At 40.4% G+C, this 72,089-nt stretch overlaps 1 long non-coding RNA gene across 1 annotated transcript; it reads left to right on the top strand.

Moving 5' to 3' along the window:
* Positions 1–36,016: 36,016 nt before the first annotated feature.
* On the top strand, positions 36,017–61,203 carry LOC101413947 (uncharacterized). The gene is made up of 4 exons (XR_188288.5): positions 36,017–36,381; positions 39,705–39,795; positions 49,152–49,247; positions 56,563–61,203. It is a non-coding gene; the product is annotated as an uncharacterized lncRNA (long non-coding RNA).
* The last annotated feature ends 10,886 nt before the right edge of the window (positions 61,204–72,089 follow it).

Here is a 72,089-nt window from a genome sequence, read left to right as displayed (position 1 = left end):
GACTTTTAGGATCTCAGCCACAATCTCAGATTCAGTGACACAGTCCTGAGGAGGGTAGCTCTCAGGGCATTTTTCAAAGGGACCTGATTCCTTCTCAGGGAGTTGTCCCCTAGCCATTTTGAGTGCATCCCTTCTGGAAACTGTTCTGCTATATTGCCAAAGATCTGCATGCTATTTACCCCAATGTAGCTGAAGTTATTTTCACTGAATTCAATATTCTCTGGCATTGACAGAGAAATCAGGAATTGGATGTTTCCTGGACCCATGAATGGATCCGTGGATAGATTATTATTAGGGCTGCTGTAAAAAGCATCAAACATTAGATGGCTTAACAAAACAGATGTATATGGCTTTGCAGTTCTGGGAGCTACAAACCTACAGCCTGTAGGGGATAATCCTTCCCATCCTCTTCCTAGGCTCTAGTGCTTTGTCCAAAATCATGAAGCTTCAATTCCTAACTCAGTCATCAAGGTATCCTCCTTGAGTCTATCTTTATGTGTTCAATTCCTCCCTTTTTATAAGGCCCCCAGTCTTGTTGGATTAGGGCCCAATCTAATGCAGTTTATTTTCACTTAACTAATAACATATTCAAAGACCCTATTTCCGAATAAGGTCACATACACAGGATTGGGTAATTTTTCAACATTTCTTTTTGGGAGGCAGGATTCAACCCATATCTCTAATCCAACATTTCTATGAGCTGAGGACTTTCTATGGGCTGTCTGTGTTTGTAGCCCAGAGGAAGGCTTATGTTTCTTAAAATTCTTCCTAAAGGTGAAAATCCTGAGGTGCAGGGTGTACCTGCAGACTCAGCTGTGATTGGGGGATAAACAGGTATAGAAGCCTGCTAGGAGTGATTGTCATCTAAGCAGAGATATTTACTCTGCTAAAAATAAACTGCTGGAGAGATAGACTTGAACAATTTCAACACCAGCATATATTGAATATACATCATATAAAAACCTTTTCAGATGAAGACATGAGCACACAATGTATGTGAGTCATAGTCTATCTGAATTATGACACATATTAGAGTGGATCAAGTTCATCTGAATTTATTATGTTTGATAAATTTACCTATTGCCACAAAATTTTAGAATATCCAATAAAATAGCTAAGGGAGGTGATATACAGATCAGAATGTTTACTGAGCAGATTAGAAGGCTTTGTATTTATGTTGAATATTTGATAAACCTATATATATATATATATATATATATATATATCTTGAGGGTAGAGACACATTGGCTATATTCCCAAGACCACTGTTTTTGGCTGCAGCTCCCTCCCTCCCAAGTCTTTCATCAAATTTTCATGTCATGGAGAAAAAAAAAAACCTTTATTTGGAAAAGCCAGACCCCAGGAAGAGAACTGTTCTCTTATGGCTTAGCCAGCTTCCTCCTCCCACAGGATCTCCAGAGGCAGAGGACTCCCAGGGTCCTTTTTACCTTTACATTCAAAAGTACTGCCCACATACCAATCGCCATGTGGGCCAACAGATGAAAGCACAACTCACATGGACTTAAATTCAGGATCCTTCTCAACCAGGAAAATATTGCCTGCAAGTCATGGGCCTTGTCCATAAGGATAAGGAAATCAGGAAACCTTTGTGGTTCTTCCTCTTTCTTATAGCAGCTCCCAGATGTGTGTGTCTAAAGGATCCAGCCATAAAGGCAATTAGGATAAGGCATATGAGCTCACGACTCACTGTGTTTCTCCTTGTCTAAGGTGTCCTTTCCCAGGTGCAGCTGCAGGAGTTGGGATCTGGCCTGGTGAAGCCTGCACAGACCCTGTCCCTCACCTGCACTGTTTCTGGATTCTCCATCACAACCAGTGATTATTGCTGGGATTGGATCAGCCAACCCTCAGGGAAGTGGCTGCAGTGGTTGTCAGCAATATATTACAATGGGGTTAAAGGCTATGCCTCATCCCTCAAGTCAAAGCTCCACATCCAGAGACACATCAAAGAACCAGGACTTTCTGCAGCTGGTCTCCATGAACAGCTCAGGGCACAGCAGCGTATTACTGTGCAAGACACACAGTGAGGGCAAGTCAGTGGGAAGCCCAGCCATAAACCTTCCCATTCAGGAGGGTGATGGACAGCAGAGGGTACTGAGGACCCACCCAGAGCAGGCACAAATCCCATGCTCAGGTTCAAGGGAAATGTGAGGAAGAGACAAGTCTTGTAATGAATGATATAGGGTTTATGCTTCTTGTATGAATGCATTTAATCTCTGGGGATTCATCACTATATCTATTCTAAGTAATGCCAGGATTTCCAAGTTTCAAACACAGAATATTTGTTTGTAATGCTTTTGTATGTTTTATAAAATATTTTGTAACACATAAGTTACTTTTCTTCATATTTTTCTGCTGGATTAGGCTGGATGTATGAACAAACACATTTAACTGACACTCTGACATTATGAATTTAATTTGGGGGAATTAATACTCTTTCCTGGCTCAGATCAGTATCAATATAAAGTGGGGGGTGGGGGCGGGGGGGGTTGAATGGGACCTCATATTTTTTGAATGTAACTTTAAAAAAATAAAAAAATAATTTAAAAAATATATAATAATAGCATTAATAATAACAATAATAAACTAATAATGTCAAAATTTCTTGATTGTTTAGTTACTGTAAGGACAAATTATTTTGTGGCAGGATTATTTTATTGGAATTGAAAATTAAAGTCCCTACCTTCTTTCCCAAGTATGAACATGTATATCCCTCCTCTCCCACGATGTTCAGAGTTCTTGGGTCCCAGCTTTAGCTCCCCACACCAGATAAAGGACCTTTACCTCTGAGTGAAGGATCAGAAAGTGGAGACAAGTTGGTGCATCATCCAGGTGATTCAACATTGTTTTCTCCATGGATAGTGCTTCTGTACTTATATAGCCTGTAAATGACCCAAACACATAGTAGGCTGATCTTGATGGGTGCAGCTAGTGGGATGGACTGGGAAAAACCTCAATTCTCATTTGGAGAAGATACCTTATGGAGTGGTAAGAGGATCAACTATCATCAGGAACACTGGGAGTTCTTCCTGATCTATCATCTCTGCGGAATGTACTGTAGTTTCAAGAGAGAAATGAGAAGTAGAAAAGTGGGACATGGAGGGTTGAATCCTTATGTCTGCGTGGACAGGCTTTCCTCTTCCTCAGGAAGAGTTCAGGCTCATCTGACTCATTTGATCCCTGGAGCTGGATTTTTTTTTTTTTTTTTGGTGCTGGAATTTGATTGAAAGCTGCAAGTATGCAGTTTTCCACAGGTCCCATTGATTCTGAGCAGGCCCCATAAATGGAAGAGCCCAGAATTGCAGGATGATGCCTGGACAGGAGTTTGGTGATGCAGCAGTAAACAGGAGAGTGCTTTTCTCATGGTCCCATCTCCTCCATTCTCATATTGAAGGGACTTGACATACTTTCCAATGAGTGAGATCAGGGAATCCCAGGATGTTCAGCAGGTGGAGAATTTCCAAGGAGGCATTGCAGGTATTAGAACCATGAATATCAAAATTTAGTAGACATGAGACTATTCTAATTTGACCCATGATGATCCATCAATACAGTTTTCAGAATTATTGATAGATTCAGCCCTCTCCTCACTGTGATCTTAGTATCCATTTATATTTCAAAGTCTGAAGTAAGATTTTCATAAATTTTGTGCCGTATTGAGAAGTTAAACAGCTATTCATAATTATGAGGAATGTACACATGCAATTAAGTGTTTTTCTTATTTCATGTGGTTTTCACAGGATTGGCATCAATTAGAGTAATTTAAGAACAATATGCCCAGTGAGCAAGGGGAATCCTAAGAATGAAAGAGGTGCTGGGAGAGTTGAGCGCCCTCATGACTTCCCTACCCTGAATCCATGCCACCATCTCCAGGGGAGCCAGAAACCTGAGAGGTCCTGTCAAGTCCTGTATCCTCTACCCATCCCCATCTTTTCGAATCACAGAGAACCTTTCTATTGTGGGAATGACAGGCACAGTCATCTTGCACTTCCAAACTCTGTTAATCACCACTGTGGATCATCAGTCCAGGGTCTATTCTCTCACCCTGTGAATTCTAATAGCCCTGGACTCAAAACAGCCTCTTCTCTAAATTCCTCATGCACTCCCCACCCATTTCATTGTGCCTTCTGGAATCTACAGCCAGTAATAGGGCAAAACCTATAGACATCAAGCACATCTCTGAATATTCCTTTTATCTTCCTATACTAATTGATACCTGATTCCCACCTGGAACACAACTCTGAAACCTTCCGAAATGAGGTGTTTCCCTCCTGATAGTCCTCATACAACCTGAGTATTTGCCTAATAGCTGCTCATTGTCAGTTTCAGACAATGCTCACTTTTCCCCCCTCCATGAAAATCTCAATCCAGGTTCCCAAGTTGAAACACTCCACTATCTTGCCTCCTCCTCCTCTCAAGTCTATTCCCTCTACACTTTCACTCTAAAATACATCCTACCACACCTGAAACTCCACACTTTCCTTCCTTCCCACAGTCTATGTTCTGAGACACATAAAAGACACAAAAATAGTTTTAAAAGTATACATTTTTTGAAGAAGAAGAAATTGAAATTTCTTTGAGAGTGGCATGATTGTCTATGTAGAAAATCTCTATGAATCAACAGAGAAAAAATTTTTGGGAAGGTTGCAGGGAAAGGCTCATCTATAAAAATTAACTGCTTCCTTATATACCAGTAATGTAAAATGTATGTATCATAAAGTAACAATAGCCACAAAAGGCTAAATGTATAGATATGTCTAACAAAATATGTGCAGTCTCTATTTGCAAAATGTACAATATTACAAAGAAAGAAAATATAGATCTAAATAAATTAGAGATATTTTTGTTCATGTAATGGAATACTCAGGGCTGCTATGAGATCAATTCTTCCCAACTTGATCTATAACATCAATGTAATCTCAAACAAAATCCCCACAAGCTATTTTATAGGTATCAAAAAACATATTCTAAAATTTATATGGAAAGACAAAAGATTTAATTTAAGAACACAATATTGAAGATGTAGGGCAAAGTTGGATAGCTCACAAACTAATTTCAATATTGAATATAAAACTACAAGAAGAAATGAAATTCATAATTGTTGAAAAAATGGGCAGGGAGACAAATGTTAAAGAATAGAAAAACCAGAATTTGACCAATACACTTATACTCAACTGTTATTTGTAGAAGAAGCAGTAGCAACTTAAGGGAAGGAAGAGAATCTTTTCAACATATGATGCTACATTCAAACTCAGATAAATAAGTAAGTAAATAAGTAAATTATTTAACCAGATAAATTAGACACTTATCTTTCACAAAAATTAATACAAGATATGTCAAAGTCCTATATATATAGCACAGAAATATAAAACTTGTATAAGATAACATAAGTGAAAGTCCAGGGGTCTAGGGAATAGGCAAAGAAATTTATTTACAACATCACAGGCACAATTTATGAAAAAATGATAGCATGTATTTTATTGAAAGTAAATTCTTCTTCTTTATTGAAGACAATGTAAAGGGACTGAAAAGTCAAGGCACACCCTAAGAGAAAATACTTGCACAACTCATACCTGACAAAGGAATTTTATACAAAATGTACAAAGAACTCTTTTTACTCAACTATAACAACAAAAACAATCTTGTTAAAATTGTGGAAAAGCTCTGTACAGACATCTCATCCAAGGAAATAAGAAGAGGTCAAAAATAATATGAAAGGGGAATTAGAGGAGAAGGGTAAAAAATTGGTAGTCCCTCCTTTTCCTCTGAAGATTGAGAAACTTGGAAAGGTCTTATCGTCTCAGTGGAGCTTGACTCATCAGCAACTATTCCCTCAGATTTGACCTCAAAAAGCTCCAGCATAGGTGCCAGAAATCACAGCATTTTGTCCATCCAGATTTCTCCAGCCAGAAGTCTCAGACTGAAAAGGACTTCTCAGAGCAGCATTGAGTCTGGGCAATGATGCCTATAGGACTCTTGTAGCTTCACTGAGCAGGGGAAGATACAATGTAAGCTAAGGCTCTGTGAAACAGAGATTTGAGAAGGAACATATTATGAAAAGGACAGCAAATTTCTCATAGAAATAATGGAAATCAATGAAAAACGTGCAGAAGCTCAAAGTGATATTGCAAAAATAGATGGACTACATTGACAGAGGTGTTGGTGTTGTGCCATAGTGTTATCAGGCAGTGACTTGACACTGAGAATAAGGTAGTGTATAAGAAAGACATGGCCCAGGCCTTTGTGGAGTTTATATATTAGAGTTGCACTTGTTTAAAATGGAATTCATGGGTTTTCCTCTTACCATTTGCTGTGATTAATTCCCAAAGCTATTCCCCCACAGTTAGCTGCTAAGGTCCAGCTAAACAGAAAGAATATACTAACAATGTGAGCAAAGATTTCCAACAGGATGCCTTTGAAAAAGCCAAGGGAATTTTTTAAAAGATGAAATACTTTAAATATAGAAGATCAAGTTAAAGAAGATTCCACTCGAACGGTGGAGAATTTAAAAGCCTTATATATAATGTTCTTTTATAGTTTTTTATAAAAAGGAATATGAAAAGAAGCTTAGCATCATTTGTTATCTAGGAATTGCAAATGAAACAAGATACCACTGCCCTGGTGTTAGAAAGGCTAAAATAATTTAAAAATAACTGCTACCACCATCTGCTGGTAAAGTGAGGACAACACCACTGTTGGTGAAACCAAAGGGGCACACCCATGTTGGAGTAGAGTTTGACAGTTTCTTATAAAGCTAAACTCAGCCTTAGCAGAGAAACCAGCAAATGTACTCCTATGTATTTACCCAACTGATTTGAAAATAAATGACCACAAAAAACCTACACTTGAAGGAGCATACCTTTTTCATTCATTATCATGAAAAACTGAAAGCAACAAAGATGTCCTTCAACACTTCTATCAATAAACAAATATGGTTCAACCATATGATGAACTATTATTATTATTATTTCTTTCCTTTAAAAAAGTCTCACTTTGCTCAATATTTTCTGAAATTATCTCAACCTAATCTTGTAAAGTTTTACTCAAATTTCCAATAATATTTAATATATCCCAGTGCATTATCTTTCCTATCTGCACTTTTCTTTTATAGCATTCTTTCCTATTTCTGGACTGGAGGTCAGTTTTATTATGCTTTCTTATTCCTTTTTTTCTATAAATTATCATAAATTAATTAATTTTAATAATTCATTATAAGATTTTTATTCCATATATTCCTGTATTTCCAGGTTATTTCCTATCCAAGTATTTGTTTGATTATCCTTGTTTTAACCATATTTTGTTTTGCATATTTTCTCAAAATTTGTAATAACGGTAGTGTTCATAATTAGAAAAATGTCAGAAAGAAAAGAATTAGAGAATCATTATATATTGTCAAGGTTTTTGTATTTGTGGAAACATCTGGAAGGAACCTATGTTCAACCGTATTATATTTATACATCTCATATTGGTCAGTTTTAATAAAAATACATTTTATCACTTCATGCCAGGCAACATTAAGAGTGACTGATATTCCCAAGAACTTATTATATTGAAACAGACTGGAGAGATCACTGTCCAGGTTGTGGAAATTCTGGTAACCCTCCTATCCAGTTGCACATTGCCTCTAAGTTCACAAATGTACATGCTCCTGAGCACAGAAGCATGCCACCCAACTCTATTAAAAGGCAATTTCCATTGCTCTGGTGGAGTATATAAGCCAATAATTCTTTTCTTGGGGTAGAGACAGATACTGTTTGATTTAGGCACAACTAGCAATTTTTTTTCAAAGATTTGGGTTCTGCAAGATAGAGATACACCATCTTCCACATCATCTTTCCTCAAGATTCTTAAGTACCCTTAAGACCACTTTCTCCGTTTACATCAGGACAGTGGGTAGTTCTTGGGTCTGAGAAGCCAGTGAATGGTGCCATCAGCTCAGATCCTGGAGGCTGAATTCACAGACCGGGATCTGGTCTGAGCCACTTGTCATTGTTCCGCCTTGGGAAGGCAGGGTGGGGAGGGCCTGAGGAGCACAGGAGGCCAGGACTCTTGCTCATATGAGCAGAGTTCCTCCATCCATTCAGCCTTGGGTCAAGGATCCAGGGAATGGTGAGAGGCCCTTGCTCTGTGCAGGCACAGCAGTCATTCTGTGGGAGCAGAGCAGAGCAGGGTGAGGTCTCTGACTGGAGTACCCCCTTCTCAGCATTTTCTCCAACCCACACACCTTTGCTCTGTTCCCACTTGCTGGTGGAGCTGGCCTTGCCTCTCCTTGAAGGGGTTGCAGTCTTGAACTTCTGAAATCTGAGAACTGCTTTGCTTTGCTCTCTACTCTTGACTCCCATTCTAAGCTTAGATGCAGAATCTTTACAGTTATGACACATTATTCCATGGTGGGCCTCCTTCTAAGAAATTGATACAGATGAGGTAATTTTCTTTTATCAATTCTTAGAAATGATTCCTAACATTATCCCCTTCTGTGATTGGAGGCCCTGGGGAAAGGGTGACCAGTGACCTGGTTGAACAAGATAAGGGCACTGTGCTGTGCAGACTCCATGTCATGGACCCCAAACACCATCCTGTGGGGTGAGAATAGCTCTCTGTACTCAGACTGCAGAACCCCTCACTAGAGGAACAGATCTAGAGGATGACAAGAGCAGGGCTGGAGCCAAGTAAAGCAGGGCCAGGCTGGGTCATCTCCCATCCAGCACAGGTGCATCTTGAAAACCCAGTGACTGTCACCAGTTTAGCCTTTTATTCCCACAGGCACCCCAGATGCAAATCACCCAGGGCCTTACAGAAGAAATGCCCCTCACAGGCTGGGGCTGTGTGGTGAGTCTTCATCCTCTAGATGGCCATGAAGATGCTGGGGATCCTCCTCTGCCTGCTGGCAGCTCCCCTGGGTGAGGGTCTTGGGGTTCAGGAGTTCAGAGGGACTTGATTGTGGGGTAGGACAGACTCACATGATTCTCCTTTTCCACAGGTGTCCTGTCTGAGCTCACCCTGAAGGAGTCAGGCCCAGGGCTGGTGAAGCCCTCACAGACCCTCTCCCTCACCTGTTCTGTCTCGGGGGGCTCTATCAGCAGTTACAGCTATGGATGGGGCTGGATCCGCCAGCGTCCTGAAAAGGGGCTGGAGTGGATGGGGTACTGGCACACATCAGCAGGCACAAAATACAACCCAGCTTTCCAAGGCCGCATCTCCATCACTGCTGACACTTCCAAGAATGAGTACTCTCTGCAGCTGAGCTCCATGAGGACAGAGGACACTGCCAAGTATTATTGTGCAAGAGACACAGTGAGGGGAAGGCAGTGTGAGCATAGACAAAAACATCCTTTGCAGGAAGGGGATGGGTTGCAGGGGGTGCTCAGGACCAACAAGGACAGGACTCAGCCCCAGGAGCAGGTGCTTGGAGGGGAAAGGTTTCCTGTCAGCATCCGCGGCTTCCTGTCCCAAGAGCCTATTTCCCCAAGGACTTGCCTTCCCCTTGCCTGAGTTCTGCTTCATCAGTCCCCAGCACAATGTCAGGGAAATTCAGAGATGCATTTCTTTTACATCTAGAAGGAAATGAAGTCACTGTCCCTGCTTCTGTATCCTCTTTTCTTGGTCTTTAATTTAGCTCCCAGTGTGACTTTTTGCAGGTCATCAAACTAGTATGTCAAGTACCTCATGAAACCCACAGTTTGTGACAAAAAATTCCTTTCTGTTCCTTCTAAACAGTAAATCCAGTTTAGGGAAAGAATGAGTAACTAAACATTCATTTTTTTCTTTGAAAAATAGATTTAATTTTTTAATTTTTAATTTTAATTTTAATTTTAAAAGAAGCCTTAGATAACATGAACATTACATAAATGTAGGGGTCTTCTTTTTTATTTTTATATTTAAGAAGATTTTGTTTAATTAAATGTTTAAAAAAAATTAGGGGATTCCCATATGCCCCAGCCTCTCCCCTCCCACATTTTCCAACACTAAGAACATCTTTCATTATTGTGGTACATTTGTTACAATTGAGGAACACATATTAAAGCATTGTTAGTAAACATGGGGTACAGTTTACATTATAGTTTATCCCACACAATTTTGTAGGTTATAACAAAATATACAATGGTCTGTATCCATCACTGCAATGTCATGCAGGACAAATCCAAAGTCCCACAAATGCTCCCATATTACATCTGTTCTTCCCTCACCCAACCCTCAGAACCTCTGGTGTCCACCACCTTTATATCGATAATAAGAGTACTTCCATTTCTGGAGTAATAAGTTTGTAATAGAATAATAATATGTCTACTTTAGTCCATTGTTCATCCCCCAATCTAGGGGATTTTGAGATGGTGATGCCCACTCCGTTTCTAACTGAGAGTTGTCCTGGGTGAGTCCAATGAACTGGGGATTAGGTGTGGCAACTTTGCTGAGATTCAGGACTCAACCAGCCCCTCCATGCCCAGGTAGAGGAATGGGGATGGGGTTGGGGATGGGGATGAGGACGTTGGGGATGGTTCAGGCAGGGCCACGCTGTGGGGACACCAAGGGTGAGGATGAAGGAGGTGCCATGCCATGTAGGTGGGGGTGTGGGTGTGATCTGGGGTGGATTTGGGACCGGAGGTGCACATTGGTGTGTCTCTGTGTGGCCTTGGATGTTCCTCATGCTTTGTACAAGGATAACTTAGGCCAGCTGAGCTTGGTGGAGCATTCTAAAGCTGCATGGTCTTGGCTGTAGGAGCTGAGTCCCCCAGACAGAGTCCAAGTAAAAGACCTGGAAGGATATGGTCTTCTCTTGTATTCTTTTCCTGGCATAGTGGCAGCATCTGCCTAGACCAGTGGGCAAGGGCAGCTGGATTCTGAAGATGAGTGCCCAGCCCAGAGCTGGGTGATGAGGAGGGTACCGTGGGACAGATATTCCCAGTGGGCATCTGCCTATAAAGATTCCAGGAAACTGGTTGAGTGGGAAGGCCTTGATGCTGGACCAAACTCCAAGGGCAGTGAGAGTGCCTCTCTGCCCTGGCAACAGAGTTACTGCTGTCCCCTGGTCCATGGAACACAAGTTGACTGAGGATGCCAGCCTGGTACATGGTACAAGGTGGGATTGTGAGGAGGGCACTGCTGATCCAGGCTGAGGAAGCTCCTGGCAGCAGGAGGCAGTACAGTGCTGCTAGTGCTCCCGAGGCTCCCTGGGCCTGCAAGGCACAGCTTCTTGCTGGTGCCAGTGGTGGGCAGAAAAGGGAGATGTTCATACCAGTCCCCACTGGGGCTTTGGTGGCATCCAGAGAAGTCAGGCATGAGCAGGTGTGTGATGGAGGAGGGTAGGCCTGCTGAACTCTCATCTGCCTCCTTAGCACTAAAGGCCACTCCCTCATGATGACTTTGGGGATTTAGGCCTCACTGGGCACATCTCTGTGTGGAATGAGGAGGGAGAAGAAGGATGTGTCTGCTGTGCTCTGATCTATTTTGACCTTCTCTTCCCTGCGAATCCTCCAGTTGAAGCTGGGAGAAGGGTTGGACATAACAAGAGTGCTTTCTGCTTCCGCAGGCCAATGCTAGCAGCCCAGCTTCTCCCTCTGACCAGCCACCTCCCCAACCCTGCCACTGGCATGAGCTTCCACCCAGCAGACTCAACGTGGTTGGTGTCTCCTGCAGCTGTACAACCCAGTGATCTGCAGGCAGCTGCCCTTGTGTAGGTCAGTCATTTGTCCCTTCATCCTCCTCTTCCTCCTCCTCTCCTCTCTCTCTCCCTTTTGCCCTCAAACATTGGATTATTTATTTAATCAAAGTTTTTAATGTGATTATTGAATTACTGTCTTGGTGGCTGGAGCTTTTGGTCCAATGAGGAACACAGACATTTGTGCACATAATTACAGTAAATGTTTGCAGGAGCCATGACCAGGAAGAACCAGCTGCTATAGGAGGATATAACAGGGGCAGCACACACAGCTTTGAGGGGCAGGTATCAGAGGGGGCTTTCAGGAAAAGATGCTTCTAGGGCCCACAGGCTGACACACTTCTGTCTTCCTCTGAGTATGGGTAGTGAGTTTTGCAAGGAGCCCACATTCCCTAGAAAAGTGTCCATTTTTCTGTCCTGCTCTGTGGAAAATGGGGGTTTGGAGGAGCAAGAGGACAAGGGGAACTCCAAGTGTCTGACCTGCTGGTGGTGAGTGGTAGCTGTCCTACCACTGTCCTCCTGTCTCTTCCTGGTTAAAAGTAATGAACATTTAGTGGCCTCCTCTGTTTAGCTGCAGTGCTCATTCTCTTCTACCCATGCAGAGTGTATTAAACTTTTAGGTACAAAAATCCCAACTGAATTTTAAGTATCTCAAGTGTGAGGTCTATGCTAAGTCATCTTTTTACCCTTCTGCACCTGTGGGTGGTTTGTACTAATTAACTCTCTTGATTCAAAAATGATGACATTGGAGAGGCGGGGCAAAATGGTATCTGAGTGAGCACACCTTATAATCTCTCCTGCAAAGAGGTGGCTAAGTAGGGTTGGAGTCCTGCTGGACCAGGCTGTTTTGGGTGTTTGCAGGGTAGGAGATGTCTGTACGTTGATTTGGTGGGACAGTGGCAGAGAAGATTCTTATAAGAGGTAGAATTTTGGGTCTCTTTCATGGAGGTCGGGGTCATCCGCAGGACCCTTCCTCTTGGTGCTGGCGGCCCGGCAGCGGTGATTCCTGAAGGCTTTGCTGTGCTGGGGAGTTCCTAAGCTCTGAGTGGGCTGTTTCAGGGGCCTGCAGGGCAGGAGGTGTCTGGAAGTCGATTTGGTGAGACAGTGACAGAGGAGATTCTTGCGAGAATCTGGCTGGAGCCCCTCCCCTTAGGGCTGGTGGCCGGGCCTTGGTGATCCCTGGGATCTTTGTCCGGTGAGGGATCCCCAAACCCTGAGTGGGCTGTTTCAGGGGCTTGCAAGGCAGGAAGAGTCTGGATGTCGATTTGGTGAGACAGTGACAGAAGAGATTCTTGCAAGAGGTGGAAAATTCGGTTTCTGACATGGAGGTCAGAAGTCCTAGGAGAAACCCAACTAGGGCTGGCAGCCTGTCTGCAGCAGTCCCTGAACTATTTGTAGTGCAGTGGCACCCCAACAGGCTGTTTCAGGGGCTTGCAGGGCAGAAGGTGTATGGGTGTCAAGTTGGTGAGACCGTGACAGAGGAGATTCTTGTAAGACGTGGAATTTTGGGTTTCTGATATGGAAGTCAGAGTTTGTGGGTGGGACCCCATCCCCTAGGGCTGGCGTCCAGCTGCAGGGATCCCTGAAGGCTGTGTTGCATTATGGTGCTCCCAGGCCCCTTGTTAAATGGATGCGTGGTTCCCAGGTCTGTGTCCCCTAAACCCTGATGGCCCACACTACAGGGACTCACACACCTTGAGTCTGCAATATCACAGACTTCACATCCCTGAATCCACTGTGCCCTGAGGTCCATCTGAGGTCCTTGATTATCCTAGCCCTCAGTGTTTCTGTTTTTTTCTTTTCTTTCTTTTTTTTTTTTTTTTGTCTTGGTTGCTAATATTGTATTATCTCCTGGTCTTTTCTCCCATTGTATCCTCCAAGGTCCTTTTTCAATTATTTAGTTTTTTGTCTCCTTTTCTTTCTCTTGATTGTTTCCCTCCCTTTTCTTTGCCCACCCCCTTTTTTCTTCTCTTTTTATCTTTTCTCTCTTTTTCTTCTTATTTTATTTTATTTTATTTTATTTATAGAATAGGTGCTGCAGAGAGCACTTCACATTTGCTGTGTTTCCTCATCCTCCATTTCTTCTTTACTGTGTGAATTGATTTTGGCCACCTACACTATTCACTATCCCCCATATCATACTATCCTCCATCATCCACTGTCTCTCTTACATTCCACCTCCCATTCTTTGGTCCCCAAATTGTCTGACTTTTAATTTCTAATACCTTTGTTCTGTTTTCTGTCTTTTATCCACTCTTGATATTATTGTCTTTCTTTTCTCTTTCCCTCCCTCATGAAAATATTGGCCTTTTAATTCATACTATATTCCTCTCCATGTTCAGTTGACTGTCTCATTATAGGTACTCTACTTACTGTTATAACTCTACACAACTTACATGAGTCTAATAGCCATTCTCCCAGATCTCACATTGTTGCTCTGTTAACATTTATTACCAATACTACTTTACACATTTTCTTTTCTTACTCATTTTGCTTTACCTAGCCCTAATATTTTCCTTCAAAGTGAACTTAGCCAGCAACAAGAAATAGAGTAAGAAGAGCAAAGTGACAAAGAGAAGACATAACACTTATGCAAGAACAACAACCAATTAACCTCAAAGACTAGATAAAGAAACTAAGGAACTGATTAAACCCATCAAGATAAAAGGATGACCATACAGAAACAAAAACAACAAACCAAACCAATAATCAGGAAAACAAGGCTGAATCCAATGAGCGAACTAAAAACCAGGAAGGGGAGCAGAACATCAGACAAATAATTAAAGATCTCAAAACATATATTAGAGACCAAATTAATGAAGTAAAGGAAGAGATTAACAATATGAAGAAAACACTTGGAGAGGAAATTGCAGACATATGCAAAAAGATAACAGATATTATGGGGCTGAAAACTACAGTGCAAGAAATAAAAAATACACTCTTAGCAAATAGCAACAGACTAGAAGAGGCAGAGGGGAAGCAGACTTGGCCCAGTGTTTAAGGCATCTGCTTACCACATGGGAGGCCCATGGTTCAAACTCCAGGTCTCCTTGACCAATGTGGAGCTGGCCCATGCAGAGTGCTGATGCGTGCAAGGAGTCCTGTGCCAAATAGGGGTGTCCCCCGGGTAGGGGAGCCTCAAGTGCAAGGAGTGCGCCCTGTAAGGAGAGCCGCACAGTGCAAAAGAAAATGCAGCTTGCCAAGGAATGGCGCTGCACACACAGAATTGACACAAGAAGACGCAAAAAAAAAAAAAGAGAGACACAGATTCACATGCCACTGACAACAACAGAAGTGGACAAAGAAGACACAGCAAATAGACATAGAAAACAGACAACCAGGGTGGGGGGGGGAGGGGAGAGAAATAAATAAATAAATAAATCTTAAAATAAATAGAAGAGACAGAGGAGAGAATTAGTGACATGGAAGACAATACATTTGAAATCAAACAGATAGTAGAACAGATCAATAAAAAGATAGAAAAAAATCCAGCTAGGACTTAGGGACCTGAATAACAATGCAAAACACACAAATATATGTATTATAGGCACCCCAGAAGGAGAAGAGAAGGAAAAGGGGACAGAAGGGGTGTTGGAGGAAATAATGGCTAAAAACTTCCCAAATCTATTGAGAGAGATGGATGTACATGTCCAGGAAGCACAACACACTCCAAACATCATAAATCCCAACAGGCCCACTCCAAGACATATACTTGTCAAATTATCCAATGCTAAAGACAAACAGAAAATTCTAAAAGCAGCAAGAGAAAAGAAAACCATCACATACAAGGGAGGCTCCATAAGATTAAGTAGTGATTTCTCATCTGAAACCATGGAGGCAAGAAGGAAGTGGTATGATATAGTCAAGGTACTAAAAGAAAAAAATTTCCAACCAAGAATAGTCTACCCAGCTAAACTAGCATTTAAAAATGATGGCGAGTTCAAAATACTCACAAATAAAGAGAAATTGAAAGAGTATGCCAACCAGAACCCTGCCCTTCAAGAAATACTAAAGGGAGTTCTGCAGGAAGAAAGGAAAAAACAGGAGAGTTGGAGAAGAGTCTAAGAGCAACAAAAAAGACAAACAGAGAAGAAAAAAAAATAAACAAAATATGACAAACACAATTCCAATCAAAATATGGCTAACATAAATAATTCCTTGAAAGTAATAACACTGACTGTCAATGGATTAAACTCACCTATCAAAAGATTCAGCCTGGGATATTGGATAAGGAAATATGACCCATCTATATGCTGTCTACAAGAAACACATCTTAGACCTAGCGATTCATGGAGGTTGAAAGTGAATGGTTGGGAAACAATCTTACAAGCAAACAATAACCAAAAAAAAAAGAAAGGCAGGAGTAGCTATATTAATATCAGACAAAATAATTGTGAGAGACAAAGAAGGATACTACATATTTGTGAAAGGGACAATCTCTCAAGAAGAACGAACAATCATAAATATTTATGCTCCTAACAAGGGCACCTCCAAATACATGACGCAAACACTGGAAAAACTAAGTGAAAGAGTAGATGCCTCTACAATTATAGTGGGAATCTTTAATACATCACTATCAACTTTGGACAGAAATCTCAAATGAGAATCAATAAAGAAAAAAAACTTTGAACAGTATATTAGAGAAGCTGGATCTAAACAACATATACAGATCATTACACCTGAATACAGCAGGATAGACATTTTTCTGAAGTGCACATGGATCATTCTCCAAGATAGACCATATGCTAGGCCACAAAGAAAGGCTCAATGAATTCAGAAAGATCAAAATCATACAAAATAATGTCTCTGACCACGGTGGAGTGAAGCTGCAAATCTGCAAGGGCCAGAGGGCCGTTTTCACACAAAGATATGGAAATTAACAGCACACTCTTAGAAAAACAGTGGATCAAAGAGGAAATCTCAAAAACAATAACTACCTTGAAACTAAAGAAAATGATAATACAACATACAAAAACTTATGGGATGCAGCAAAAGCAGTACTGAGAAGGAAATTTAGAGCCATGAATTCACACAGCAAAAGAGAAGAAAGATGGGAAATGGACTTGGCCCAGTGGTTAGGGCTTCCGTCTACCACATGGGAGGTCCGCGGTTCAAACCCCAAGCCTCCTTGACCCGTGTGGAGCTGGCCCATGCACAGTGCTGATGCGCATAAGGAGTGCCCTGCCACACAGGGGTGTCCCCCGCATAGGGGAGCCCCACACACAAGGAGTGCACCCGTAAGGAGAGCCGCCCAGCACGAAAAAAAGTGCAGCCTGCCCAGGAATGGCGCCACCCACACTTCCCATGCCGCTGACGACAACAGAAGCGGGCAAAGAAACAAGACGCAGCAAACAGACACAGAGAACAGACAACCGGGGCGGGGGGGATTAAATAAATAAATAAATATTTTTAAAAAAAGAAGAAGAAAGAGCAAAAATTGAAGAATTAACTGCACATTTGGAGGAATTAGTAAAAAAACAACAAAGTAACCCCACAGGAAGAAGAAAGAAAGAAAGAACAAAGATAAGAGCAGAACTAAATGAAATAGAAAATAACAAAGCAGTTGAAAAAATAAACAAAACCAAGAGCTGGTTCTTTGAGAAGATCAATAAAATTGACAAACCCTTAGCTAGAATAACAAAGGAAAAAAGAGAGAAGATGCAAATACACAAAATAAGAAATGAGAAAGGAGATATCACCATTGACCCCACAGAAATAAAGACTATCATAAGAGGATACTTTGAAAAACTATATTCCAACAAAAATGACAATTCAGAGGAAATGGACAATTTCCTAGAAACACATAAGCAGCCTATATTGATGAAAGAAGAAATAGATGATCTTAAGAAACCAATCACAAGTAAAGAGTTAGAATCAGTCATTAAACACCTCCCAAATAAAAAGAGCCCAGGGCCAGACGGCTTCACAGGTGAATTCTACAAAACATTCTGGAAAGAACTAACACCAATCCTGCTGAAACTATTCCAAAAAATCGAAACAGAAGGGACATTACCTAACTCACTCTACAATGCCAACATTACCCTAGTACCAAAGCCAAACAAAGACACCACAAGAAAGGGAAATTACAGACCAATTTCTCTAATGACCCTAGACTCAAAAATTCTCAACAAAATACTTGCTAACCATATTCAACAACACATTAAACGATTTATACAACATGACCAAATGGGATTCATTTTGGGTAAGCAAGGATGATTCAACATAAGAAAATCAATCAATAATACACCATATAAACAGATTGAAGGAAAAAAATCACATGATTTTATCTATAGATGCAGAAAAAGCATTTGACAAAATACAGCACCCTTACTTGATAAAAACACTACAAAAGATTGGAATAAAAGGAAAATTTTTGAACATGATAAAGAGTATATATGAAAAAATCACAGCCAACATCATATATAATGGTGAAACCCTAAAATCCTTCCCTCTATGATCAGGAACAGGACAAGGATGCCCACTCTCACCTCTTCTGTTTAACATTGTCTTAGAAATACTTGCTTGAGCACTGAGGCAAGAACCAGATATAAAAGGCATTTAAATTGGAAAGGAAGATGTCAAAATTTCATTATTTGCAGATGACATGATCCTATACATAGAAAACCCTGAGAGATCTACAACAAAGCTTCTAGAACTCATAAATGAGTTTAGTAAAGTTGCAGGTTATAAGATCAATGTGCAAAAAATCAGTAGCATTTCTGTACACCAATAATCAGCAAACTCAGGAGGAAATCAAGAAACAAATATCATTTACAATAGTCAATTAAAAAATCAAATACCTAGGAATAAATTTAACTAAATTTGTAAAAAACTTATACAGAGGAAACTACACAAGACTGTTCAAGGAAATCAAAGAATACCTAAATAAATGGAAGAATATTCCCTGTTGATGGATAAGAAGATTAATATTATTAAGATGTCTATCCAACCAAAACTGATCTACACATTCAATGCAATCCCAATAAATTCAACACAGCATTGTTTAAGGAACTAGAAAAACTAGCTATGAAATTTATTTGGAAAGGAAAGAAGCCCTGAATAGCCAAAGACATATTGAAAAAGGAAAACGACATTGGAGGAATCATACTACCTGACTTCAAATCATACTACAAACCTACAGTAGTGAAAACAGCATGGTATTCGTACAAGGAGAGACACACAGGCCAATGGAACCAAATTGAGAGTTCTGACATAGATCCTCATATACATAGTCATATAATATTTGATGAAGCCACCAAACCCTCTCAACTGGGAGAGAATGGCCTATTCAACAAATGGTGCCTGGAGAACTGGATATCCATAGGTAAAAGAATGAACGAGGATTACCATCGCACACCTTATACAAAAATCAACTCAAGATGGATCAAAGACATAAATATAAGAGCCAAGACCATAAAGACTTTGGAGAGCAGTGTAGGGAAGCCAATACAAGACCTTGTAATAGGAAATGGCTTCATGAATATCACACCAAAAGCACGAGCAGCAAAAGAACAAACAGATAAATGAGACCTCCTCAAAATTAAAGCCTTCTGCTTCTCAAAGGAGTTTGTCAAGAAAGTGAAAAGAGAGTCTACACAATGGGAGAAAATATTTGGTAACCATATATCAGATAGGAGACTTATAACCTGCATATATAAAGAACTCCTACATCTTGAAAATAAAAAGACAAACAACCCGTTTAAAAAATGGGAAAAAAGATTTAAACAGACACTTCTCCAAAGAAGAAATACAAATGGCCAAAAGGCACATGAAAAAATGCTCCAAATCTCTAGCTATCAGGGAAATGCAAATCAATACTACAATGAGATACCATCTTACTCCCATGCGATTGTCTGCTATGAAAAAAACAGAAGACTACAAATACTGGAAAGGATGTGGAGGAATGGGAACACTCATCCACTGCTGGTGGGAATGCAAAAGGATCCAACCATTCTGGAGGACAGTTTGGCGGTTTCTCAAAAAACTAGCCATAGACTTGTCATATGACCCAGCAATTCCACTGCTGCTGGGTATATACCCAATAGAACTGAAAACAAGGACACAAACCGATATATGCACACCAATGTTCATAGCAGCATTGTTCACTATTGGCAAAAGTTGGAATCAACACAAATGCTCATCAACAGATGAATGGATAAATAAAATGTGGTATATACATACAATGGCATACTACTCGGCTTTAAGAAGGGATACACTACAAACACATGTGATAACATGGATGAATCTTGAGAACCTTATGTTGAGTGAAGCAACCCAGGCATGGAAGGACACATACTACATGACCTCAATGATATGAAATAAGTAAACCAAGCTGCCTCAGAGATCTAGAGACTGGCTGAAAGGCTTATAGCAAATTGGGGGGTAGAGGAAGGGTGTAAGCTGACACCTATATGGGTGAAATCTATGATAAGCTGGAGGTAAGTATTTGTACAAGGAAGGGATAAAATGGGCACATAGGGTTACCTTTGGGTGGGGCTTTGTGGGCTTGAGGGAGGTTAGGGATGGGAGGATGGATAATATTGTCCAAGAAATTGGGGGGAGTGCGGGGCAAAATACAAACATAGGAGATTGTCAGGTATTTAGTTGAGAGTATAATGCTTAGAAAACCTCTTCAAAAATATAATAAGGAAAGTTACCTGTTTAGGATGCTTAAAGGGGATAATCTGATGCAGGTCAGACTCCTAGGGAATATGTGAATGCACATTTTGCCACAGTGGGTTATTCCACTGGATAGAGACCCATATAATGAGAGTGAAGGTATACCCACATCCTGGGGAGGACTGATGCCATCAAATAGAGGGAACTGTATCTCTTAAGAGAAATGGTGGCTCCCAGTGCATTAGGGCATTTGAGCATGTCAAATCCTCAACACTGTTGCAAATATCTCTGAACATGGCACTTCAAGCAATGAAGATTGACTGTCACTGTGGGCCCTAAGGGAAGGCGGAAAGAGGTTTTGAATAGATGGAACCAATATAACTGCATGGGCAATAGAAATGTATCACAAGAGTACGCAAGGATGGATATAAGACATGTAAAATTTCACCAAAAATATATAGAGGTTGGTAGGCTAAAATGTAAATCATAATGTAAAACATAAGACAACTAAAAATTTAGAAAATTGTATAGTCTAAAATATAAACCACAATGTAAACACAAATGTTACCTTGTTTGAAAGTTATTGTCTCAATATCTGTACATCAGTTCCAGTAAACATATTATGAGTATGTAAAAAGATTATTGCTGTGGAAGGGAAAAGGTTTTATGTTGGATATGTGAGAGTGCTGTATATTGTTTATATGAATTACTGTGATCTAAAACTCTTGTGAAGATAAGCTTAATTATTAGAAGGAAGAAAAGAAATGATAGGATGTAGACACTGAGGAAAAGATGGAAGTAGTTGCCCTGCCAATTTCCATGCAGGGCAACACTTATTGCAGTGATGGAAGGCAAAACATTAAAAAGGAAGCTTTTGCATTTTAAAATTTTGGAAACCCCAATTTATATTTACCATAATTTTTTCAAATTAATATGTATTCTACATCTAACCTTTAAACTCATCGCTATATTCCATTTTACTATTCAGGGAACCTGGCAATATATTGGGCTCCACTTTTTAGGAAGTTTTGGATCACAGAGAGTTTCAACAATGGCAGGGGAGGAATACTGGTGTGGGATGTTATTGACAGGGGACACATGGTTGGCAGGGAGTTCTCTGGGGCAGATATCCAAGTTACATAAAATTGTTTGGATATTTTCATAGTGGATACAATTAAAAGCAACAACTGAGGGAGTGCTGAGTTCCTAGCCAGGGGAGCTGTATCACAGTCCCTAAAGGAACAGCAAAAATCCCCCAATTGCAACAGCAATGACCAAAAAGAATGAAGGTCCAACAATGAGCCCTTGGCACTAATAACTATGCTTGTGAGTCTGTACACCTGAAATAAGAACAAGGCCTAGAGCTGCAGGGGGCCTAAGAGTTACCTCCTGAGAGCCTCCGTGTTACTCAAATGTGGCCAGTCTTGAAGCCAAAGTCAGCATGTAAATGCGTTGCCTTCCCCCCAGCATGGGACATGACTCTCAGGGATGAGTCTCCCTGGTGCCGAGGTATTACTACCAATTACCAGCTGATGATGTAACTAGAAAATGACCTTGAATAAAAGGGTCAACTCGGATCAGCAGAATATCTCAGTCTACATATAATACCAGTAGTTAAAAAGGCTTTTTGACCTGAATCAAGGGGGAAATGGAAAGACAAATGAGTTTATATGGCTGTGAGTCTCCAAAAAGAGCCAGGAGGTTATCAGAGGGGTTTCCCTTATGCACAACTCAGCATAATCCCAGAGACAGATAAAGTAGATACAACCCCAGGTATTGGTTCTTCTGAGGGCTACAGAGACCCACAGGTTCAATGGTCATGGCAGATGGAATTCAGTGCCATGTGAATTGGCCCTTCTTTGGAGTTTGTGTTTCTGTGTGATAGAACTGGACTCAGATGTGATCTTTGTTCACAAGCCTCGTCTGTTACATTTAGTGGAACTCTATAGTTAGTGCTGTGGTTTAATATATACCCAGGGGACCTGAATCTCTGGACTGACCATGTGATAGCCAGGTCCTGAGCCTCAACAGACTTGTAACTCCAACACTCTGGTTTATTGGACTTACCCCATTCAGCTAACATGGAGGTGAAGGTCAACCACCACACCATGGAGCCAGGAGTGCCTACAACTGAAAGCAGGAGGATTGCATCCAGCATCCATGTGGAATTTAAGGTCCCTCTTGATATTGATGTGGAGTGGACACAACCATTCCAAGGTCCAGAGGCTGGAGCAATAGAATATGGATGAGAGTGGACTTACCAATATTCTATTCATGAACTATTGTGATTAGTAATCGAAGAAAATGTGGCATTGGTGTGGAGAAAGTGGCCATGGTGGCTACTGGGTGTGGGGAAGGGGATAAAGAGAAGAGATGTGGAGGTGGTTTTGGGACTCGGCGTTGTCCTGGGTAATGCTGTAGGGACAGTTACCAGACATTTTATGTCCTCCCATGGCCCACTGGATGGAACGTGGGAGAGTGTGGGCTATGATGTGGGCCATTGACCATGAGGTGCAGCAGTGCCCTGAGATGTATTTACCAAATCCAATGAATGTCTCATGATGATGGAGGAGATTGTTGCTATGGGGGGAGGAGTGGGGTGAAGGGGGTTGGGGTATATGGGGACCTAATTTTTTTTAATGTAATATTAAAAAAGTAAAGACAAAAAATGATGACATTATCCTCTCTGTGTGAGATTTGTGAATGTCTCATCAACAGATTAAAATTAAGGAGTGTTGTATGGTATGTACAATTGCTCTTCAAATTTTGGAAATTGAATAAAAGAACACTAAAGGGTGTCAAGACAGTTTTGAAATAGGATTTCTTCATCCTTAACACCTAATTCTTTCTCATGTCAGAAGATTTTTCCATCACCAGTCTTTTTCAGAGGATTTGATCATTCCCTTTTTCAGTCCCAGCTCACAGATCATCTCAAAAGAAGCTGCACTTCTTAGGGCACATCCCTGGAGAACTATGGGACAGGAATAAGGCCTTTAGAGGTGGCAGGGGACACACCTAAAACTGATTCTGCCAGTACTCACTTTAGATCTAGAGGAAAACATGAAGCTGTTCTGTACCTCAACTTCTTGATCTCACTCTCTCTCTCCCCCAATTTTTCTCCCTTTCCCAGTGGCTGAAGTAAGAGAGGTGGCCTTGGGTGTTAAGTAAAGACCCAGAGTCTTTGCTTTTTTATTTGTTAAAAAGATATATGTGTGTGTTTGTGTGTGTGTGTGTGTGTCAGAGAGATCAATACCAAGATGAGAATTAACCTGGACTTGGTATGAGAAAAGTGCTACCCTCAAATCTCATGATAGACACAAGAGAAATGGAGAGAAAAGAGAAACTCTTAGAATGTTTGTCTGTGCATATGCAATAATAATTTCCATCTTTTGCATGATCTGATTGTCATTTGCAGCTCTGAAATTATAATGAATCATATTAAAATATAAGAAAATAAAAAATAAATGAAATATCCAATATGTATGAAAATATGTTGACTTGAAGCAAAATAAAAAGAAAATTGATAATCTGAAGTAATCACTCAAATATAAATTATAAAAGCCTAATAAATTTAACACAAATTATTGTAAGAAAAAGAAATTTTAAAATTATACAAATACATATAAATATTTAAAAATAAGGTAATTCAGAAATGAAATACATTTTAAAACATACATCTGAAAATGATTTTAAAGAAAATTGATAATGAAAAGAGTAAACATTTATAGGGTATGAGTAGGTTTTAACAAAGAGTTGGGTAGATGTATCCTTACTGTAAAAGAGTTTAGATTTAAAAAGAAATATTCAATACTTAGATGGAGAAACAAAATAGAGATGATCACTTGCAAAAGAAGTTTTGAGAATACTTTCTATTACTTATTCTGTAAAATAGGAAACAAAAAACCACCATATCCATTGGCTCAGCGAGGTCAGATTTGGGTGCCAGGGTGCCTAGCTTTTGGGTACTGGCTCCATTTCATGACTACTGTGTGACCTTGGAGAAGTTACTCTACCTTTCTGTGCTCAGGATACCTCATCTGTAAAAGTAAACTTAGTCTTTTTGCAGATTAAGTGAAACAATTTCTATAGATTTGATAGTAATCTAGATCATAGTACACTAGAGGGGAGAAACTTTTGGTGCCATAAATTATCTTTTCATGGTGTTGAACTTAAATTAGTGGAACTGCATTTCTCTACCACAATGTATGTCTCAATAAAAGTTTGCTAGGATGTTTCTTGATAAAAATCTGAAGAGAGAGTGACAAAAGGAGTACTTGCTCAAGGTAAAACCAGGGGTTTCTGGCAATTGTGCCCAAAGCTGTGGGAAAGCTAAACATTTCCCCAAGAGTTGCTAGCCACAGCTTTCCCTGAACACCACCAGTCACATTGTTGTAGAATTTGAGAGAGGTCCAATTATTTGCATATAGAGAGGCCAGGACTCAGGAATGATTTTAAGAAGGAAAAATGGTTTATTGACGGCTGGCTGGGACTCGGGAGCTTTCTGTTTCAATCCTGAGCCCAGAACAGGATTTTCAAGTTCTTTTTATACAGGATGGGAAGTCAAATGGTGCTTTTATCAAAGAAAACTACTTTCTTTGTTAGTTAAGTCTTTGCCTGAGTACCAGGTAGGTTTTGAATTAACATATCACCCACACCTCAAGTGAGCTTGAATTAGCATCTTGCCCAGATTCCATCTGGATGCAACCTTGAATACACATTTTGTCTTACATCCTTTCTGAACATTCAAAGCCCATATCACTTAACTGGATTTCTGGAGACTAGGCACATTTGGATATGGAATTAGATGATTTTGAATTTATGCACAGACTATAATATATTTCCCATTTGAGGCCAAGTCCCTTAAGTTTCGGCATCACCACCATCAGAGTTTCCCTGGACTGACTGGTATGTATATAGAGTTTGCATTGCTAAATTGCCTCCTGGGACTGGAGTCATTGCCATGGTCACCAAGAGCAGGACTGCAGCCTCTTACTGTTCCACACCCACAAGTCAGGACAGACAGCTGAGGTTAAGGTTATCTCTGAAGAGACAAAGAGCCTTCCACCCATAGCTCACATCAACATGGCAGCATTCCAGAGCCCCCTTTTCCCCAAACCTGTGATCCCCGAACCCACATTCCCCAAACCCTGCATTCCCTGTAACCTGTGTTCCCTGAACCCAACACTCCTCAAACCATGGAATTACAGAGCCTGCTGGTCTAGGACAAACTCTGAGAGTGGGAGTGTTCTGGTGAGGGGTACAGAGTGGCCCAAGGAGTGTGGGTTCAGTACTCTCACCCCCACTTTTTTGAGCTTGAAGGAGCATGCCAGCTGGCTTGGGGAGAGGCTAGGAAGAGAGGAGAGGTGAATCTGCTGAGGTAGCTGAAATTACCTAAATGCTCTGGGATAGGGAAAATTTGTCTGGGAGAAGGTAGATTCAGGCAATTAAATACACCTGTGCAGCACACCTAAGGGAGAGGGACAGTTAGACATGCTTGGTAAACTTCCAATAGCATATTTAGGGTTCCCAGCAAAGTGTGGGTGCTAGCTCTCAAAAAGACTGAGAGTCATTATTTTCCGTGGTGAGTTCATTCACCAGGGTCCCATCTGAATTTCAGAGGGGAGATTTCACAGACTTTCCTGCTCCCCTGGGAGAGAGAGAAGTGAGGAAGGGAGAAAGGGGGAAGGACAGATTCCTAAGCAGTTTATTCAAATGCAAAGAGGACTCCTTGCTTGGGGGCTCATCTGTTTTTAATTTTGTTTGTTTGTTTTCTTGTCTTTCCTTCCTCTTTATCCCCCACCACACTTTTTTTTCCCTTTTTTTCTATTAAGTGCTGCAGGCAGTGTTTCTTATTTGCTGTGCTTCCTCATCCTCGATTTCTTCTTTTTTGTACGTACTTATTTTGGCTACCAATGCTATCCCCTTTTCTATACTTCTATCTTCCATCTCCTGTTGTTGCTCCATCATTACATCTCTCTTCGTTTAGCCCCCAATTTCTCTGGCTTTTTATTTCTAACACCTCTATTTTGTTTTCTATCCTTTATTCACTCTTTATTGTCCTTCCTTTTCTCTTCCCTCTCTCTTGATCATGCTGGTCTTTTAATTCACACTATTATCTTCTTCCTATCAGTTTCCCATCTCATTGTAGGTAATCCACTATTTTATTGTTATAAATCTACACAGTTTACATGAGTTTAATATTAATTCTCCTAGGTCTTACATGGTTTTTCTGCTAAATTTACTATCAATTCTACTATTATACTTTTTATTTTGCTTACCTCATTTGCTCTCCCTGGCCCTAATCTTTTTCCTTCAAGGGAACTTAGACAACAACAAGAAAATAGAATAAGAAAAAAAGTGTGAAAAAGAAGATAACACACACACACACACACAAACAACACCTAAATAAAATCCAAGGCTAGATGGAAAAGCTAATCAGCTGAACTAAGAATAGAATATTCTTGTCTGGAAATATTCTAAAAATATGCTAAAGATAAAATGATGACCAGAGAGCAACAAAAAATTTCAAACCATACCAATAATCAGAAAGGCATGACTCAATCCAATGAACAAACTAAAAAACAGGAAGAGGAGCAGAACATTGGACATTTAATCAAAGCTCTAAAAACAAATATCATGGACCAAGTTAATGAAGTGAAGAAAGAGATTATGGATATTAGGAAAATGCTTGGAGAGGGAAGAAGAGATGTGATGTGGGGGCATTTTTGGGACCAGGAGTTTTCCTAACCGATAATATTGCAGGAACAGATCCTGGACATTATATATCCTGCCATAACCCATAGAATGGACTGTGGGAGAGTTTAAACTACAATGTAAACTATTATCCATGTGTTGCAGCAGTGCTTCAAAATGTATTCACCAAATGCAATGAATGTGCCATAATGATGAAAGAGGTTGATGTGAGAGGAGTGGAGTGGGATGGATGTGGGGTGTATGAGATCCTCTTATATTTTTTAATGTAACATTTTTTATGATCTATGTATCTTAAAAATATAATTAAAATATATGAAAATAAATAAATAAACATCCAAACAAACAAATTAATTAATAAAAAATAAAGAAGAGCACTGGACAGGGTTACGATTTTGGTAACTATAAAAAAGAAAGAAAACACTTGGTGAGTGTATTAGTTAGGGTTCTCTAGGGAAACAGAATCAACAAGAGATATCTGTTAATAGTTAGCAATTATATGAGTCTCCCACACAGCTGTAAGGATGCACAAGTTCAGGTTCCACAGGAAGACAATGAAAGTCCAATGAAGGTACTTAATGAGTTCTGGGAGATGTTGGCTGTCCAAAGACAAGCTGGGAAATTCTCTCTCAATGCTGGAATCATTTCCCCTTTTAAGGCATTCAACTGATTGAGTTGAGCACTCATTGCTAATGGCAATCACCATGATTGATGTAATTAGAACCAGCTATCTATGATTTACCACTGCAGTAAAGTTAATGATGATTAAAGTCTATAAATGCCTATATATTACAGTTAGCCCAGTGTTTGCTTGACCAAACAACTGAGCACAATTACCTGGCTGAGTTGACACAATAACCTAACCATCAAAGTGAGCATACAGAAGAAATTGTAAGCATACTCAAAAAGATAATGATATGATGGTGATGAATGGCAAATCCAAGAAATCAAAATACACTCTCAGTAGATTTGAAAAGGCAAATGAAAGGATTAGTGATGTGGTAGACAGTACATCTAAAATCAAACAGACAGTAGAATTGATCAATAAAAATTAGAAAAAATCCAGCAGGGACTTAGGGATCTGGATGAGAACACAAAACATACAAACATGTACATTATAGTCATCCCAGAATGAGAATATAAGGGAAAGGGGACTAAAGGAGTCCTGGAGGAAATAATGGCTGAAACTTCCCAAACCTATTGAAGGAGATGGATGTACATGTCCAGAAAGCACAGCACAACCCCAAATAGTATAAATCCCGACAGGCCTACCCCAAGACATATACATGTCAAATTATCCAATGCTCAAGACAAAGAGAAAATACTGAAGGCAGCAAGAGAAAAGAGAACTATCATACACAAGGGAGACTCAATAAGATTAAGGGCTGATTTCTCATCTGAAACCATGTAGACAAGAAGGCAGTGGTATGACATAATTAAGGTACTAAAAGAAAAAAAATTCTAGCCAAGAATTCTCTATTCAGCAAAACTGTCATTCAGAAATGATGGTGAGTTCAAAATATTCACAGATAAACAGAAATTAAGAGAGTATGTCAATAAGAAACCAACCCATCAAGAAATATTGAAGGAATTTTTGCAGGAGGAATGAAAAAAACAGGAGAGACAGAGTTGGAGGAGAGTGTAGGAACAATGAAAAAGACAAAAAGAGAAATAAAAACAACATATGACATACACAAATCCAAAGAAAATATGGCTAATGCAAGTGATTCCTTGAGCTTAATAACACTGAATGCTAATGGCTTAAACCAACCTGTCAAGAGACGCAGATTGGCAGGAAATATGACCCAACTATATGCTGTCTACAAGAAACTCATCTTAGACCCAGGGATTCAAGGAAGTTGAAAGTGAGTTAGGTGGAAAACAAACTTACAAGCAAACAGTAATCAAAAAAGGGCAGGAGTAGCAATACTAATCCCAGAAAAAAAAAAAGACTTTAAATGCAAAATTATTTTGAGAGACAAAGATGGACACTACATATTAGTAAAATGGGTAGTCTTTTAAGAAGAAAGAATAATCATAAACATTTCTGTATTTAATCAGGGTGCCTCAAAATATATGAGGCAAACTCTGCAGAAACTAAGTGGAGGAATAGATGCCTCTACAATTACAGTGGGTGAATTTAACATATCATTATCACCATTAGACAGAATATCTCAACAGAGAATCAATAAAGAAACAAAGACATTGAATAATAGAGGATCTGGACCTAATAAACATATATAGAACACTACACTCAAATACAGCAGGATATACATTCTTCTCAAGCACACATGGATCATTCTCCAAGATAGACTCATCTTAGGCTACATAGGAAGCCTCAATGAATTCAGAAAACTTGAAATCATACAGAATAATTTCTCTGACCACAGTGGAATGAAGCTGGAAATCTGCAAGGTCCAGAGACCCAGATTAGACACCAAGATATGGAAGTTCAGCAACACACTCTCAGATAAACAGTGGGTCAAGGAAGAAATCTCAAAAGAAATCAGTAACTACTTGAAACCAATGAAAATGACAGCACAACATATCAAAAGTTTTGGGATACAGCAAAACCTGTGCTGAGGGGGAAATTCAGAACTATTAATTCATACATCAAAAAAGAAGAAAGAGATAAAATCGAAGACCTAACTTCACACATGACCTGGAAACCTGCCCCTGTGCCAGATGCCCCCCATTAAGCACCTTAAACAGATAACCCTTCCTTATTTTATTTTCTAAAGAGTTTTCTCAACATTATCATTTCAGTGACATACCTAACAATCTCCCATGTTTGTCTGCTCCCCAAACCGTCCCCCTAATTCCTTGGACCATCTGACCCATCCTCCGAACGCTAGCCCCACTCAAGCCTGAAAAGCCCCACCCAATTATATCACAATGGCCCCATCTTATCCCTTCCCTGTATAAATACTTAACTCCACTTTATCATAGATTTCACCCATGTAGGCATCAGCTCAAAACCTTCCTCTCCCTCCCAATTTCCTGTAAGCCTATCATACAGTCTCTAGCTCTCTGAGACAGATTGGATTGCTTATTTCATATCAGAGAGGTCATGTAGCATTTGTCCTTCAATGCCAGGCTTGCTTCACTCAACATAATGTCCTCAAGATTCACCCATGTTATCCCATGTATTTTTTCTGTATTCTATCTTACAGATGAGTAGTATTCCATTGTATGTATATACCACATTTTGTTTATCCATTCATCTGTTGATGGACATTTGGGTTGATTTCAACTTTTGGCAATAGTGAACATTGGTGTGCATATATTGGTTTGTTTCCTTGTTTTCAGTTCTTCTGTGTATATACCCAGCAGTGGACTTGCTGGGTCATATGGCAAGTCTATAACTAGTTTTTTGAGAAACCACCAAAATGTACCCCAGAATGTCTGGATCTTTCTGTATTCCCACCAAAAGTGGATGAGTCTTCCCATTTCTCCACATCCTTTCCAACACTTGTATTCTTCTGATTTTTTAATAGCCACCAGTCTAATGGAGTAAGATGGTATCTTATTGTAGTTTTGATTTGCATTTCTCTAATACCTAGTGGATTTGAGCATCTTTTCATGTACTTTTTAGTGCTGTACTAATACATGGGATAATATGGATGGATTTTTTAAAAAAATTATTTATCTCCCCCCTCCCCCCAGTTGTCTGCTCTCTGTGTTCATTTGCTGTGTGTTTATCTGTGACTGCTTCTATCCTTATCAGCAGCACTGGGAAACTGTGTTTCTTTTTGTTGTGCCATCTTGTTGTGTCAGCTCTCCGTGTGTGCAGTGTCATTCTTGGGCAGGCTGCACTTTCCTTTGCACTGGGTGGCTCTCCTTATGGAGTACACTCCTTGCATGTGGGGCACCCCTACACGGGTGACACCCCTGTGAGGCAGGGCACTCCTTGTGTGCATCAGCACTGCACGTGGGTCAGCTCCACATGGGTCAAGGAGACCCGGGGTTTGAACCTTGGACCTCCCATATGGTAGGCGGACACCCTATCCATTGGGCCAAGTTCATTTCCCACATGGATGAATTTTGAGGATATGATGTTGAGTGAAGCAAGTCAGGCATTGAAGAACAAATACTACATGACTTCTCTAATATGAATTAAGCAAATCAAGATGTCTCAGAGAGCTAGAGACTGGATGAAAGGCTTACAGGAAATTGGGAGGGAGAGGAAGGTTTTGAGCTGATGCCTACATGGGTGAAATCTATGAGGTAAGTAGTTGCATAGGAATGGGATAAGACGGGGGCATAGGGATAATATTGGGTGGGGCTTTGCAGGTCTGAGGGGACTAGGGTTAGGAGTAAGGGTCAGATGGTCCATGGAATTGGGGGGGTGGGTTTGGGAGGAGAGGGTGAACATGGGAGATTGTTAGGTACGTGGTTGAAACTATAATGTTGAGAAAACCATTTAGAAAATATAATAAGTGAGGGTTACTTATTTAAGGTGTTTGATAGGATGCCTCTGGCACAGGGTACACCTGGGGCAGGCTTCTAGGGAGTGTGTAAGTGCTCATCTTGTCATAGTGTGCTATATCAGCAGGTGGAAACATGTACAATGAGTGGGAAAGTGCTGTATCCCCATCCTGGGGAGGCCTGATGTTCTCAAACTGAGGAAAGGGTGTCTCTTGAGAGCTTGGGTGGCTCCCAATGGGGGAGCATAGACCAAAGTGTCAATCGCTCAGCATTTTTGTAAGTATCTATGAATCTTGTCCTTCAATCAGTGAAGCTTTGTTTTCACTGTGAACTCTGAGAGGAAGGGGAAAGAGGAATAGAATAGATGGAAGTGGGAATAACTTGGGAGCAATGGAATTGTCCCGCAAAATCATGCAATGATGGATATAAGTCATGTTAAATTTCAACAAAAATTATAGAAGTGTATAGTCTAAAATGTAAACCATAACATAAACCATAATGTAACAAAAAGTTTAGAAAAGTGTACATTCTAAAATATAAACCATAATGTAAGCCATAGTGGAGCCATGGTTAGTAGCTATGTTTCAATATCTGTACATCAGCTGTAGGAAATAGAACATCCACATGTAAGAAGATCATTGCTGGAGATGGGGAAAGGGTTTGATGTTGGGTATATGGGAGTCCCCTATATTATATATGTGACTTAAATGTGATCCAAAATTTTTAGAAGACATAATTAAAAAATAAATAAAAAAGTAAGTAGCCACTTAGGCAGTATTGGAAGAGATTGCCTTGCCACTGTACATGCAGGGCAACACCTATTACTGTGATGAATAGGCAAAATGTGATGAAAGGCAAAATGTTAAAAACCAAGTTCTATGATTTTTCCATTTCTTAATACCCCAATTATTTTCATATTATTTTAGTTTTTCTAAATTATTATGTATTCTACTACTAATCTTTAAACCTGTCAATACTATTTCATTTTCCTTTAATTGAACTTGGCAATATATTAGGCTTCATTTTTGAAGAAGTTTTGGATCACAGAGGGGTTCAACTATGGCAGGGGAGGAGCACTGGCATGTGGTGTCATGATGAGTGATACATGGGTTAGAGGGAATACTACAGGGCATGCATATACAGTATATAGATATGTTTGGATGTTCATTGAGTTTTGTTATAGTGGATAGACACATGACAACTGAGGGAGTGATGAATTCCTATCCTGGGAGCTCTGTCACATTCTCCAAAGGAACAGGAACAATTTCCCAAGTGTAAGGGCAAAGACCAGTGAAAAATGATGGTCAAATGCTGTGCCCTTGATTCTGATGGCTATGTTTATGAGTCTGTGTGCTTGAAATTTCAAATAGGCCTAGAGAGGCAGTATACCTAAGAGTTAACTCCTGAGATCCTCCATGTTAATCAAATGTGGCTACTCTCTAAGCCAATGTTAACCTGTGAATGCATTACCATCTCCCCAGCATGTGACCTGACTTTCAGGAATGAGACTCCCTGGAGCCAAGGGATTGCTACCATCACCAGGTGGTGATGCCACTAGAAAAACACCTGAATAAAAGGGGAAATGGTAAAGATAAATGAGTTCATATGGCTAAGAGCCTTCAAAATGAGTTGGGAGGTCATCAGATGGCTCACGTTTATGCATGTCTCAGCAGGATCCCAGAGACAGCCGAAGTATATACAACCCCAGCTACTGGTGCTCCTGAGTTCTACAGAGACACACAGGTTCTACAGTCATGATGGATTGCTCTGGAGTTCAGTGCCTTTCCAGTGGGCCCTATTTTGGAATTTGTGCTCCTGATTGTGATAGAGTTGGATTCAGATGTGACCTCTCTATACATACCTCTTCTGCCACTTTTAGTGAACCCATGACTGGTGCTGGATTTTGTGTATGGTCAGGAGACTTGAATCTCTGGCCTGTCCATGTGCCAGCTGGGCCCTGATCCTCAGCAGAGTTGTAAAACCTACTTTGCTGTTCATTGGTCTTACCCATGTCAGCTGACAGGGAGGTGAGAGTGGTCATTCACCACACCAGGGAAACAAGAGTGTCTATAACTGCAAGCAGAATTGTTTCCATCAATGATTTGGGATCTAAGCCCCCTCTCGATTTAGAGGTGGGCTGGACATCCCAGGTCCACAGGATGGAGGAATATAATATGTACTGGTGTGTACTTGCTGGTATTTTACTATAGAACTGTTGTGATTCTAGCAATTGAAGAAATTCTATCATTGATGTGGAGATTGTGGCCATGGGAGTTGCTGAGGGCAGGTAGAGGGAGGAAGAGGTACGATATGGAGAATTTCTGGGACTGGAATTGTACTGAATGATATTGCAGGGACAGATGCAGGATATTGTATATCCTGCCATAACCCATTGGATGGACTTGGGGAGAGTGTGTGTTACAATGTGAACTATGGTCCATGTGATGTGGCAGTGCTCCAGGGTGTATTCACCAAATGAAATGAATGTGCCTTACTGATGAAAGGGGATGTTGATGTTGGAGGAAAGGGGGCTTGGGGAGTGGGGTATATGGGAATCACTTATGTTTTTTTAAGGTTACATTTTGTGTGATCTATTTATCTTGTAAAAAAGACAGTAAAAAATTTGCTTTTAAAAAGTATAGTGGACGATGCAGATAGTGAACGTTGAGTTAAACCATGGACTACATTTAATAGTACAGTTATAAAAATGTGCTAGCATCAATTGTAACAAGTATTCCACAGCAATGCAAGGTGTTACTTGTATGGTAGTATATGGGAATCCTGTATTTTATGCATGATTGTTCTGTATACCCATAACTTCTCTAATAAAGAAAAAATGCTTAATGTTTTTAAAAAAAATTAAGTGAATTTTAAGCATCTCAAGGGTGAGGTCTATGCTTAGTCATCTTTTTACCCCTCCTGATCTGTGGGTGATTTGTGCTGATTCAATCTCTTGATTGAAAAATGATGACATTCTCTTCTCTGTGTGAGATTTGCTAATAGACCCATCAATAGATTAAAAATGAAGAGAGTTGTATGGTATGCATGATTGTTCTTTAAAATTTTGAAATTGAAAAAAAGAACATTGCAGGGTGTCACGGCAGTTTTGAAATAGGATTTCTTCAGGTTTGACACCCACTGCTTTCTTTTGGGAGAATATTTTTACCATCAACACTTAAGTGTCTTTTTCAGAGGATTGAATCATTAGCTTTGGTCATGCCCATCTCACAGATCATCTCAAAGTACTTGCACTTCTCAGAGCACGTTCCTGGAGAAATATAGTACAGCAGCAAGGCCATTGGAGGTGGAAGGGGACATACCCAAAACTGATTCTGCCAGAACTCACTTTAGATCTAGAGGGAAATCACCAAGCTGCTGTGCCTCAGCTTCTTGATCGCACTCTCTCTCTTCCCCAATTTTTCTCCCTTCATCAATGGCTGGGATAAGAGAGTTGACCTTGAGTATTCAGTAGAGACCCAGAGTCTTGGCTTTTTTATTTATGAAAGAGATTTGTGTGTGTGTGTGTGTGTGTGTGTGTGTGTGTCATACAGACCCATACCAAGCTGAGAATTAACATAGACTTGGTATGAGAAAACTGGTAATCTCAATTCTCATGATAGACACAAGAAAAGTGAGGAAGAAAAGAAATGTTAGAATGTATTCTGACTGGGCAGGTGCAACAGTAATTTCCATCTTTTGCATGATCTGACTATCATTTGCAGTTCTGAAATTATGAATCATATTAAATACAACGAAATAACAAAAATAAATAAAACACCCAAAGTATATGAAAATGTATTCACTTCAAACAGAATAAAAAGGAAATTGTAATTCTGAAATCATTCATGTAATTATAAAAACCAGATAAAATTAAATACAAATTATTTTAAGAAACAGAAAATATAAAATTAAAGGAACTAATTCATATAAATCTTTTAAAATAAGGTAATTCAGAAATGAAATATAGTTTAAATTATATAATTGAAAATGATTTTAAAGATAATTGATTATGAAAATAATACACATTTGTAGCGAATGACTAGATTTTAACAAGGGGTTGGGTTAGATGTATCCTTTCTCTGTAAGAGCTTAGATTTTTAAAAAATTCAAAAAGATGGAGAAACAAAATAGAGATGGTCAATTTCTATAGAAGTAATGAGAATACTTCTGATAACTTCTTCTATAGATTAGAAAAAAACATTATCCATTGGCTCAGCGAGGTCAGAATCCGGTGCCAGGCTGTCTATTTTTTTAATACTGGCTCCATTATATGCCTATTGTGTGACCTTGGAGAAGTCACCGCACCTTTCTGGAATACCCCATCTGTAAAAGCAAACTTAATAATTGATTTTTTGCAGATTAAGTGAAGCAATGCCTGTAGATTAGGTAATAATCTAGATTTTACTATGCTGGAGGAGAGGAACTTTGGTGCCATAAACGATCTTTTCATGGTATTGGACTTAAGTTAGTGGAAATGTATTTTTCAACCACATTTTATGCCTCAATAAAAGTTTAAGTCAAAACAATAAATGAAGAAAATAAAAAATAAAACAGAGGCTGCGGGAGAAGGTAGACTCGCGGGATTTGGGCGAGCGCTCCTCCCCCCGCCCACTGTCCCAGTGCGCCTCGGCGAAACCGAGTCCCAGCCTTCTTCTTCCTCTTCCTCTTTCCCCGTCACTCCTCCTTCTCCCGCCCCCCTCCCACCCCCCGCTCCTCCTTTGTCTTCTGAACCTCAGCCGTAGGTCCAGGCTGGTGCCGGGACGCTTCTGGGGAGTCGGGTACTGCGGGCAGCCAGCCCTTCCCCCTCGGCTCCCGCCCCGCCGCCGCCTCCCCTCGCCCTCCTCCTCTCCCCTCCCTGCTTTTCTGTTTTGTCCTACTGCCCTCTCCTAGCCCGGCTCCCAGGACGACGTCTGCAGAGGAAGATTTTGGGATCCTCTGAGGAAATTGAGGTTGGTGTTCCTGGGGAGCAGAGCGGCAAGGGCCAGACTTATTCTCTCGATTTAGCGCCGAATCGTCTCCCGCAGCCAAACCGCCTTTTGGGAGCCCCGGGACCTCCGTTCCGAAAGGCCCTTCCAATCCCACGGGGGAGGGATGGGATGGGATGGTAGGTCTCGGGTGGCTCGGGCAGGGTGGCGCTGGGAGGAACCAAGGGTGAGGACGGAGGAGGCCCCACGCTGTGGAGTGTGGGGGAGGGTGGATCTGGGGTTGATTGGGGGCTGGGGGCGCACAGCGGGGTGTGGGGGTGCAGGTGCGGCTCTTCTGGGCCGTCAGAGGGTGGTGGCTCGCACTGGCATCGCCGAGGCCCAAAGAGGACGAGCTCTCATTCTGCTCGCTGGCACTAAGGCGTCAGGTGCGGGTGACCGCACAGGTGGTGGGGCGACGGTGGGTACCTCTCTTTGGAGAACGGAGTGGGGTGGGATCAGGCCGCTACCCATCCCGCTGTCTGGAAGGGGTTCCCAGAGGACTCTCCCGGAACCAGGCTAAGAATAAGTCCATGCTTTGAGCACACATTGGCCAGTAGGGGGGAAGGAAAGGTGGACACCAGCTCCCTCTGGAAAGAACAGGCACAGGCCCTGGGGAAGGAGAGCGTGTAACTTTCCTGGCTTATGACCAGCTTGGCACGGGAGATTCTAGCCTCGCTGCTTTTTCTCTGAGTGCTTTGTCATTTTTGGGGCTCAAGGGTCAGGGTGATGGAACCAGGGTCCCTCAATACAAGGAGAATTTGATGGTGAGGTGCACCTCACATGGAAAGGCTGTGAAACCTGGCACTGTGCAGAGAAAGGCCCAGGCATATGCTCTGCCTGGCTTCCCAGCACCCCTCAGGAGAGCCTCAGCAGGTTCTTCCCACTCCCAGTCCCAGCTCACTGCCTTTCTTGGGGAAGGGGAGGTCACCCTGGTAAGCGGCTAGAACCAGAACAGGGGCTGTGGTGGGAGGGGACCACAGGTCCCCTTGCTGCCCAGCAGCCTTCCTGCAGGAAACTTCTCTGAAGCCCAGGTTGGTCAAAGGTGGGAAGCCCAGACAAGGGCACTGGCCCCTGTAGGAAAAAAATGGCTGTTAGAGCAGCGCTCCAGAGGCCCTCTATGTAGAGCTGCAGGGAAACAAGCCAGGCTGGACCAGACCCCTCTGGAGGAGGTGGTCCCAGACAGGCAGGACCTCCAGTTCTAGCTTTGTAGACACTCAGTTCCCAGTTTTATGCCTGTACAAGTGATTAAGGACAAGATAACCTTGGAAGGACCTGTTGTGCTCAGGGAACAGTGCTTCATAATGTGTGTACAGGCGGGTCTTGGAGTCTCACTTAAGATCTCCTCTCTGCTCTGCTTATTTCCTGGGATGGATGGTTCTAGAAGAGCTTTAGAAGGTAGTCAACAGGCCCCTAGCTTGAAGGTGGGTCTTAGGGGCAGTCTGGGCATTTCAGATCAGGGTCAGTCAGCCAGACCTGAATACTGGACTCTGAGAATCTGGTCTTAATAGATCCCAGTGTCCTTGTGCCTAGAAAGTCTGTCACTGGTTTTTCACATGCCTTTGCTAGTCCTTCGGGGCCTGGAGCCTTGGGAGAGGACTTTGCAGCATCCAGGTAGTCCATGAACTGTATTATCATACAGCTGTTAAACAGATTGATGAGCTCCAGGATGACTATGTGTTCACACTTGTCTAGGGCAGTCATGGTTTATGTCTGTTGTCTTACCTTTTCATATCACCCCCTTTCTCTGAGAATACCCTGATGTGACTATGTCATATGCTCATGCTATTAGGTCTATTATGGAAATTTCTTTAAGAAAGATTGACTTAATGACTGAATAACTTAATAACCTAAGTAAAAACTTCAAAATGCACACAAAATAAGATGCACAGTAAGATATAGACATATACGTTTGTACCTGGCTGACCTATTCATGCAAGAAGATGCCAGAAATTGCTAAGTGGATGTCTGGGAGGCACTGGAACTGAGGGAATAGGGGCTGGATGAGAGGGACACTTACCTTGAATTGTGTGCCATTTTCAATATTTGATTTGTTTTTTTATTAATATGAGTATGTACTTCTTTTCCACAAATATACATTAATAAAGATTATGGGGAGGAGTCAGGGCAGGTGGTTGACATATGTCCTGTTATGTGAATTTTCCTTCAGGAGGTCCTGTTTAGCTGGACATTCCCAGACAAGTGACCAAATTTTGGTTTTATGTTTATGAGACTTACTGGTATGTAATTTTCCATTCTATCTTTATCTGGTTTTGGTATTAGGAGAATGTTGACCTCATAGAGTGAGTTAGGGAATGTTCCTTCTGCTTTGTTTTCTGAAAGAGTTTGTGAAGAATTGGTTTCATTTTTTCTTAAATGTTTGGTAGAAAATGCCAGTGAACCTTCTAAATCCAGTCCTTTCTTTTTTAGAATGTTATTAACTATTGATTCAAAATTTTAATGGCAATAGGGCTATTCTGATTATCTGTTTGTTGTTGTGTGAGTTTTGATAGTTTGCATCTCTCAAGGGGTTTTGGGCTATTACATCTAAATTATCAAGTAATTGGACTTTGGTTTGTTCATAGTCTTCTTCAATTATCCTTTTAATATCTGTGGAACCAGTAGAAATGATCCATCTTCCATTCCTAGTATTGGTAGTTTGTGTCTTCTCTATTTTCTGTTTGATTAGCCTAGCTAGAGGTTTATAAGTTTTATTTATCTTTTTAAAGTATAAAGTGATGCTTTAGTTTGGGCATAAATTTTCATTTCTAAGTGATTAATGTGCAGGAGTTTAATTGCTGAATTGTATGATAAGTATTTGTTTAGTTTTATAAGAAATTGCTAACTAGGTTTCAAAGTGACTATACTATTTTACATTCCCTTAAACAATATATGAGAGATTCAGTTTCTCTGCATTCTCATGATCATTTGTTATTGTCGCTTTATATTTAAGTTGTTTTAATTGTGTGTATTTATATCTCATAATGGTCTAGTTTGCATTTCCCTGATGGCTAATTTTATCAAGCATCTCCTCATGAACTTATTTCCCATCCATATATCTACTGTGGTGAAATGTTTATTCATATATTTTGCCCATTTTCTAATAGGACTTTATTATGGTTGAGTTTTGAGAATTTTAGAAATTATTTTTATATATTCTAGGTATTGTTTCTCTCCCTCCCTCCCTCCCTTCCTTCTGTCCTTTTTCTTTCTTTTCTTTCTTCCCTGTATTACTGGGCCCAGGGATTGAACACAGGACACTCCCCAAGTTCTTTTTTTCATTTGTTTGTTTGTTTTATTTAATTTTTTAGGAGGCATCAGAAACCAAACCCAGAGCCACCCATGTGGGAAGCAGGCACTCAACTGCTTGAGCTCCTTCACTCCTGATGTCAGATGTTCTAGGTATCTGTTCTTTCTTTGTCTTATTAGAAGTTTGCAAATATTTTTCCCTGTCTATATTTTGCCTTTACAAATTGTCTCTTTCAGATCAGTCATTTTAACATTTGGTGAAGACCAGTGTATCATTTTTTTTTTTATGAGTCTCAATCTATGTACTCTCTCTTCAGAATGCCCCAGTCTTTCTCTTGCCTCACCTGACAACTCCACTGATTCTTCTTCTTCTATGTAATATACTTAAATTTTTTTCTTAATTTTTAAAGTGCCTTAGATGACATAAGTGTACCATTGAAAATATAGGGCTTTCCCATATATCCTACCCCCCACTTTACCCCATTAACAACATTTTTCATTAATGTGGTACATTTGGTACACTTGAAAAGATATTGAAGCATGATTTATAGGTTACACTATGTTTTATATTTTGCAGTGCACATTTTTATAGGTTTTGACAAAATATATCAGGATTTTATATTATTGCATTATCATGTGAATGAATTCCAGTGTCTCAAATATGCCCCATGTTACACCTGTTCTTCCCTCTCCTTCCCTCAGAAACTTTTCTAACCACTATCTTTATCAGTATTACAGGTTCTTCCATTACTGGAATAATAATGTCTTCTTTTGTCCATAGTTGCATTCTTCCCTTAATTTGCTCCCTCCTCTCTCTCTCATGATCAGACGAGATTGGGCATGTTCAGGGTGGTATGGCCATAGACCTTCCTCTGTCTTTTAGACTTTGCGCTTGTATCACTTACCCCACATTGATCTTGCTTCAACTACATCAAATATGTGCAAAACCTGACCACCTGGTTTTCCTAACTGTTCCTGTGCTGTCTAATCCATCATAACTCTCTCCTGTACTACTGTGATAGCTCCCTTACTGGTCTGCCTTTTTACATGCTACCCACTGTGATACATTCTTACCTGGAAACCAGAATGATCCTGTAAAAACCTAAGGCAGGTCTTCTCCCTTGTTACTCTTTACTGAAACCCTCCATCCATACCCAGCTTACAGTAAAATCCAAAATTCTTATACTGGACTACAAGGAACTCCTCAATATGTGCCCCAAGTTTTAAAAGTAGTTTTACTAAGATATATTCATATACCATACAATCCATCCACAGTGTAAAATGACATTTAGTATAATCACAGAGTTGTGCATTCATCACCACAGTCAATTTTAGAACATTTTCATCACTCCAAGAAGAAAAGGCCCATACCACTTAGCAGTCAGCTCTCAATCCTTCTATCATTCCCCAGCCCTACATAAACACTAATCTAATTCCATCTCTATAAATTTATTTGTATTTCCCTTTTATATAAATGAAATCATAGAACTTTGTGTCTGGTTTCTTTCACTTAGCATAATGTTTTCTTAAATATTGCAACTTTTTTAAATTAGGGAAGTTTTAGCTTTACAGAAAAGTCATGCAAAAAATACAGTGTTCTCATATACCCCTGTATTGTTGACACTGTGCATTAGTGTAGTGCCTTTTTATTGTTGATGAAAGAATATTAAGATATTACTATTGTCCAAAATATACATTAAGTGTATTTATTCCATATACCATCCTATTATTAACACTATGTAATAGTATCAGACATTTGCTATACTTTATGAAAGAACAATCTTATATTTGTACTATTAACCCCAGTCCATAATCCACAACAACATTCACTGAGTTCAATGAGCCATGTTTTGACTTCCAGCTTTCCTTCTAGTAGCATACACGGCCCAAAACTTTCTCTTACAACCACATTCACAAATTTAATCACCACTATCCATTTCCAAATATTTACAGTCAACCAATATAGAAACTCTTCAATTTTAAGCATCATCTCCCCATTCTTTATGGTGATTCTATCCCTTAGTAACTTATATTCTAGATTCTAAATTTATGAGTTTGCTTATTTAATTAGTTCATATCAGTGAGATTATACATTATTAGTCCTTTTGTATCTGGCTTATTTCACTTAACATAGTGTCCTCAAGGTTCACCCATGCTGCCGCATGCATCAGGACTTCATTCTTTCTTACAGTTGAATAATATTCTATCGAATGTATTTACCACATTTTGTTTATTCAGGCATCTGCTGATGGATATTTGGCTTCTCCATTTTGTCTATTGTGTTGTGAATATTGGTATACAAATATCTTTTGAAACCCTGATTTCAATTCTTCTGGATGTTTATTTAGAAGTTGGATTACCACGTCATATGGTAGTACTAAGTTTAAATTTTTTGTGGAACTTACTGTTTTCCATAGTGGATACATTATTTTACATTCCTACTAACAATTTACAAGATTTCCTATTTATTATATGCATCCTCACCAGCACTTGCTATTTTCCAATTTTCGAAATAATAGCCATTCTAATGTGTGTGAGGTAATAACTCATCATGCTTTTGATTTCCTTTTCCCTAATCTCTAACAATGGGGAACACATTTTCATATGCTTATTGGCCATTTGCATATCTTCTTTGATAAAATGTCTATTTAAATACTTTATCATTTTTAATGAGTTGTCTTTTATTATTGAGTTGTAAGATTTCTTTGTATATTCTCAAATATAAATGCTTATTGCATATATTTTCTTCTATTCTATTGGTTCCACTTCCTTGAAAATATCCTTTGATGAACAAATTTAAAAATTTTAAGCAGTCCCATTTATCTATTTTTTTCTCTTTTATTGCTTATGCTTTCATTGTGAAGTGTAAGAATCCATTGCCTAGCAGATGGCCAGAAAACAAGTGAAAAATTGCTCAACCTTATTGGCCATTACAGAAATGTAAATCAAAACCACAGTGAGATACCATTACTTGTGTCCCTTTGTGTGGACCCATTATTAGTATTGCTACTATTACGAAATGGAAAATTTAAAGTTTTGGAGAGGGTGTGGAAGAGGGAACAATCATTCAATAGTGGCTGAAATGTAAAATGATATAGCTGCCTTGGAAAACATTTTCATGGTTCCTCAGAAACTTAAGTATAGAATTACCATATGACCCAGGAATCCTACTTCTAGGTATATACCCAAAAGAATTGAAAGCAGGGACGTGAACAGATATTTGCATATAAATGTTCATAATGACATTATTCACAATTGCCAAAAGATGGAAGCAACCTATGTGTGCATCAAGAGAAGAATGGATACACAAAACATGATATATACGTAAAATGGAATATTTTTCAGCTATATAAAGAGTAAAGATTTGATAAATACTACAATATGGATGGACCTTGAAGACATCATGTTAATGCTGCATTTTATGCTTGATTTTAAACATATATCCTCCCTAATATAAAATAAGACTCCATTGCCTAATACAAGGTCCTAAAGATATTTCCCTATGATTTATTCTGTTTCATATTTTTAGTTATTATTTATAGTTTTCAGTTTATTTTGTGTATGCTATGTCCACTTTTATTCTTTGGCATATGTATATTCAATTTTTCCAGTACCATTTATTGAAGAGACTGTTCTTTCCCCTTTGAATGGACTTGGCACCATTGTCAAAAATTAACTGGACATGGGGAGCAGATGGAGATTAAATGGTTGAGCACCTCCTTCCCATGGTGCAGGTCCTGGGTCCAATCTTCAATACCTCCTAAAAAATTAATGGGACATCAAAAAGAGGGTTTATTTCTACACTTATAATTCTCTTCAGATAGTCTTATGTGTATGTTTGTCCTTGTCCAGTATCACATTCCTGTGATTACTGCCACTTGTAATAAGTTTTGATTGGGAGGTGTGAGTACTCCAACTTTGTTCTTTTTCAAAAGGTTTTTGACTATTCAGAGTCCCTTTCTGTTCCATATGATTTTTTTATTTTATTTTTTATTTTTATTAGCTTTTTTTAAAGGTAGATAGATCACAAATTCCAAAGTAGGGCCCATTGGCAAGGCACTGAACTCCAGAGCCAACCATTATTACTGTAGGATGTGAGTGGCTCCATAGTCCTCAGGAGTACCCCCATCTGGTGTTGTACCTACTTGGCTGTCTCTGAGATCTTTTTGAGATGTGCATAAGTGCAGCCCCTCTGATGACCTGACTCATTTATCTTTACCTTTTCCCCAATTTATTTATGGTCTTTTTCTAGTTGCAGCACCAGATGGTACTTGGTACTAATCCCTCAGCACTAGGGAGGCTTATTCCTGGGAGTCATGTCCCATGCTGAGGTGAAGGTAATGCATTTACATGCTGTTTGACTTAAAGAATGGCGATATTTGAGAAATATGGAGACTCTCAGAAGGTAAGTCTTAGGCACCCTGCAGCTCTAGAAATAGTTGAAATTTCAAGCACAGACTCATAAGTTTGACTTATTTTTCTTTAAGGATTTAAAATATGTTATCCTGCTGCCTCTTGTCCTCCATGGATTCTAATGAGAAATCAGCTGTTAATCTTATTGAGAATCCATTGTATGAACTATTTGCTTCTCTTGTGCTGCTTTAAAAATTATTTTTCATTTGTGTTTTAATGATTTGTGTTTAGATTTGGATCTCTTTGAATCTCTCCTGCTTGGAGTTTGTTGAATGTCTTGGGTTTGAATCTCTCCTACTTGGAGTTTGTCGAGTGTCTTGGGTGTGTAGATTCATGTCTTTCATCAGATTTGGGAATTTGGGCCATTACTACTTCAAATAATTTTTCTGCCCCTTTTTTTGCTTCTCCTTCTGAGAATCCTATGATGCATATGTGATGAAATACTTTAAAGCGGTTGCATTTTCATCTATTTAAATGTAGTGGAGACAATACACAGTATGTAGTTTGGGGTCAACCCAACTTGGGTGGAATTAAATTCTTGTGATTTTATATTTTCCATTTGTTAAATTAGAGCTAAACTTAACCTGTTTCTAGGATATGGAAATTACTAGTTTGGTGACTTTAGGCAAATTACTTGAGTTCTTTCTGCTTATTCCTCCCTTATAAAAGTGAGGATATATATTTTTTAAATACCTCCATCAAAGGATGGCTGTGAAATTTATACTCTTTAAAAAAAAAAAATTAAGTTTACCTTGTACCTCCCACACAATGGTCTGCATCCATGTTTATTCCTGACAACATGAAGAGCTGTACTCAGGGAGTCACTGTTTTTTTTAAAAGCAGGACGACAAGAATTACCCAGAAATAAGTTACATCCAAGATATTTCATTTTCCTTCATTGGAGAAGTGAGTTTTATTTCCTTTTTACCCTGACCCAGGCACAAACTCTCCAGGTGAGGTGCAGTATTTATGGATGATTTGCCTAAATCTGAAATAAATGGTAAAGAACACCAAAAAGAAAATGTCACATTAAAAATGCTCAATGGGAAGTGGTTGTGGCTCAACCAGTTGCATGCCTGCCTACCACATAGGAGGTTCTGGGTTTGAGCCCTGGTGCTTCCTAAAGAGAATGAGCAGATGCTGCATCTACCAAAATGAGCTAGATGCCATACCTGCCACAATAAGCTAGTCACTGCTCCTGCAAGTAGACACCACACTGCCACAACAGGCAGATGCCTAAATGAGCAGATGCCACAAGCCAGCAGATGCTGTAGCCCATGGGGAGTGGATGTGGCTCAGACAATAGAGCACTCGCCTCTCATGTGGAAAGTCCCAGGTTTGGTTCCTGGTGCCTTCTGGAGAAAGCAATTAAAGAATGAGCAAACAGATGAGAGAACTATCTGTGTGAGGGAAGGAATAATTTTTTTAAAAAAATGAAAGCTAATCTGTACAGTGTGAATTCCTAGTGTACATTAAAGATAATTCACCTGCACCAAGGGCAGAGAAGTGAGTGATTCGCAGCTGATCCAGTAGGCAGAGATGATTCTCATTTTCATTCTCTATCCTCAGTCCCTTTTATCCTTGACTCCCATCCCTTCAACTCAGAACCCATTTGCCATCAACTTGTGCTCCTTTCCACACTGCATTAGATGGCTCACTGGAGACCTTAAACCTGTTAAGTATAGCTTCAGTTTAATTTAACAGGTCACGACTCATACAAGTCAATATGTTCTCTACAATTGATTTACAGAGCATAGATGCATGAGAATTACATAAAGAAACAAGTAAAAGATATTATTAATAAAATATATAGATGATAGACAAGGATTCCAGGAGAAAACTTCAGATTGGGCAGAAAGAGTAAAGAGCAGTGTGCATATTGCCTGCTCCAAGTCTGAAAGGAAAAGGACTGAGGGCCTCCCTGTCTTATCTCAAGGACTCTGGGCACTGGGGTCTGCCAGGCTAATTGCCTCACACTCCACAAATGTAGGAAAAACCTGCAAGAAAGGAGGTGGCCATGAGTTGCTGGGTCTCTGGGGGAAAGAAATTACTTGCTTGGGATATGGATCCATAGACCCAGCACCCTCTACTCCCTCAGAAGCTGAACACACAAGGCAAAGCTGGATTCATGATTGTCTCCTCCAGATTATCCAGGAAACCCAGTGAGAAAATGCACCAAAACCTGGGAAACAGACACCTGGGTCCCAAATAAGGCATCTTCTTCTTGCTGCCGTGCTAGGCTGTGTGAAGGTTTGGGAGACTCATTACCCGCTTGCAAAGATGACAAGAATAGGATTCTTTCTTTCCTGCCCATTTCTACTTCAAGGAAAAGAAAGGGGAGCTCTAACTGGCCTCCTGAAGCCGGAGGCAGGAGAAACCAAGTTGACAATAGGGTTATACCCCTCTTCAGGCTCCACAGTGGAACTTACTGTAAAGTGTACACCTTTGTAATTCCTCATCCTGGAACCTTCCCCTCACACCCAGCAGGTCCTGGGCCTTTAGCTTATTTGAGGAAAGCAGAGATCAAGGAAGTGATTGCATTATACCCCTAGACAGGACAGAATTAAGGTCCTACTAGGGTTATGTGAACATTGGCTACTTCTTGAGAATGTGTTTTTTCCAAGCCAACTTTCATTTACTGTATCCTAAGATCATGGATCCTGATACAGAAAACAGAACTTGTTCATGGCCCAATAGTTCCTTGTTCAGCAAAACTCTGGGCAATGAGGAGGGATCCCTAGAAACGAGGCCATTACTTGTTCTCTGTACTAGAGATGGGGTTATTTGACTAAAGGATTGGACAGTCATACATCTAAATATGGCATTTTCTGTCAGTGGTACTGATTCCTCTCATTGCAGTAAGTGGGCTCTGCTTGGATGGGCCCTGGTGCTATAATTAAAAATGAGGACTATGGCACTCCTAAACATTTTGAACAGAATTGCCAGAACTAGCAGCTATGTATAATGAGATTACATAGAGATTAAGAGGCAAAGAATTTTCTTGTCTGTTTTGTTTATTATTATTTGAATAATGAAAATAATTAATGGTTGAAGTGATGAATGCACAGCTATATGATTATAACTGATACCATTGATTGTACACTTTGGATGAATAGTCTGCTTATTTATATGTATTAATATAATTGATTTGTCAAAAAAATAAGGACTATGGTATCTCCAAACTTAGGGTCATCCTTAATGGTTCAGGAACACATACTGACCATAGGGGTGCTGTGACTTCAGGGGCCCCATTTTGTTGGGACCAAGCTTCCCACCTAGGTGTTTGTGGTGCTAGGGATCCTACTTATTTCTTCTCTCATGCCAAGTACTCTAGAGGGAAGTTTGGAATTCTCTGCTGCCAAGCTCTGGTTGCTGCTGAAACCCCCAATATGGAAAGATGTGGGGTAGGGCTGCCAAATGTTGAGCAGCACTGCCAGTAGTCAGGCTCTGAGCAGCAGCTCTATGTAGGTGGCAACACAACCCTTCATTTTTTTTCTGAAAAGTGGATATTTTAAGCATTAAATGTTTTAATTCTGGAGATCAAATCCTTCACCCTGGCCAGGGTTTGCTCTTGCTACTAATTGTAGGTTGCAGTTGTTTGCTTAATGACATTTAAAAAAATTAATTTATTGAAATATATCACCCACACATAAACATACATAAACAATAAGTGTATAGTAATAGTTGTGAACTTACAAAACAAACATATATAACATCATACCAGACTCTCATAACACCCTACCACCAACACCTTACATTGTTGTTAAACCTTTTTAACTAATGGTTAAAGAGCATTGTCAAAATATTACCACTAACCAAAGTATTTTCCCACAACCCTTCCTATTATTATTATCTTTATGTCATTTATATATGAACATACATAAACAAGTAAGTGTATAGTAAAAGTTGTGAAATTACAAAGCAAATATGCATAACATCATATAGGGGTCCCATACATCAACCTTCCACCAACACTTTGCATTGTTGTGAGATGTTTGTTACAAATTAAGAGAGAATATTGTCAAAATCTTACTACTAATTATAGTCCCTATCTTACATTTGGTGTGTTTTTCCCCAAACCCACCCTATTATTATTTTTTAAATATATTTTTTGTGACAGAAGTTGTAAACTTATAAAACAATTGTGCACATGGGCAGAATTCCCAAGCAATACCCCTCTAATCAACACACCACACTGTGGTGGAACATTTGTTACAGATAAGATAATATCTTCTAATTGTTACCGTGTCCATAGTATACATTTGGCTCACATTTTCCGTACTGCCCCATTATCAACACAGTATATCTTTGGCATAGATGCAAGAATATTATATTATTACTGCTAACCACAGTCCATAGGTCATTACAGTTGTATTTTTACCATGTGTTCCCAACACCCCGCTGTACTGATATACATTTGCTCTAGCTCACAAAGGACACTCTTGCATCTGTACCATCAACCACAATTTTTATCCACCTCTTGGTTTACTGTGCTGTTCAGTTCCTAGATTATACTCTAGCATTCTGTCAATTGGCATTTACATCCCTAGACTACGATTTTCAGCCACATCCCCATTTATAAACTATTACTCACTACTTGTTACCATTCATTCTATACATTTCTACACTTTTACAGTAAACCTAATTAAAACTTCTACGTATATTAAACATCAGTAGTCCATCTCAGTCCTTCTTTTACTCTTATCTCCGTTAGTTATTTTGACTGTAGTTTCTAGCTTATTCAGTGCTTTAGCACAGGGAAGGAGATTCACGGTTTCTTACTACACCATTTCTGGCAACAAAAGCATTTCTTGGTAGTTTATATGTTCAATCAAATGGTTTATTTGAAATATATCATAATGCTTTTTGCCACATATATGGCTCTTGCAGCAATTGCATAATATTCATCAGAGGACTGGGTCTGCCATTTTCTTGTTTTTTTCTTGTGCTTGCAATATAAGAATCTTCAAACTTTGGCATTTTTTTTTTATCAGGCACCAATAGTTCTATTCTGTGAAAGTTAAATCTATTTATGTATATAGTACTTTTTTGTTATCCATGTACCAGCTGATAGACATTTGTATTTTTTATTCCAGTTTTAGCTGCCCTGAAATTGTGCTGTAATTCATTGCATAGACATGATTTCATTTGTCTTGGATGGATTTCTTGAGGTGAAATTAGCAAGGAATATGGTAAGTTTATATTTTTAAGTAACTGACAAAAATGTTTCCCAAAGTGGCAGCATTATTTTTTTATTCTCACAAGAAATATATGTAGGTTCCAGTTTTTTCCACATCTTCTTTAGTACTTGGTATTCTCTCTCTTGATTTTAGTCATTCTAGTGTATGTTTATGATAATTCATAGCTGATTTTAATTTGTATTTCAGTGGTCATGCTTAAGGCATTGACTATTTCTTCTTTGTTGAATGTCTATTCATGTTTGTCCATTTTTAAGTGTTGTTTGTCTTCTTATTTTTTCCTCTATTTTTTAAAATGTTACATTAAAAAAAAGGGAGTCCCCATATACCCCCACCCCCCTTACCCCACTCCTCCCACATCAACAACCTCTTTCATCATTGTGGGACATTCATTGCATTTGGTGAATACATTTTGGAGCACTGCTGCACAACATAGACAATGGTTTACATTGTAATTTACACTCTCCCCCGTCCATCCAGTGGGCCATGGCAGAACATACAATGTCCAGCATCTGTCCCTGCGATACCACCCAGGACAACTCAAGTCCTGAAAATAGTTATAAGAGTACTTTATATGTTCTGGGTACAAGTCTTTTTTCTGACATATTATTTCCAAATATTTTCTGTCAGTATGTGTTTTTTTTTTTAATTTTATTTTAATGAATTATAGACCTAATATAAGAGCTAAAGTGAGAGAGAAAAAAAAAACCAAGTAGATGAAAATATAGGAGAAAATCTTTGTGACCTTGAGTTATCCGAAGTATCTTAGATGTGATTTCAAAAGCTCAAATCATAAAGAAAGAATAAATTATTGGGCATTATTAAAATTAAATATTTTTGTGTCATGAAAGACACCATGATAGAAGTGTTCCAGAACTGGATTGTGGTGAGAAGGAATCAATGTAAGAAATATATTCACTGTTTAGAAAGACAGTGGCCTGAGAAAAATGCTAAATATTAAATTTGAAGTTATTCGTTGAACGATGTCTAAATGAGAATTTTGTGAGAGAGGAAGTGTCCTTGGTGGAAGCTGCAAGGGAGACAGACATAATAATTCATGAAGTTCTAACTTTGTTTAGGGTGCTTACTGTGTGGGTTTATTTTATTGATCTATGTTACACAAAACAACTAGGAGGAGATAATATTTAATATAATAACATCAAACATTAACAGTAAAACCTATTTCTAAAACTCACTCTAAATCTATCAAACTGAAAATCAAACTTTTACTAAATTGGCTGATTAGAGAAAGGGCATAAAGGGTTGAGTTCTGAGGCATCTCCATTTCTTTGGTATTATATCTTCTTTCAGTCACCAAATACCAGCTCTGCTGATGCTCAGGCTGAAACCTTCAGGTCATACATGGTCTTTGTAGCTATCAATTTTAGAATCTACAGCAAAACACAAGTTCTGGAATCTGGGGAAGCATGGTGATGAATGGTGCAGTAAGCTGTGCATGGTGACCCTACAGCCCTCTTCTCCAAATTAAGGACCGGTTGAATAGATGGCTGTGTAGCCTAGGGGCTTATATGGGAAGGGTTTCTGTTCCCTGGGGAAGAAGTTCTCAGAAAATCCTTCACTTCCTGTGCCTATTTTTACCAGCTAGTTCTTAATCTCCACTTGCATGTTCACATGACATAGCAGCTACCCTAGTGTTCCCCTTAGCTTTGCTGAATTTCTTAAAGTGCCAAAAAGAAAGCTAGAAAAGCAGTGGATTCCATATGTACTTGTCTCCTTTCCACTATTATTCTGACCTGCTCCACATTTCCTCTTGTTGCTCTTCATTTCTTTTTATTTCCCAAATCTCTTCTCTTGAACCTAGTATAGGATAATTTCTGGAACCACATTTGTTCTAGAACAGTGTTGACGGTTGGGGGAGGGGGAAGAAAGAAATTTATGTTTATCCAGTTGACCCAGTGCAGGTAACACCTATGTGGCCTGAGGAAATTTCACTGGGAAGGGTGTGAGTAGAGATTGGAAACAGGGTAGACCTGTCTGCCTGGAGCTGTGGGTTCTGAGAGGAGAAGAGAACCCTTGGCCCTGGGGTCAAGAGAAGCTGTGGTGGGTCTGTTGACTCCAAGAGACCAGGTCAGCAGGAGTCTGAGAGCCTGTGTGTGAAACAAGCCAGTCAATAACCCTTTCACAGAAGTCCTCTTGAAACCCTTCCAGGCCTTTTAAATAAATATTGAGGGTGAACTGGACAGCAATCTCAAATGGCAGCAATTTCAGGTTTTATTTCTAATCATAGGATGTGGGATTTGGGATTTGGGTAGAAGGTTGGAGCCTAGAATAAATTCAGGGATATGCACCCCACTGCACCTCTCCAGGGCACACTCACACCCCCTTCCTTGTTCCCCAAATTCACAAGCATACAACATAGACTTGCACATAGGCACTCCCTAGTCCCTGTACACAGATGCCATGTCCCCTTAAGGGAACACTGATGCTTACAAAAATTGTAGTTCTTTACCTGAAAAATCACATTCTTTAACCATACCCCAATTCTTGTTCCCACCAGGAGATGGAACCAGAATAACTTCCCAAAGCCAGCAAGAATGCTCTCGGGTTTTTTCTTTTTTTTTTTTTACAGTATACAAATATCACGTGAAAAATATAGGGGATTCCCGTATGCCTCACTCCCCATACCTCTCACATTTTCTCACATTAACCACATCATTTTTTAGTGAGGTACATCCATTGCATTTGATGAACACATTTTGGTGCATTGCCACTATGTGTGGATTAAAGTTGTACATTGCAGTTTATACTCTTTCCCACACAATTCTGGTCGTTGTGATAAGATTTATAATGGCCTGTATTTGTCAATGCAGTGTCATTTAGGACAATTCCCAAGTTCCCAAAAATCACCCTATTATATCTGTTTTTCCCTCTCCCTGCTTTCAGAACCTTCAGTGGCCATTGCCTCCACATCAATGATATGATTTCTTCCATTGGCTAGAATCACAATAAGTCTATAGTAGAATACCAGTAAGTCTACTTTAGTCCATAGTTCATTCCCCAATCCTTAGGATTCTGTGATGGTTATGTCCACTCCACCTCTAATTGAAAGGGGGCTGTGATCTATTCAGGCTGATGGATGGGACTTTCTTACTTGCAGCTGTAGATTTTTTCAGTTCCTTGGTATGGTAGTTGCCCATCATCACCTCCATGTTGTCCTAGGCAAGACCAATGAAGTGGAGATGAGGTGTTCCAATTCCAGTGAGATTCAGGGCCCAACTGGTACATGGACAGCCCAAAGATTTTAAGTCTCTTGGATATACACCTACCAACTCTAGTACTACTTTTAGGTTCAAATAAAAGGACAGTAGAGTCATGTGCATGGAAAAGAAAACTGAGTCCAACTCTGTCACTCTAGGGAGCATAAATTCCAAAGTATTGCCCACTGGAAAGGCAGCGAATTCCTGATCTATCTGCCCTGACTATAGCATCTGGATATCTCCAGAACCCTCAGGAGCCCCACTATTTGGGGTATTTGACTTTGACAGTCAAAGAGATCCTGCTTAGACATACGTAAGTGTAAACTCTGGAATGACCTCCCAACTCACTTTGAAGACTCTTAGCTATATAAACTCATTTGTCTTTCCTTTTCCTCCTTTTGGTCAAGATCTTTTCCAGTTGCATTGGTAGTTAGTTCTTGGTAGTAATCCCTCAGTGCCAGGGAAGCTCATCCCAGGGAGTCATGCCCCTTGCTGGGGGAAGGTAATATTTTATATGCTGAGTTCTGCTTAGAGAGAGGCCACATTTGTACAACAAGGCGACAAACTCTTAGGCACCCTACAACACTAGGCTAAGTTTCCATTTCCAGAGTAAAGGTTTTAAGCACAGCTATCAATATCAAGAGCCTCTCAGTGGACCATCCTCCTTCATTAGTCATTGCCCCAATACTTGGGGGATTCTTGCTGATATATTAGAGAATGTGGCAGAGCTCCCCAGAATGGGAATTTGATATTCCTTCAGTTATTGTGTGACTCTCTACCCACTGTGACAATGCACCATGAACATTTGAACCCATTCATATGCCTTATACATATGCCCAAGTGGGCTTCCTCCCATGTATCCCCCATCACTGGCACCCTGCACCATTGATACTCCCCTGCCACACTTGTAACCCATCTGTGATCCAAAACTTCTTCTTAAACGAAGGCAATGAAAGAGCCAAATACAATTAATAATAAAATGAATAATAATGATAGTTTTAAAAATGAGAAAGAAAATATAAAATTAAAAAATAATAAATAAGCATAAAAAATAAAATTGGGAATAGTAAAAATTATGGAAAAATATTTAAATTTTTTTGACATTTTGCCTTTTATCAGGATCTGTTGTCCTATATATGTACAGTGACACTGTCTTCTGTTTTTTCCCCAAGTGTCTTATTGTATATATTTACATTGTCCTCAAAGAAGTTTTAGGTTACAGAAAATTCATGCACATAATAAAGGGGACTCCTGTATACCCCAAATCCTCCCCCTTTTCTGCCTTCCACTATTAATAACATTTTATATGTAGATGATATGTTTATTACAACTGATGTACAAATATTCAAACATAACTACCAACCATGGTCAGTGGTTTTACATTATGATTTACATTTTGGACCTTACACTTTTAAAATTTTGATGGCACTTAACATGGCCTATACCAATCATTGCAAGATCATGTAGAACACTTCCATTGTCCCCAAAATGCTGCCTCTTCCATCTATTCTATTCCTCTCTTCCCCTCCTCTCAGACCCCTAGCATTCACCAAGCTTCTTACCTTACAGACCAGATTCATAGTTACTTGTGACAACACTGAGGGCTTGACACATTGTTCTGTCCTCCTGTATTGGGCAGTGCTCAAGCTTTTGATAGGCCCCTGCCCCTCTGCTTAAGAACATAGTGGACCTCCCCAGGATGGGAGTCCAGTACCTTCCTGCTCACTATGTGGTTCTCCACCCACTCATTTAATACTGTATCAAGATGAGCACTCTCACATTCCTTAGAAGCTTGCCCCAGGTGTGCCCTGTCCTGAATGTGCCCCATCTAATGCCATTAACAAGTACCCTCACTTGCCCTATTGGCTTAAAAGGGTATTCCCCAAATTGTAGTTTCAACCACATACCCACCAGTCCCCTGTGTTCACCTGCTCCCTCCTACAACCCTCCCTCCACTTCCACAGACAGCTCAACCCACTCTCCCCATCCTACCCCCTTACATACCTTCCCCTCCCCAACCCAGTAGTATCAATGCACCATTGCCATGCCCCTCCACTGCACAACTGCACACTTTCACCTTATCATAGATTTTGCCCATATGGGTGTTCATTCAACCTTCTCCCTATTTCCTGTAATCCTGTCTTCCAGACTCTAGCACTCTGAGTCTGTTCAATTTGCTTAGTTCATATCACGGAGGTCATGTAATATTTATCCTTCAGGGCCTGATTTTCTTCTCTGAATGTAATGTTCTCAAGATTCATACGTGTTATCCTGTGTGTTGACACTGTATTCCTTCTTACAGCTCAGTAATATCCCATTGTATTTACATACTACAGTTTGTTTATCCATTCATCTGTTAAAGGACATTTGAGTTTATTAATACTTTTGACAATAGTGAATAATGCCACTATGAATATTTATGTGGATATATCTTGCTTTCTGTTCTTTTGGGTATATACCCAGCAACAGAATTGCTGGATCATATATCAGGTCTATAGTTAGTTTTCTGTGGACCTGCCATGCTGTCTGGTACAATGCCTGCACTATTTTACATTCCCACCAGCAGTAGATGAGGGTTCCTATTTTTCCACATCCTCTCCAACAATTGTAGTCCCAGCCACAAGGGAAAGAGATGAACTAGATTAGAGAGGGGCCAGTGACACGCAGCTGATCAACAGGAATCTAGCAACTATAGAAATATAAAATCCCTGAGGAAAAGGGAGCAGATAGTTTTCTTTTTTTTTTTTTTTAACCCTCCCTCTCACCCTCCTCACCCTGCTGTTTTTGCTGTTTATGTCAATTCACTGTGTGGTCTTTTCTATCTATTTCTCTTTTTGTATTCTCTTCTCATCTTTCTCTAGGATTTCCTGGGATTCAATCTTGGTGACCTCTGATGTGGAGAGACGTTCCCTGTCAATTGTGCATCAGTTCCTGGTTTCTGTTGTTCTTCGCCTTGACTCTCCCCCTCATCTCTCTTTTCCCACCATCTCTCTTGCTGTGTGACTCACTTGCATGGGCACTGGCTTGCCACACAGTCACTCCGCTTGCTGTGTGGGCACTCAACTCACCATGTGGTCACTGGCTTGCTGTGCAGGCACTAGCTCACCATGCAGGCACACATGTGGGCACTCAGCTTACTGCATGGGCACTTGGCTCTCCATATGGGTACTCATCTCACCACACTGGGACCCATGTGGGCACTTGGCTCACCATGCAGGCACTTGGCTTGCCACAAGGCCACTTGCTCACTGCACAGACATGCTTTCTCTTATTTTTTACCAGAAGGCCTCGGTGATAGAACCCAGCTCCTTCCATATGGTAGGCAGAGGCATTATCATTTGAACCAGAGCTGCTTCCTGCAAATAGTTTTCTGAAGACTAATTAACCTAAGGTGACAGTTTAACTCAGTGGAGGGATTCTTGCTTTGCATATACATTGTCCCTGGTTCAATTCCTAGGTCTCCTTAGAGAAGTGATCCAGAGTGATTCAACTCAATCAGGGATTCAGTGGATACCTTATGCCAGGGAACATATAAATATTCTTTTTGTTTTTGTTTTTCTTGGATCTTTTTTTTATTTAAATATTCCTATTTTTCTTCCTTATTTTACTCAGTAAAACCCAGTACATCACCTGCAGAGGGCAAGCTGCAGGATTATTTATTAACACCAGCAGACTGAGAAGCTCTTTAGTAGCCTCAGTGGGAAGACTGGATTTCCTTGTCTTTTTTTAGTTGCTGCTCTTGTTTCTTGTTTTTCTGTTTCCTCTTTCTTTGTTTCACTTTTTTCTTTGACCAGTTTTTTTCTCTATGTTATTACTTTTCTTTCCCTTAGTTTCTATCTTCTGTTTTCTGTTGTTTTTCTTTCTTTCCTTCTCTTATTGTTTGGACTTCAGTTTTTCTTGTTTTTATTTCTCTTTGTATTCTTTCTTTTTTTCTGTTTTCTTTTCCTCTTTCCTCATCATTTCAGCCTAAAAATTCATTCTATATATATATTTCTTTAGTTTGTTTCTTTTTCATTGTTTCTATTCCACTTTTTTATTCTTATTCCTCTGTATTTCTTGTAATTTCTTACTCATGTTATTTATTTTCCTAGGTGTTGTACAGTTCTACAAGGAAATAGAATAAGAAGAATGAAGTGTCAACTTGAAACCTTACCACACACACAAATACTACAACAAAATAAAACCCTAGAGTAGAAAGAGAAGCTAACCAAACAAATAAACCCATCAAGATAAACAGATGCCTAGACATCAACAAAAAATTACAAGCCATACTAAGAAACAGGAAGAAATGGCCCAGTCCAATGAACAAACTACAAATCAGCAGGAGAAGCAGAACGTAGAACAACTAATTAGAGAAGTCCAAACGAATATCATGAATCAACTTAATGAAGTGAAAGAAGACATTAAGAATACACTGGGAGAACATACTCCAGGAATTGTAAACATACATAAAAACATAGATATGATGATGAATAGCACAGTACAAGGAATCGAAAATACACTGGATGTATATAACAGCATATCTGAACAGAGGGATCAGTGATATTGAAGACAGTATAGCTGAAATCAGACAGATAGTAGAACAGATAGCTAAAGAGAAAAAATCCAGCAGGGAAATAGTAATTTGAATGAAAACACAAATACACAAATGTAGACATTATGTGCAACATGAAATGCACAAACACATGCATTATAGGCATCTGGGAGGGAGAAGTGAAGGGAAAGGGAACAGAAGAAGTATTGGAGGAAATAATGGTTGAAAATTTCCAACTCTATTGAGGGACATGGATGTACATATCCAGGAAAGGCAGCAAACCTCGAAGAGTATAAATCATAATTTGCTTACCCCAAGACATGTTCTGGTCAAATTGTCCAATGTTCAATACAAAGAAAAAATACAATATCTGGAAAAAAGAGATTCATCACGAACAAGGGAAGTTTGATAAGATTAAGTGCTGATTTCTCATATGAAAACATGCTAACCTGGCATTCAAAAATGAGGGAGAATTCAAAATATTCACAGAAAAACAGAAATTGAGAGCTTGTCAATTAGAAACCTGCCTTCAAAAAATACTAAAGGGAGTTCAGCAGGTTGAAAGGAAAAAAACAGTAGAATTTAAGAACAGCTTAGAAGATAAAAAGAAATGAAAACAGTATAATGCATACATAAGTCTAAAGAAAATATGGCAAATTTAAGTAATTCTTTGACCATAACAACATTTAATGTTAATGGATTAAACTCTCCAATCAAGAGACACAGATTGGCAGAATGGATAAGGAAATAAGACCCATCTTTAGGCTATCTATAAGAAGCCCACCATAGATGCAGGAATGCAAAGAAGCTGAAGGGAATGTTTGAAAAACAAGTTTACTTGCAAACAGTAACCAAAAAAATTTGGGGAATAGCTATACTAATATCAGACAAAATAGTCTTTAAATCTATTGTAAAAGGCACAAAAGGGCAATATATGTTGATAAATGTACTAATCTATCAAGAAGAAAGAACAATCATAAACATTTATGCACCTAACCAGTGTACCTCAAAATACATGAGGCAAACATTGAAAAATCTTAAGTGGAGAAATACATGGCTCTACAATTATGGTGGGGGACTTTAATATACCATTATCACCATTAGGCAGAACATCTTGATAGAGAATCAAAAAAGATGTTGAATAACACATTAGAGGATCTGGACCTAATAGATACACACAGAACACTACCCCAAATAGAGTGGAATATCATTCTTCTTGAGTGCACATTATCATTTTCCAGGATAAACCACAAGCTGTGCCACCAAACAATTCTCACTGAATTCAGAAATATTGAAATTAGGCAAAGTAATTTCTCTGATCACCGTAGAATGAAGCTGTAAATCACTATGGGCCAGAGAAGCAGAGTGGGCACAAAGATAGGGAAGTTAAACAGCACACCCTTAGACAATCAGTGGGTCAAGGAGAAAATTATAAAAGAAATCTGTAACTGCCTTGAAATGAATGGCAATGACAACACAACAGATCAAAACCAATGGGATGTAGCAAAGGCTGTACTGAGATGGAAATTCATAGCTATAAATGCCAGTATTAAAAAAGAAGAAAAAGCTAAAACTAATACCTACCTGCACACCTGGAGGAATAAGAAAAAATGCAACAAATTAACCCCAAACAGTACAAAGAAGAAAATAACAAAGATTAGGGCAGAGCTAAATGAAATTGAAAATAATAAAGCACTAGAGAAAATAAAATCAAAAGCTGGTTCTTTGGGAAGATTAATAAAGTTGGCAAACCCTTAGTTAGACTGACAAAAATGGGAGAACATGCAAATAAAAAAAGAAAAGAGGAAGGGGATATCACCTTGACCCCACAGGAATGAAGATTATCATAAGAACATACTTTGAAAATTGTATGCCAAAAAGATAAATAATTTAAAGGAAATGAGAAACACACAAGCAGCCTTCATTGACAAAAGAAGACAATGATGAATTCAACAGACCAATCAAAAGAAATGAAATTAAGTTAGTCATCAGACAAATCTCCCACCTAAGAAAAACCAAAGATCAAATGGCTTTATAAGTGAATTCTACCAAGCATTCTGGAGAGAATTAACACCAATCCTGATTAAAATCCACTAAAAAATAGAAGTGGAGGGAACCTTGCCAAACTTATTGTGCAATGCCAACATTGCCTTAATACCAAAGTCAAACAAAGATGCCAGAAGTAAAGAAAACTGTAGAAAAATCTCTCCAATTAACCTAGATGCTAAAAACCTCAACAAAGTCTTGCTAATTGTATTCAACAATACATCAAATGAATTATATACCCTGAGCAGTTGGGTTTCATCCCTTGTATGCAAGGATATTTCAACATAAGAAAACCAATGTAATACACCAAATAAATAGATTGAAAAGAAAAAAATACGTAATCATCTCTATAGATGCAATAAAAGCATTTGACAAAGTACAACACCCTTTTCTAATAGAAACACTTCAAAAGATAGGAATAGAAGGAACCTTAATATGATAAAGGGTTTTTAAGAAAGACATACAGCTAACATCATATTCAATAGTGAAATCCTAAAGGCATTCCTTCTAAAATCTGGAACAAGGCAAGGATGCCCGCTGTTACTGCTCTTATTTAACATTGTATTAGAAGTCCTTGCTTGAGCACTTACACAAGAAAAAGATATAAACATCATCCAAGGTAGAAAGGAAGAATTAAAAATTTCACAATTTTCAGATGATACAATCCTATACCTTGAAAGTCCTGAGAAACCTAGAACAGAATATAGAGCTTATAAATAAATTCAGTAAAGTGGCAGATTATGAGATCAATGTGCAATAATCAGTAGCATTTCTGTGCATCAATAATGAGCTGCCTAAGGAAGATATTTTAAAAATCCAATTTGCAATAGCTACTAAAATGAAATATCAAGGAATAAATTTAACTAAAGAAGGAAATAACTTGTTTGCAGAAATCTACATAATGTTGTTAAAGGAAATCAAAGAAGGCCTAAATAAATGGAAGAATATTCCTTGTTCATGTATAGGAAGACTAAACATCATTAATATATCTATCCAAACTGATTTACAGATTTAATGTAATCTCAATAAGGTACCACAGCATTTTTTTACTGAACTGGAGAAACTAACTGAAGTTTATTTGAAAATGAAAGGGACCATGAATAGACCAAGACATATTGAAAAAGATGAAATGGGAGGAATCACCTACTTGAATGTAAAACATTATACAAAACTACAGTTGTGAAAAGTGCATAGTGTTGGCAGAAGGATAAACATACTAATCAGTGAAACCAAATTGAATTCTGATATTGGTCCTTGCATATAGTCTACTGATATTCAACAAGGAAACCAAGCCCATTTAACTGGGAGAAAATGGCCTCTTCAACAAATATTTGGATAACTAGATATCCATATCCAAAAGAATGAAAGAGGAAAACCATCTCACATCGTATACAAAAATTAACTCAAGGTGGATCAAGGATCTAAATATAAAAGCCAAGACCATAAGATCTGACAATTTCATGAACTTTACATCGAAAGCATGAGCAACAAAAGAAAAAATAGACAAATGGAACCTTCTCAAACTTAAAAACTTTTGCACCAGTTAATTGCTGTCCGGTAAGTTGGACTCACCCAGGACAACTAACAAGAAGATGATGGACAATGCATACCCCAAGGAACAGAGAGAGTCTGCAGCTACAAACAAGGTAGTCCAATCCATCTGCCACATGGGATGTAAGCCCCCTCTCAATTAGAAACAAAATGGGCATCACCTTCCCAGAATCCTCAGAATTGGGGAGTGAATGAAGGACTAGCATAGACTTACTGACATTCTAGTATAGACTTTTGGTTTTAGCACTGGAAGAAATTTTATCATTGATGTGAAGGCAGTGGCAACTGGAGGTTTGGGGGCGGGGGGACAGGTGTAATATGGGGACATTTTCAGGACTTGGGAATGGTCCTTAAAGACATTGAAGTAACAGATACAAGCCATGATATATCTTGTCATAACTTACAAATATACATGTGAGAGAGTGTAAACTAAAAGACAAAGTATTACACTTAGTGGCAATGCTTCAAAATGTGTTCAATTGTAACAAATATACCACACTAATGAAGGATGGTATTAATGTGGGAAAATTTGAGAGGGGTTGGGACATTACATTTATGTAATCTCAGTATCTTTAAAAAAATAAAGTATATTAAAAATTAATTTCTGAAGAAAAATGATTGCTATTAGCATAAATTGGAAAGTAATATAAATGTACAAAGAAATCGTTTTACAGTCATTGTTTATGGGAAGTTTGGCATTGAGATTCATTTTAAACAATATAGTTTTAAATGTATGAGTCAAGGAGGGAATAGATAGGTGTAGAAACAAATTGAAATGAAAAAATTTGGAGCACTAGCTCACACTCTAAATGAAAGTGATTTCTAATTCCAAAAAAAAACATATTTGAATGTTTATGTGAAATATGTGTGGTTATGCATGTTATTGAGAAAATTTAAAATACTATCTCACTTCATATAATCTTAGTTTTTTGACATGCCAAAAGATCACATAATGCAAATAAATTAAAAATCATGGAAATATTTTGAATGGTAATATTGGAATCCATAAGGAAGTTAGATATATTAATAATGGGCATACTAGCCAAACTTGGTAGGAAGAACTCATGCAGTAGGAAATGTAACTACGAAGTTTACAGAATACAGTTTAAAATGATGAAATTCATAATGCACTCATGCTCACTGTTGGTCAAGGAAATGCTAGAAATAGTAATACTTTTTGTAATAATATAATTACAGGAAATCTCTTGCCTAAGTTAATGTGATTTTAGTTTTTATGGTAGTGATTCTTTTTTAAAGAAGCCTTTTTTATTTCACTTAGTGTTAGATTTATTTTCAAATTTAAAAGAAAATATTTACTTCATACCAGTATTTCCTAATATTCTTATATTACATAACCATGATACATACATACTAACTAAGAAATTAACAATGATATAGTTGTATCTACACAATTGCAGATAAGGCTTTGGTATTAAGGTAATGTTGGCATCATAGAATGAGTTCAGCAAACAGGGAGGTGAAGATGGTCATCCACCACAACAGGGAACCAAAAGTTCCTATAACTCAGAGGAGGAGAATCGCATCCATCAGCCATGTGGGTCTAAGCCCACTCATAGAGATGGAGTGGACATCACCATCTCAGGGAATGCTTTGCAGGAAGGATTTAAAGATTATAAGAGGATACTGGAAGCTGATGGATTTGTTCACAATCTTCATTGTGGCTATGATAAATGGTACACAAATAATTTATTACCAAATTGGAACAATGTAGGTAGTTTATTGCATGTAAATTATAACTCCATAAGGTGTTGCAAAAAAAAAAAAAAAACATCAATGTACTTTCATAGAAAAAGCAGTAGGAAAACAGTCAATGAAATGTGAAATATCAGGGACTCCTACAAATTCATGTGCATGAACCCAGGTAATCTATATGTTCTTAAGTAAATACTAGAAAATAGCACAATCATGCAATTTTGAGATGTTTTATTAAAAATTAACTTGAATTGTCACAAGCTGTCCCATTGCTAGGTAAGGGGAGCAGTTGGGTCCAGGGGTGAAGAGCACAGACACTGGCGCTGATGGGCACATCCCAAGAAACTACTATATTCCTGTTTGGGGTTTGACATCTATACAGTGGACGTAACATTGCAAACTACTTCACATGACTTGTGGCTGTTTGTAATAATAAAATATTGGAAGAGAGGCAAGATGGCATTGGAGTAAGGACACCCAGATCTACAAAAATTCTCCTGCATGCAGCTGTAGACTCTCTTGATTCCTTGGTGTGGTGGTTGACCATTCTCCCCTCCTTGTTAGCTGACCTGGGTAAGTCCAATGAACCAGAGAGTAGGTGTTCCAACTCTGCTGTGGCTCAGGGCACAGCTGACCCATGGACAGTCCAGAGATTGAAGTCTTTTGGGCATACACCAACCACAGTGCCAACCACAGGTGCAGTAAAAGTGACAAGAGGCATGTGTAAAGTCACGTCTGAATCCACTCCTTCACACTTGAGCACAAATTCCAATGTATGGTCCACTGGCAAAGCATTGAACTCCAGAACCATCTGCCATGACCATAGGACGTGGGTGTCTCCATCGCCCTCAGGTGCACCACTACGTGGGGTTGTCTACTTTGGCTGTCTCTGAGATTCTGACGAGATGTGCATAAGTGTTACCCCTCTGATGACCTCTTGAATCATTTTGAAGTCTCTCAGTCATATAAACTCATAAATTCATTTGTCTTTGCCACTTCCCCCTTTTATTCAAAATCTTTTCCTAGTTGCAGCAGCCAATGCTTGCTTGTAATCCCTCCCCAGGAGTCATGCCCCATGGTGGGGGGAAGGTAATGCATTTATTTACTGAGTTTGGCTTAGAGAGTGGCCATATTTGAGCAACATGGAGGCTCTCAGGAGGTAATTCTTAGGCACACTGCAGCTCTAGGCCAAGTTGAGATTTTAGGCACACGAGCTCATAATCATAGTCGTCAGTATCAAGGGTATATAACTGGGCCATCCTTCACTGGTCTTTTCCCTTGCACTTGAGGGATTGTTGCTGTTCCATTGGGGAATGAGACAGAGCTCCCCGGGATGGGAACTTAGCACTCCTTCAGTCATCATGTGAAACTCTACCCATTATGTCAATACCAACAAACATCAAACATTTGTATACTCTTATAGGTATGCTCTGGAAAGCTCCATCCCATCCATGCATCCTCTATCAATGACAAATCACAAAAATGCTTCTGCCCTCCCATATGTGAACCCCTCTGTGATCCAAAACTTCTTCATAAATGAAGCCTAACATATTGCCAAATTCAGTGAATAGGAAAATGATATAGTAATGATAGGCTTAAAGATTAGAAATAAAATATGTAATATTTTAGAAAAATAAGTATTAAAAATGAAAAATATCAAAAATTTTTGATGTTTTGACATCACTGTAATAGGTGTTGCCCTGTATGTACAGTGGCAAGGCAATCTCTTCCATTTCTTCCTCGGGGCTCCCACATACCCAACGTCCTACCCCTCCTCGTTCCTCCCCAGCAATGGTCTTTTTACATGTGGATGCTACATTTGCTATAACTAATATACAAATATTGAAATAAAGCTACTAACTTTGGTTACATTATGATTTACATTGTAGTTTACATCTTAGTGTATACACTTTGATGAATTTTTGGTTATTTTATGGTTTACATTTTAAACTATACGCTTTTATAAGTTTTTGGTGGAATTTATCATGGCCTGTATCCATCATTGCATGATCATGTGGAACACTTCCATTGTTCCCCAGTTATCTCCTCTTCCATCTATTTTATTGTTCTCTCCCCCTCCCCTTGGGCCCAAAGTGACAACCAAGTGTCACAGCTTGAAAGACAAGATTCATAGATACTTGCAACAATGCTGGGGGTTTGACACATTAGTCTGTCCTCTCCCATTGGAAGCCACCCTTGCACTTGAGAGACACTCCCCTCTAAGAATATCTGGCCTCCCCAGGAGGTGGGTACAACTCTTCCTGATCATTTTGTCGCTCTCCACCCACTGATAGAACAGCTATGGCAACATCAGCACTCACACTTCCTAGAAGCCAGCCCCAGGTGCATCCTGTGCCAGATGCCTGCCATCAAACAACTTAAACCAGTAACCCTTATTATATCTCTAAAGAGTTTTCTCTACATTATAATTTCAAATCATGTAGCTGACAATCTCATTCTCACCTTCTCCTCCAACCTTCCCCCCAATCCATGGAACATCTGATCCCTCATTCCAACTCTAGCTTCCTCAAAGCCTGCAAAGCCCAACTGAATAGTGTCCCTATATCCCCATCATATTCCTTCACTGCACATCTACTTACATCCATTTATCATAGATTTCACCTGTGTGGATGTTGGCTCACAACTTTCCTCTCCCCTCCATTTCCTGTAATCCTATCTTCCAGTCTTTAGCTCTCTAGACAGCTTGATTTGCTTAATTCATATCAGAGAGGTCATGTAGTATTTATCCCTCAGTGCCTGGCTTGCTTCAATCAACATAAGGTCCTAAAGATTCATCCATGTTTTCCCATGTGCACACTATCTTGATTGGGGTGCTGGTTACATAGGAGTACACATAGGAAAATATACAAAGAATTTAACACCTTATAGGTAGTTAATAAAATATAAGTATATAATAGTTTTTAAAGTAGATATTTTGGCAAGGAAAGAAAGATGGAGGCATAAATAATGATATGATATGTCAGAGACTCCTGAAAAAAAATTACTGAACCTTGGTCCTCTCCACCTAGAAAGCAGCCAAAATATAGTCTTTTTCTCATTACAAAAAGGCAGGTGTGGAGGGTTGTAGCAGCTTTATATTATTGAATTCCAAAAAGAAATATTGGATTATGTTTGTAAAATGATCTTTTCCTCTGGGCATATTAGATTATATTGGATTCATATAATCAAGTAATGATCAAGTAATTATGTAAACCTCTTGTGCCAATAGACTACTGAGTTCCCACTCTTTGGTGGTGGTGGACTCACAAGTAAAAGGCACAGACTTAGGGGGCTTTTGATGTAGTTTTGATGTAGGAGTTTGATGCTGAAGCCTTAAGCTGGAGCCTCAGGAAGTAAGCCAACAGAGGAAAGAGAAGCAAGCCCTTGGAAGGGAGGAACTCAGGAAGCCTGAACTCTCACAGACATCAGCAGGCATCTTGATCCAACTCATGAAAATTGAGTTTGATGTGGGAAGTAATTTATACTTTATGGCCTGGTGTCTGTAAGCTCCTCCACTAAATAAGTACCCTTTATGAAAACCAACCAATTTCTGGTATTTTGCATCAGCACCCCTTTGACTGTCTAATACAACAGTGTAAACCTCACTTTGTCCTGGAACTGTTTCAGGGAGGAATTTACATCCAGTGGTCTGCAGCACAGGTGTAGAAATGGGCATACAAATGCCAGATTTGTGTTCATAGGCATGCTACTCATCTCTTTTATTCTGTTTGTATTATCACATCTGTGAAATGAAGGTAACCTTGATAGCTATTTCTGCCTAGTGTACCTTTATAAAAATGAAATAAAATGATTTATATAAGAGATTAGGTCAGCATAACCATATAATAAGAAATCATATTTTCCTGAATTTTATCATTGCCACCCATTTTTCCTGGGACACTCATATCTGCTCTAGGAATGATCCATTCTGAAGGTGTCTAACCCTAGTCCTTGTCATGTGGTAGGAGGAAATGCAAGTGGGACCCCTCCATTTGCTGATGTAAACCAGCCCAGCCCTCACCCTGCAGATCTGGGAGAGAAATCCCAGCCCTGGGATTCCTGGGTGTTCCCCTTCAGTGATGGGATCCAATCATAGATGATTCACCAGAATTTGATCTTAGTTAGGTTTATATCATTGCATGTTTAAAACGAATTTTATGGATAGAAATATTATGTGAGTGCATATGAGTGAGAGGAAGATTGACATTGTATGACATTTTTCTGCCTTGAGGTTTCCAATGCGGGATACAGATTGTGTAATCTTGGGGAGAACTGAATAATACCTGGGGGGGGGGGTGTCTCTGAGACTCTCCTGGACATCCTAAGGATTCAACTTTAGTAGTCACTGGGTGGGTTGTTTCCAACAGGCCTCAAGGTGGGTCTGGAGTGATGGAATTAAGAAGACACCAAGCAGATACTACGAAGAGCAATTCCATAATCTCAAAGAAAAGGCCTAGAACATGCTGTGTCTATAAATGAACAGTCTGAGAGCCCAGGATGTGGCCATATATTACTGAGTGAGTCACAGTGAAGAGAGGTAGTGTGAGCCCTGGCTCAAACTTCCCCTGCAGAGTGGCCTCCACAGGGTGCTCAGGATCACACTGAGCCAAGGTCATGTGCAGACAGAGACTGGGTAGGGTGACTTTTGTCATCTGACATTTCTTCTAAGGGTCTGTATTTCCTTTTCTCTCCCAATGATTAGTTATTCTGGCCAGGAATCAATGTCCCTAGAGAGTTCAGCAGCTGAAAGCAGTGATCTGCATTGATACGTACAGCCTCAGTTGGAATTGTGAGGAGCTTTTCAAGGAACAGCAGATGCTGAAATGCTACAACAACCATACAAAGCACAAGTGTTGTTCAACCATCCATGGTTAGGACCCTTCCAAGGACAGCTCCAGCAACCACCTACAACCAACAACTTGAATGGTCAAGACAAAAGAAGATATGCTGGGAAGCAGATGTGGCTCAACTGGTAGAGTGTCCATCTACATGTAGGGGGTCCAGGGTTCGATACCCACGGCCTCCTGACCTATGTGGTGAGCTGACCCACATGCAGTGCTGCCATGCACAAGGAGTACCCTGACACACAAGGGTGCCCCTGCGTAGGGAAACCCCATGTGCAAGGAGTGTGCCCTGCAAAGAGAACCACCTCACAAGAAAAACACAGCCCACTCAGGAGTGGTACCATACACATGGAGAGCTGATGCACTAAGATGATGCAACAAAAAAGAGACACAGATTCCCAATGCTGCCTGACAAAAATGCAAGCATACACAGAAGAACATGCAGTGAGTGGACACAGAGAGCAGACAATGGGGGGCAGGGGGAAGGGGAGAGAAATAAATAAAATAAATATTTTTTTAAAGAAGATATGCTGTAGGGACCCACATTTGTGGGAATAATGTAGGAGCCCGGACCTAAGTTCTCTGCATGACCAGCAGGAATGAGTACATGGGGGATCTCAGGAATTCTGAGAGGGCTGGACCACTGAAACCAGGGGTCAGTTCAAGGGATAGGGGCTATCAGCACTACTGAGTCCCCAGAAAAGGACCTGGCACCAGTGGAAGGAGAGCTCAGAGCCATGATGCCTAGTGTCCAGAGTCAAGGTAGGTGCAGGGGGTATTTAGCAACATAGATTTCAAGGGCCAGGACTAGGACTGATGCAGGGGAGTTTAGGCCAGGTGCAGGAGAAACTTATAATCATGGAACCAAAGGGTACAGAACTGGGGTAGGTGGAAGTCAAAAGCATTCAACACAGGGACCAGGATGAGAGGAAGGTGTAGGGGAGCTCAGGACAACCAAGTCCAGGATCAGAACCAGGGCCAAGTGCAGGGGGCAACATGAGTGTGTAGAATAGTTAACAGGACCAGGAGCATGTGCAGTGGGAGTATAAGGGAATATCTGAGTTTTGCTCTTGTGACTTCTCTATTCATCTCATGAGAAGGACCACGTAAACCTGGTCATGAATTTGCTACATGGCTTAAGACAGAAGTTCAGTAAATTTCATTAATGCATTTAAATTGATAAATAAAAGCTATACTGTTATATGAAACACAATACACACAAGAGTTCATCCATGTCAATAAATGTAACCAATTGCCAACCACACAATGCACTGAAGAGAAAGATTTGGAAATATGTCACCAATGAAAAATGCACATTGAACTTCAGCACAATGTGCACACAGTGAAAAATTCATTCCACATGTGGATTTAATTTTCTTGCCTGTACCTCCCCTGACAACACCTTTAGGTATGGAATTTCGGAATGCCTTATATATCAGGTCCTGACCTTGGAACTTCCTTTATATCTTCCAAATCCTCAAATCCTACCATAAACTTTGGTGACTTTAGTGTCCAGGCCAATTCCTTTTCACCTCATGTGACTGCCACACCAACTTGGAACCAGGCTAGTGATGAAGGTCTTAATAATATATTATTTAATCTTTAACTAATATTATTGATTAGCCAGGTGGCAATATGCTGCTTTCAAGTTCTGTTAATGTTATGATAAGTAGGGCCAACTGACATGGCACTGAATTCCAGAGTGATCTGCCATGACCATAGAAATTGTGGGTCTCTGTAGCCCCCAGGAGAACCAGTACTGGGCTTCTATCTACTTTGGCTGTCTCTTGTTGCCGCCTTTCTCCACCCCTCCTCCCCTTCCAGCCCCCGCCGTCCTTCCCGCCAGTCCCGCCCATATTGCCAACCCACAATCTGCCCTCTTCCCCAGTAACTGCTTACCTCAGGTCTATCCATCAGCTTCAGCCTGTCCACAGCCGCCCCTTAGCCAACCCTCCCTTCATCACGCCCCTCCCTCTACCCAACCCTATATAGCTAAGTGTACTTCTGTAATAAAGCAGACCTGTTCTTGCGCTCAAGCGGTCTCCCTGGTTTTTCCCCAACCGCGCGTCCCCCACGCCTGGAGAACCGGTGCTCCCTCTTGGGGCACCCCCCGCCGGTGGTTCGGCAGGAGCAAGCCCCCCCGACTCTTGGGCCTGAGCGAGGATGAAACCCTCTCAGCTACAACTGGCGCCCAACGTGGTGGCTCCTCCCCCGGCCCCTCTCTGCTGCTGCTGCTGCTGTGATCGTCCTCCTCTCCAGGTAGGGACCCCTTGCCCGGACGAGCCCCAAGGGACCCCTCGCCGTCGTCCCGTCCCTATCCCATCATGGACGCCTCTTTGTCATTGCATCAGGCGCCGCAAGTCAGGGCCCTCGCTGCCCTGCTCGATGCCAATGGAGTCCACGTCTCCTTGCGGCAGCTCCAAAAGTACTGGGATCTCTTGCTCCCTTTTAATCCATGGCTCGCCACCTGCCAACTCTGGAGCCCGGACACCTATTCGCGACTCATAGATCGAGTCACCTCCGCCATGGAGCACGAGAAATGCACCTTCCCAACAGGCCTCTTACCCGTTCTCGTTGCCATTCGCGCTTGTCTCCTTGGTGCCCCGACCGAGGCCGTTTATGAAGCTTCTCCCAAACGGCCTCTAGACTGTGATCCCGATGAGTCCGCCGACACTGACTCTCTGTCTAACCAACTTGCTGCTGCTCTCGAGCGCAAACCTCCCCGCCCGAGCTCCCCACAGCAGACAGAAACCACTCCTGCCACTCCCCAAGATGGCGGACTTCCGCCTACTTCCCCCACTTCTGCCCAAGATGGCGCGCATCTGGCTTCTTCTCCGCCAGTATCCTCCTCCTCCCACCTCTACCCGCCTCTTCCTGCCCAGTCAGCATCCAGTTTGGGCCCGGAAACTGCAGGGTCGCCATCTTCCGCTAAACCGGAAGCGCCCCCTGCGCCATTTTGTCTGCCGCCGGATGTAGCTGCTCCGCCATCTTGGGCGGCACCCGGAAGGGTCCTGCCGCCATTTTGTTGTCATCCAGAAGCCGCTAAGCCACCATTTTCTCACCCGTGTTCCGCTTATCCCTTGCCGCCGCCGTACGGCAATAGCCCTTCACCTGCCTTGGCTGCTCCATTGGCCCCCGGTGCCACGCCTCCTCAAACCCCTCAGCTGTATCCGCTAAATCCGCAGCCCATGCCACAGCGACCCCAAACTTGGCTACCCTTTACAGCGGAAGAGGTCAGAACCCTCCGCAAAGCTGTAAAGGAAGACGGGATTGGCAGCCCTTATGCGCAGCAACTACTTGAGGAGTTAGGGGCCCAACTCATTCTCCCATATGACTGGATTGCACTAGCCCATGCCATCCTGACGCCGGGTCAATTTATTGAATGGCGTGCCCATTATCAAGCGGCTGTTGACCGGCAAATCGTGGAGAATGCCCAGGCCGGCGTCCTCAATCCCTCCGATGCATACACGGGCACCAACAATTATGCAAACCCTCGTTCTTATCTCGAAATTGACCCAGGGTTTTGGCACCAGGTAAAGGTCCTCGTCCAGAGGTCATTCTCTCTAGTTTCCACCAAGCAGCCCACCAAGCTCGCGCAGCTGCTTCAGGACTCCAATGAGACCTTCCCAGCATTTGTCGCCCGCGTCCTGGAAGCTTGTCAGCGGAAAATTTCCAGAGAGGATGCCCAATTTGCGTTAGCCAAAGAGTTAGTCATTGACAGGTGCCTTGCGCCGTTCCGGGCCGTAATCCTTCCCATACGTGACAAAGCTCTGCACGAATGGGTCCTTGCTTGCCGTGACGTCGACCCACAAGTCAAAACACTCACCGCTGCCTTTGCCTCTGCCATGGCTGTTTCATCCAGCCCCACTTCCGTCTGCTTTCGGTGCGGCCAGCCCGGCCACTTCATCCGCGAGTGCTCCCAGCCAGGCCCAGCGTCTCGCTCAGACCCACCGATGCGACGGCCAAGGGGCCCTTCTACGCCGTGTCCGCGTTGTGGGAAAGGTTATCACTGGGCCCGTGACTGCCGTTCCGCCCAAGGTTCCCAGCAGCCTTTAAACTCCCAGCGGGGCAGGCCTCAGCCCCACCCCCAAGAGGCCCCCAGAAAAATTCCCAAGCCATAATGTGGACAATGCCCATCACACGCCGCCAGAAACCCTCATTAGGGCTTAAGATTAATGGGCAATGGCTTGATGGGCTTCTGAATTCTGGCGCTGAAGTCTCCTGTGTTCCCTTCGAAATCGCCGCATTCAATCACTGACCCCTCGAAACCGGCCCTCAAGTCATTGGTGCCACAGGAGCCGCTGCCTCCTGGAAAACATCCCAGCCTCTGCATTGGAGCGACCGAGAAGGCCACGAAGGCCAAATTCGTCCACTCGTCCTTTCGTCAGTCCAGACCATCTTATGGGGGAGAGATGTTCTCAGCCAGCTAAAGGCCCGAATCACCACAGAAGCCTTCTCAGCTGCGCTGCCCCCATCTTCTAGGGGCCACTGCTCCCATCTCAAAACCTGACCCTGTCCCTCTGGAATGGGTCACAGAGGAGCCCATCTGGGTCGAGCAGTGGCCCTTGCCAGCTCACAAATTGCAGGCTCTCTCTGCCCTCGTCAAAGAGCAGCTACAAGCAGGGCATATAGAGCCGTCCACTAGTCCCTACAATTCACTGGTCTTTGTCATTAGCAAAAAGAACACCAGCAAATACCACCTTCTCCACGACCTCCGTGAGATCAACAAACATATTAAGCCAATGGGATCACCTCAACCAGGATGCCGCATCCCACCGCAGTCCCCCAGCATTTTCATGTGGCAACCATCAACATCAAGGACTGCTTTTTCTCTATTCCTCTTCACCCCCGGGACTGTCTGAGATTCGCGTTCACGGTTCCATGCATCAACAACCAAGGCGCAGCTCAGCGATTTCAATGGCGAGTATTG

The sequence above is a fragment of the Dasypus novemcinctus genome, chromosome 19 (genome assembly GCF_030445035.2).
Source record: "Dasypus novemcinctus isolate mDasNov1 chromosome 19, mDasNov1.1.hap2, whole genome shotgun sequence".
In the NCBI taxonomy this organism is placed as follows: domain Eukaryota; kingdom Metazoa; phylum Chordata; class Mammalia; order Cingulata; family Dasypodidae; genus Dasypus; species Dasypus novemcinctus.
This window is presented reverse-complemented; position numbering and strand designations above follow the sequence as displayed.